The sequence below is a fragment of the Lactuca serriola genome, chromosome 9, assembly GCF_051521515.1.
Source record: "Lactuca serriola cultivar US96UC23 chromosome 9, Lser_US96UC23_V15, whole genome shotgun sequence".
Lineage (NCBI taxonomy): Eukaryota > Viridiplantae > Streptophyta > Magnoliopsida > Asterales > Asteraceae > Lactuca > Lactuca serriola.
In genome coordinates this window covers 70,683,759-70,755,847 of record NC_136416.1, presented here as the reverse complement: position 1 = coordinate 70,755,847, position 72,089 = coordinate 70,683,759, and positions in this window count along the sequence as shown.

Sequence of the window (72,089 nt, the reverse complement as noted above, 5' to 3'; positions counted from 1 at the left end):
TCATATCACGCTAGCATATAACATATAAGGTAGTAGCAACACTGATGAATATCATAAAGACAAACATCTAACATACGATCCCTACTGGTGGGCCGGCATTGTGGCCGTAGACCCACCGCTACTGGAAGGTAACTCACCTTGTAGTAGCTGCTGAACTGTGCGGGAATCCTCTGACTGCTGCCGCTGCTGCTCCGGAAATCCTCCGACTAAAATTCCCACAAAACACTTAGTCATACAATGGTAACTGTTCTTAGGGTAAAATAACCATTTTACCCCTGACCAAGTCAAAGTCAAAGTCAACTTCTAGTTGACCTGACTCGCCGAGTTGGCTTGCCAACTCGTCGGGTTCCTATCCTTCCATTAGACCTCATACTCGTCTGTACTCGTCGAGTTAGGCGATGACTCGACGAGTTTTCCTTCTAAATAAACATCGACTGAATCCTCATCTGACTCGTCGATTTGTATGAACAACTCGTTGAGTTCATCGTCAACTGATACACAGGTCCTGTCCTTGACTCGCCGAGTTGTATGAACAACTCGTCGAGTTCATCTTCTTCCTTAAAAAGATTGCCTCGGACTCGCCGAGTCTGTTCATGCACTCGCTGAGTCCCATGAATTTCCAAAACAATGGCTTAGTCCAGAATGTTGGGTCACTCCCTGTGACCCCCTTAAAACCTTTCCACACTCAACTGGGTCCTTATGACCCTCAACTGATATGGGATAGAACCTTGGACTCGACGAGTCCAAGAACGGACTCGTCGAGTTGGTCACAACCACTCACTGAATCTTCGATTTCTAATGTACAGCCTTTGATCAAAAGATAGATCTTTGCCTCTACAATCAATCTAGCATGTAAAGTTACAACCTTTACGTGCTTGCATGGGACTTTGAGCTTAAAAGGTCCTTAAAAAAGCGCTCTCAAAGCATGGGGCCTTCTTTGAGTGCAAGAGCCACTCTTTTCTGCCTTGTAACCCCTCTAAGGGCCTAGATCTGAAACATCAACTCCAAACCATGCTTGCAATCATGGTAGGTGACCAAAATGGCTTAGAAAAGCCCTAAAACTTCACAAAATGGGATCTAGCAAATGGAAGAGTAAGGAACAGGCTTTTTACCTTCAATGAGCTGAAAATGGTGCGCAAACTCGGATCCCTTTAGCCTTCTCTTGTTCCTTCAAGCTTTTCCTTCCCTCTTTGGATCACAAAAACACCAAAGTCACTCCAAATGCCTTAGACTGCTTCAATAACGGCTAGGGTTTGCTATGGGGGTCTTCTGGGAGCAAATGGGACTAAGGACGCAGAGTTAAGGGGTTTAAATAGGGTGCAAACCCTGGGATTAGCGTTTTTGCCCAAACAGGCTCTACTCGCCGAGTCCGGGACCCGACTCACCATGTCCATCGCTTAAGTCCCGTGTCCCTTCTCTCTTCTACTCGGCAAGTTGGACTTTCAACTCGCCGAGTCCAAGGCCAAAATGCAAAGTATTTAACAAAGAATACGTACCAAGAACCAGATGCTACACAATTATGTCATCAATATATACGATTACGAACTTTTCTAGGTATGATCTACAGACCCTGTTCATCAAATCCATGAAAACAGTTGGCACGTTCGTTAGTCCAAAAGGCATGACTAAGAACTATAATGTCCATAACGAGTTCTAAATGTTGTTTTATGAATGTCTCCTTCGTGAACTCTTAGTTGATGATATCCTGACCAGAGATCGATCATGGAGAAGTATGAAGTGCCCTGCAACTGATTGAACAAGTCATCAATCCGAGGAAGAGGATATCGATTCTTTTTTGTCAACCCTTTCATTTCTTTATAATCAATACACATTCGGAATGACCCGTCTTTGTTTTTGACGAACAACATTGGGGCTCCCCAAAGTGAAGAGCTTGGTAGTATAAACCCCTTGTCTAGAAGTTCTTGATGTTTTCCGAACAATTATTGCATCTTAGATGGCGCAAGGTGATACGGTGCTTTTGCTACAGGTGCCGCTCCAGGAATTAGGTTGATCCGAATCTCGACTTTTCTGTGTGGGGGTAGACCGGACAATTCTTTCTGAAACACTTTGGGATAGTATCGAACCACCGAGATCTGTTTGATTTGCTTTGCTTCACGTTCTCTCTCTACCACGTGGGCCATGAATGCAATAGAATCCTTCTTCAGGCACTTTTGAATCTTCATGCTTGAAACAATGTTTAAACTTCTTCCCGGTTTCAAACCGTGTATGATAAGGGTTTCATCGTTGGGGAGATGTATTTTGCTTCAGCTGCCTCAACGTGTAGGCGATGACTTGCCCTCTCTGCATCAATAATATGCCCAAACCTAAGATGGACGCATCGTGGTACACAAAAAAATCCTCCATGCCCTCTGGCAGGGCTAAGATTGGCGCCTCGCACAATCTCTGTCTCAGTGTATCGAATGCGGCCTGCTGCTCAGGCCCCCAATGAAAGACCACAGCCTTCCTCGTTATCTTGGTCAGCAGTACGACTGTCTTGGAGAAATCCTGAATGAATCACCGGCAGTAGCCGGCTAATCCTAGGAAACTCCGAATCTCAGATGGAGACTTTGGAACCTCCCATCTCATCATGGCCTCCACTTTGGCCGGGTCCACTGAAATCCTGTTCTGGTTGACAAGAACTCACACTTGGAGAACTTAGCATACAAGTTCTCCCTCCTCAAAGTCTCCAGCACCTCCCACAGGTGCTCCTCGTGCTCCTCCTGCATCTTGGAATAAACCAAGATATCATCAATAAACACTATCACAGACCGGTCTAACATCGGTCTACACATGCGGTTCATAGGTCCATGAACGCGGCAGGAGCATTGGTGAGCCCGAAGGGCATCACCACAAACTCGTAGTAGCCATAGCGCGTCCAAAACGCAGTCTTCTGCACATCCTCCTCTCTGACCCTCATTTGATGATATCCTGAACGCAGATCAATAATGGAGAACCAAGATGCTCCCTGTAGCTGGTCAAAGAGGTCATCAATCCTCAGGAGTGGGTAACGGTTCTTCATCATTACTTTGTTCAGCTCCCGGTAATCAATACACATCCTGTGCGACCCGTCCTTCTTCCTCACAAACAAAATTGGGGCTCCCCAGGGAGAACTACTCGGTCTAATGAATCCCTTGTCTAACAGCTCCTGCAGCTATGTAGACAACTCCTGCATCTTAGGAGGAGCCAACCGATACGGTGCCTTGGCTATCGGAGCCGCACCAGGGACTAGGTCGATCCTGAACTCCACCTGCCTCTTCGGAGGTATCCCTAGCAACTCCTCGGGGAATACATCCGTAAACTCTCGCACCACGGGCACATCACCCACTGTCGCCTTTCCTGCCTCCCGGGTATCCATAACATAAGCAACATATCCTATGCAGCCCCGCTGAAGGTAACACCTAAGTCTCGCTGCTGAACATAAGGCTGGTCCTTGCTGTGGCCTCTCGCTGTAAAGTACCAACTCTCCCCTACTTGGGGTCCTGATCCGAACCAGCTGTTGTGTGCAATCTATCACTGCCCCAATGGGGCTCAACCAATCCATGCTTATAATCACCTAGTTTCCTCTCAACGGAATAGGAACCAGGTCCACCAGATAACGCTCCTCGAATAATCTCAACACACAGTCTCGGAATACCGTCGATGCCCGCACCGATCGGTCTGCCCGAAGACTCAGGAAACTTCTTGCTAAGCGCAAGAGAGACAAATGATCGGGTAGCACCCGAATCAAATAGTACCCGAACTGGGATACCGCTCACATGGAATGATCCTAAACAGAGCACATACATAACATATCAAAATCACAGCAGCATAAATAAGAAGTCATACCTGTCACCACATCAGGTGCAGTGCGTGCCTCCTCGGTAGTCAACTGGAATGCCCGACTCTTCACCACTGGAGCCTCTGCCTTGCCCTGCCGGCCATTAGTGATCCGCAGGGTCGCTGGAGCTAGCGCCTTCACTGGTGCTGATGTTGTTGTCAACTGGGGGCAATTGGCCTTCTTGTGGCCCCTCTGGTTGAAGTGGAAACACAACAACTCAGTCGTCAGAATAACCGGTGCAGGGGCGGTACAATCCCTGCTGAAATGCCCCGTCTTGCCGCACTTTTAACAACCCGACGATCCTAGTATACACGCCACCTCATGTGGGCTACCGCATTTCCTGCAACGGCCCGGTCCTGACTGGCCCTTCGGCCTACCATCTGATCCCTTGGGCTTCTTCCCTGAAGCCCCAATCGTCTGACCCTCCTCAGTCTTCCTCTTCCGGACATGCTCCAGATCAATCTCCCTCTCCCTTTCCCTGATAATCAAGGACTCCAAGGTAGGGCAAGCTGAAAAACTAACATGCTCCCAAATGTCGCCTCGCAACATTTCATGATAGCGGGTCCTCCTCATATCCTCATCTCCTGCATACTGGGGCACCAGCAATGCCCTCTCCCGAAACTTTGCGGTGATCTCCACCACAGTCTCCGTAGTCTGTCTCATGTCCAAAAACTCTCTAGCCAGCTGCTGAAGCTCTACCGCTGGCGCAAACTCTGCTCGGAACCGGGTCACAAAATCCGACCATGTCATAGCCTCAACAGGCGAGGCTCCCAATGAGTCACCAACAGACTCCCGCTAGTCTCTAGCTCCGTCTCTCAAACACGTTGCTGCATATCTCACCTTCGACCCCTCAGGGCAGAAGTTGGTCAGTTATGCGGACTCAATGTACACAATCCATCGTCTGGCAACAATGGGGTCCTTCACCCCATAAAAATCCGGCGCACCACTGCCCCTGAAGTCCTTAAAGGAAAGAGTACGAGATCCTGACTGGCCAGATGCCATGTCACTCCTGAACGCCCTGAGGCGGTCCTCCATCAGCTCAACTATCCCTTCCTTGATCGACCCGAAAATGATGGGGGTCGACTCAAGGATGCCTCTGGTGATCTCTGACGCAATGAACTCGCGTAGCCTCTCATTTACTGGCTCGGAACCTGATCCTGAACCCGATCTCTCTCCTGGACTGCCAACTATTGGCCTCGGACGTAGTACCACCATTCTGCAATACATACTGGCAACCATTAGTGATACTGATACCTCTAAAGGGATCACATCTATTACAAGTTCCCTGGTCTTGCCTCAGTCCTCCTTAATTTGGGTATGGATCCTCTGCTTTCAGTAGTACGGGCCCATACTACCTTCCACATCTATCCGTACCTTCCTCAAAGATAGCTTTGACTCCACCAGATCCCTTTCACCACCCCTGATCCTCTGCTATTCCCATTCTAGGCTTGCTCTAGGGAAAATCTCTGATTCCACCCAAACCGGTCCTCAGACGCTGAAGGCCTCCTTGTAATGCCAGTTAGCCATTACCTGAATACCATCACATGTGATGAGGCTCAGATAATCCTTCGAGTAACATACTCGTCCCTACAACGGTTAGACTCAAACAAGAGCTGCGCAATAGGGCCAAATCTAGCACTTTGAGATTATTCAACCCTGATCACATGTAATGTGACGTATTCACCTAATGACTAACTCCCATCACTCAGAGTCCCACAAAGCACAAAGCAAGCAGCATTCGGACGTAGGAAAACTACTCAAGCAAATCTGTCCTCATAATGAGAAGCTAAACTAGCATATAATGTTAAGCTCATACTACCAGGCATAACCTAAATAGGCTATCCTACTACTGTCTACTCAATACTAGCATGCAATTCTCATAAGCAGAAGCACATAAAGCAGGCACATAAGGCATCATTCCTAGATCCTTAGTCCTATTCTAGCATGTTGTTCTACTGAATCTGATAAACATACCATAACATTGTATGGGTACTTTGGGGAATACTTACTTGAGCTCGGCCGGTCGCGCACATCACACACTTGTTTATTTCTCAAAAACTCTTCTGTTTTATTCTTTAGAAAACCACTTTCTTATAAAATCTTTTAATCCCTCGGTTTGAGTCCAGACGACCCCGAAGGTCTGTCCGAATCCCACAAACCAGGGCTTTGATACCAACTTGTAACGACCCAATTTTCATGTCCAAAAATTTTTTCATTTTTGATTAAGTGATTTCCAAAACATTTGTAACAAAATATCATCCGATCATATCATTTAATAAAAACATGTCTCGTATCTGAGAACCGAATCACAAAACATAATAATGTCAGAGTACAACTCCCAAAATAACTCCTAGTGCGGAAAACAAAGAGCGTGTGTATGATGCGCCGCTACCGCACCAGCTCCTTCCCCTTTGTTGAAGAGGTACCTGAAACCAAAACTGAAAACTGTAAGCACGAAGCTTAGTGAGTTCCCCCATCGTACCACATACCCTACAATCACATCACATACATACTGCCAGGCATTTCTAGGGTGCCCGACCTACCCGGTATGACCATTCTGAGGTGCCGACCTACCCGTACGGCCATTCTGGGGTGCCAACCTACCCGTGTCAAGCCATTCTGGGGCGCTGACCTACCCATGTCGAGCTATTCAGGGGTGCTGACTACCCTTCGGTCCTAACAACCGAACCTCGGGGGCTATTTCACCCCTATTACTACTATCACATATATCATAGCATAATCTATTGTCAGACATATCTGGGATGTCCGACCTACCCTTCGGTCCTAACAGCCGAATCTCGGTGACTTTTCCCCCTCCTACTACCTCTTATTCATATAACATATCATGCTAGCAGCTAAACATATCACAACATACTGTTAGGCATATCTGGGGTGCCAAACCTACCCTTCGGTCCTAACAAAACAAACTCTATCACTATCACATATCATATCACGCTAGCATATAACATATCAGGGAGTAGCAACACAGATGAATAACACAAAGAAAAACATCTAACATACGATCCCTACTGGTGGGCCGACATTGTGGTCGTAGACCCACCGCTACTGGAAGGTAACTCACCTCGTAGTAGCTGCTGAACTATGCGGGAATCCTCTGACTGCTGCCGTTGCTGCTACGGAAATCCTCCGGCTAAAATTCCCACAAAACACTTAGTCATACACTGCTAACTGTTCTTAGGGTAAAATGACCATTTTACCCCTAACCAAGTGAAAGTCAAAGTCAACTTCTAGTTGACCTGACTCGCCGAGTTGGCTTGCCAACTCGTCGGGTTCCTATCCTTCCATTAGACCTCATACCCGTCTGTACTCGTCGAGTTAGGCGATGACTCGACGAGTTTTCCTTCTAAATAATCATCGACTGAATCCTCATCTGAATCGTCGATTTGTATGAACAACTCGTTGAGTTCATCGTCAACTGATACACAGGTCCTGTCCTTGACTCGCTGAGTTGTATGAACAACTCGTCGAGTTCATCTTCTTCCTTAAAAAGATTGTGTAACGCCCGTAGATCAGGGCTAGTCAATTTAGAGACAATAAGAGTCAAAATGACTTTTTGATAGAAGATTATTTAGGATGAATAATCCTAACTAAGTTGTAGTATATGTTACAAGGTTTCCGTGCATATAAAGAACGCCAAAATCCGAGTTATAACGAAGAAGTTATGACCTGTCGAAGTTTCGCGACAGAACCGGCACGACACAGCGCGACGTAAAAAGTGAATTTACGTTAGAGCGATATTTAGCCTTAGCAATCTAAACGAGAATCGAAGATCTCGTTGTTGGTATCGAAGCGATAAAAAGTTAGGCGAGAACGGACGTCAAACGAAGAAGTTATGAATTTATAACGAAGTTTTCTGTCGCGGCCTATTAAAATAAATAATAAAAATAAAAGTCAAAATTAGCCGACGGATTCTAAACGAAAGTTGTAGAGCGTAGTCTCACCTTCGCGTGGATATAAAGAGCATCGAAAACGGAGTTCGTATGAAGAAGATATGAATTTCCGAAGTTTATTAATCAATTTGTATTTAAATTTAAAAGGAAATTCGGAAGCATTATCCGAAGGAGTCACCGGTCTGATCCGAGGTACGCGCCGCGTACTCGAGTACGCCCCGCGTACTCCGAAGTGTCGACATTCGCAGCAAGTGGCTTCGGATGACGCACGCAGTGACGTTTTTCGGACCAGTACGCCCCGCGTACTCCGAGGCTCCAGCCTCCTATAAATAGGATGCGAGGGCAGCCGACCCAATTGCCAATTTCTTCTCTTCTCTCTCCCGTTTTGCATCGTTTTGCGTGCCAGAAGTACCCCGAAGCCCCGGTATTATACCCTAGCCCCGAGGCAAGTCCCGAGATCCCGAAGATCCCGAAAAGTGCGGTTCCCGAGTTGAAGCTCTGCCCGCGAGAAGTTTGATTTTCGAGGAGATCTTCCAGATCTGCTGAGGAATACTACTTCTGCAAGTCGTAGTGCTGTCCGATCATCTTCTGATCAAGTGAGTGTATACTACCTTTCATAAACACGATAATAATACAAGTATGGTTTGAGTGTATTAAGTATATTGTTGTTTATATGTGTGGGTGTGTAGTTGCTTTCTTCTAAACACATCAATATGAAGTATTTGTTATGAAATACGTGCTATGTGTTTATATGTTATTTGTCTATTTGAGATGGACATGGAAATTGGAGTTTTATACAGGTGTTAAATGATTTAAACTGTGTAAGTATTTATATCTACTAATATTGTTGGGTAGAACATGGGTAGATGGGTTAGTTGGTGACTATGGAGTTAGCGCCTGCTGTTAAGTAAACCTTGGTGACTATGGAGTTAGCGCCTATTTGATAAACCTTGGCGACGATGTGACTTCGTGCCTATTTGATAAACCTTGGTGACTATGGAGTTAGCGCCTATTGCATAAACCTTGGCGACGATGTGACTTCGTGCCTATTTGATAAACCTTGGCGACTATGGAGTTAGCGCTTGTTAAGTAAACCTTGGCGACTATGGAGTTAGCGCTTGTTAAGTGAACCTTGGTGACTATGGAGTTAGCGCCTATTTGATAAACCTTGGCGACGATGTGACTTCGTGCCTATTTGATAAACCTTGGTGACTATGGAGTTAGCGCCTATTGCATAAACCTTGGCGACGATGTGACTTCGTGCCTATTTGATAAACCTTGGCGACTATGGAGTTAGCGCTTGTTAAGTAAACCTTGGCGACTATGGAGTTAGCGCTTGTTAAGTGAACCTTGGTGACTATGGAGTTAGCGCCGCTTGAGTAAACCCCGACGACTATGGAGTTAGCGTCTTATAACTATGGAATTTAGTACTCGATAGATAAACTTTGGCAGCAATGGATTTCGTGCCGATTCCTTAGGAATAAGTGAATGAAGGATAGTTGGTTCTTAGGGGGAAACCTTAGGAAGATGATGGGGATGGTTATTTGAGTTGATTGTTTGATAATTGAATATAATAAATGTATTATTGTGGGTTGAAAACCCTATATGCTCACCAGGCTCCCAAGCCTGACCCACTCAGTTTTCTTTTCATTACAGGTAATGGCACAAGAGTATAAGTCGGCGGACTTGACGAGAGATTTTGGATTATAGATCAGTAGTTGAATAACTATTGTAAGGTCTATTTTATGTTGTTTATGCTTTTGGTCTGTAACGAACATGACATCCCGAGGTTTTATTATTTAATGAAAATACATTCTTTTCGAGAAATGTTTTGATAAAAAGGTTATCATATTTTATTTTGGGAACAAATTCCGCAACCGTTTTCTTTAAACGATCACTCTGATTTTGAAAGCAAAGCATAAACAAATCGGTCTTTTCTGGCCGTTAAATTGGGGATGTCGCAGTTGGTATCAGAGCATTAGTTTAAGCGAACTAGGAATTTGTAGGATTTCTAGACTTAAACTTAGAATGGTAAGCAATGATTGCGAGTTGAGTGTGTCCATTATATTTTAGGTAGTACACCTAAATTGACACAGGCACTATTTTATTTTAGGAAAATTGCCTAAAATGCTTTTACGTGCTAAATGTTTTGTGTGATAGCTATATTGATGCTATTATTTGTTCGGATCTATGGTCTGTTGCCGACCGGATCTGGAAACTTTATGTGTTTAGGATTCTAAGCGTACGACTACGAAATTAGAACTAGCATGTAAACGTTTCGGGGTGATAAGGAGATTTATACGTTTATCGTAATTAAAAAAAAAAAAAAAACTTTCTTATCTTAAAAATTCTCAATTGGTACACCAAATGTCTGCTTGGTTGTACAAGAGGTCATGGTGAAGACTTGTAGAGATTTGAGTAAATGAAGGAAATGAAAAGGGATTATGATAGTGAATGACACCTATCGGAAGATATCGTAAGAGTGGTGTCATGCCTTTATTTTATGTCTGATAAAATAATGGAACTTTTAGAGGAGTACGGTACGTCTGAAGTACACATTTGATTGGCGGGATGATGAAACGATTGGTGAAATTCTTGAAGTTGTCTCATCGTCTGGTATTTCCATCACCAATCGAGTTGAATTAGAGTTGATGATTGAAGATTGAGCAATGAAGAAGTCCTAGTAGAGTCTAGGGAAATTGTTTATGATTATTTGGACACATTCATATGTGTTAAATTGTTTTGTGATTTTCTTGTATGGTGACTTGGTCGACTGCGGGACAATACTTGGGACGAGTATGAGTAGGTGTGAAAGGTAGTAGATGCATATATTACCGGAAGCACAGGACTCGCACTTGGATCAGTGAAAGTCGCAAGGTTACCAAGAAGCTAGTGATTGATTCCATTTTATTCTGGTATGTCATTACCATTGTTTCGGTGATGACTAGTAATATGGTTCTTGTTCCGACCCTAGTGGTCATGTTTAAATTGAGTCTGACTATGAGGAGTTTGTTACGTGGTCTAGAGGACTGAGTTAGATGTAACATCTGACTTAAGTCAGAAGGTTGAAGTTAATGCGATTGATAGTGTCGCTCTCGTTGTTAAAAGAAGTTTGTAGGTAGAAATGCTACATGCTGAAATGTGATTATATCGCATTAGAATATGAAGGAAGGTATATTCCATTTTGGAATTTAACTCTAAGAGACCTGAGTCTAAGCATTGCATCATTCGATGAGAGGTCAGTAGAGCACGACCCATCGGTTTGTTACAATAGATAAGGGAAAGTATTTATCCTGAGAAGAAGGAGTCCACAATGAGGACTTATTTGGTAACTTGAAGGTTACGATTGAAAGCCCAACATAGTACGAAGAGCAGGTGCAAGATTGAGCATCACGGTGATTACTTAGGATGGAAGGATGACATATGGAATCATTATGCAAGTCCTATTTCGTTGATGATTCCGGGACGTAATCATCCTAAGGGGGAGATAATTGTAACGCCCGTAGATCAGGGCTAGTCAATTTAGAGACAATAAGAGTCAAAATGACTTTTTGATAGAAGATTATTTAGGATGAATAATCCTAACTAAGTTGTAGTATATGTTACAAGGTTTCCGTGCATATAAAGAACGCCAAAATCCGAGTTATAACGAAGAAGTTATGACCTGTCGAAGTTTCGCGACAGAACCGGCACGACACAGCGCGACGTAAAAAGTGAATTTACGTTAGAGCGATATTTAGCCTTAGCAATCTAAACGAGAATCGAAGATCTCGTTGTTGGTATCGAAGCGATAAAAAGTTAGGCGAGAACGGACGTCAAACGAAGAAGTTATGAATTTATAACGAAGTTTTCTGTCGCGGCCTATTAAAATAAATAATAAAAATAAAAGTCAAAATTAGCCGACGGATTCTAAACGAAAGTTGTAGAGCGTAGTCTCACCTTCGCGTGGATATAAAGAGCGTCGAAAACGGAGTTCGTATGAAGAAGATATGAATTTCCGAAGTTTATTAATCAATTTGTATTTAAATTTAAAAGGAAATTCGGAAGCATTATCCGAAGGAGTCACCGGTCTGATCCGAGGTACGCGCCGCGTACTCGAGTACGCCCCGCGTACTCCGAAGTGTCGACGTTCGCAGCAAGTGGCTTCGGATGACGCACGCAGTGACGTTTTTCGGACCAGTACGCCCCGCGTACTGGCGTACGCCCCGCGTACTCCGAGGCTCCAGCCTCCTATAAATAGGATGCGAGGGCAGCCGACCCAATTGCCAATTTCTTCTCTTCTCTCTCCCGTTTTGCATCGTTTTGCGTGCCAGAAGTACCTCGAAGCCCCGGTATTATACCCTAGCCCCGAGGCAAGTCCCGAGATCCCGAAGATCCCGAAAAGTGCGGTTCCCGAGTTGAAGCTCTGCCCGCGAGAAGTTTGATTTTCGAGGAGATCTTCCAGATCTGCTGAGGAATACTACTTCTGCAAGTCGTAGTGCTGTCCGATCATCTTCTGATCAAGTGAGTGTATACTACCTTTCATAAACACGATAATAATACAAGTATGGTTTGAGTGTATTAAGTATATTGTTGTTTATATGTGTGGGTGCGTAGTTGCTTTCTTCTAAACACATCAATATGAAGTATTTGTTATGAAATACGTGCTATGTGTTTATATGTTATTTGTCTGTTTGAGATGGACATGGAAATTGGAGTTTTATACAGGTGTTAAATGATTTAAACTGTGTAAGTATTTATATCTACTAATATTGTTGGGTAGAACATGGGTAGATGGGTTAGTTGGTGACTATGGAGTTAGCGCCTGCTGTTAAGTAAACCTTGGTGACTATGGAGTTAGCGCCTATTTGATAAACCTTGGCGACGATGTGATTTCGTGCCTATTTGATAAACCTTGGTGACTATGGAGTTAGCGCCTATTGCATAAACCTTGGCGACGATGTGACTTCGTGCCTATTTGATAAACCTTGGCGACTATGGAGTTAGCGCTTGTTAAGTAAACCTTGGCGACTATGGAGTTAGCGCTTTTTAAGTGAACCTTGGTGACTATGGAGTTAGCGCCTATTTCATAAACCTTGGCGACGATGTGACTTCGTGCCTATTTGATAAACCTTGGTGACTATGGAGTTAGCGCCTATTGCATAAACCTTGGCGACGATGTGACTTCGTGCCTATTTGATAAACCTTGGCGACTATGGAGTTAGCGCTTGTTAAGTAAACCTTGGCGACTATGGAGTTAGCGCTTGTTAAGTGAACCTTGGTGACTATGGAGTTAGCGCCGCTTGAGTAAACCCCGACGACTATGGAGTTAGCGTCTTATAACTATGGAATTTAGTACTCGATAGATAAACTTTGGCAGCAATGGATTTCGTGCCGATTCCTTAGGAATAAGTGAATGAAGGATAGTTGGTTCTTAGGGGGAAACCTTAGGAAGATAATGGGGATGGTTATTTGAGTTGATTGTTTGATAATTGAATATAATAAATGTATTATTGTGGGTTGAAAACCCTATATGCTCACCAGGCTCCCAAGCCTGACCCACTCAGTTTTCTTTTCATTACAGGTAATGGCACAAGAGTATAAGTCGGCGGACTTGACGAGAGATTTTGGATTATAGATCAGTAGTTGAATAACTATTGTAAGGTCTATTTTATGTTGTTTATGCTTTTGGTCTGTAACGAACATGACATCCCGAGGTTTTATTATTTAATGAAAATACATTCTTTTCGAGAAATGTTTTGATAAAAAGGTTATCATATTTTATTTTGGGAACAAATTCCGCAACCGTTTTCTTTAAACGATCACTCTGATTTTGAAAGCAAAGCATAAACAAATCGGTCTTTTCTGGCCGTTAAATTGGGGATGTCGCAGATTGCCTCGGACTCGCCGAGTCTGTTCATGCACTCGCTGAGTCCCATGAATTTCCAAAACAATGGCTTAGTCCAGAATGTTGGGTCACTCCCTGTGACCCCCTTAAAACCTTTCCACACTCAACTGGGTCCTTATGACCCTCAACTGATATGGGATAGAACCTTGGACTCGCCGAGTCCAAGAACGGACTCGTCGAGTTGGTCACAACCACTCACTGAATCTTCGATTTCTAAATTACAACCTTTGATCAAAAGATAGATCTATTCCTCTACAATTGATCTAGCACGTAAAGTTACAACCTTTACGTGCTTGCATGGTACTTTGAGCTTAAAAGGTCCTTAAACAAGCACTCTCAAAGCATGGGGCCTTCTTTGAGTGTAAGAGCCACTCTATTCTGCCTTGTAACCCCTCTAAGGGCCTAGATCTGAAACATCAACTCCAAACCATGCTTGCAATCATGGTTGGTGACCAAAATGTCTTAGAAAAGCCCTAAAACTTCACAAAATGGGATCTAGCAAATGGAAGAGCAGGGTACAGGCTTTTTACCTTCAATGAGCTGAAAATGGTGCACAAACTCGGATCCCTTTAGCCTCCACTTGTTCCTTCAAGCTTTTCCGTCCCTCCTTGGATCACAAAATCACCAAAGTCACTCCAAATGCCTTATATTGCTTCAATAACGGCTAGGGTTTGCTGTGGGGGTCTTCTGGGTCTAAGAAGGCCGATTTAAGGTGTTTAAATAGGGTGCAAACCCTCGGATTAGGGTTTTTGCCCAAACAGGGTCTACTCGCCGAGTCTGGGACCGGACTCACCGAGTCCATCGCTTAAGTCCCATTTCCATTCTCACTTCTACTCGGCGAGTTGGACCTTCAACTCGCCGAGTCCAAGGCCAAAATGCAAAGTATTTAACAAAGAATACGTACCAAGAACCAGGTGCTACACAATTATGTCATCAATAAATACGATTACGAACTTTTCTAGGTATAGCGTACAAACCCTGTTCATCAAATCCATGAAAACAGCTGGCATGTTCGTTAGTCCAAAAGGCACGACTAAGAACTATAATGTCCATAACGGGTTCTAAATGTTGTTTTATGAATGTCTCCTTTGTGAACTCTTAGTTGATGATATCCTGCCCAGAGATCAATCATGGAGAAGTATGAAGCACCCTGCAACTGATTGAATAAGTCATCAATTCGAGGAAGAGGATATCGATTCTTTATTATCAACTTGTTCAGTTCTCTGTAATCAATACACATTCGGAATGACCCGTCTTTGTTTTTGACGAACAACATTGGGGCTCCCCAAAGTGAAGAGCTTGGTCGTATAAACCCCTTGTCTAGAAGTTCTTGATGTTTTCAGGGAAATTCTAACATCTCATATGGCGCAAGGTGATACGGTGCTTTTGCTACAGGTGCCGCTCCAGGAATTAGGTTGATCCGAATCTCGACTTTTCTGTGTGGGGGTAGACCGGACAATTCTTTCTGAAACACTTTGGGATTGTATCGAACCACCGAGATCTCTTTGATTTGCTTTGCTTCAGGTTCTCTTTCTACCACGTGGGCCATGAATGCAATAGAATCCTTCTTCAGGTACTTTTAAATCTTCATGCTTGACACCATGTTTAAACTTCTTCCCAGCTTCAAACCGTGTATGATAAGGGTTTCATCGTTGGGGAGAGGTATTTTGATGACTTTCTCATAACAACTAATTTCCTCCCTATTATTGGATAACCAATCCATTCCTACTATTACATCAAAACTACCTAGCTCTACTGGAATTAGGTCAATGCTAAAGAGTTTATCAGCTAAGTTCAAAGTACAAACTGGAATTATTTCATTAGCCCTAATTTCCTCATCTTTCTCGATTTCAAGTCAATTAATGGTCTAAATGCTAAAGAAACGAAACTCCTATCTTCTCCCGCATCAAATAATACTAATGCAAAGTGATTGTTTAAGAGGAACGTACCTGTAATCACTTCAGGGTTTTGACGAGCTTCTTCTGCACCAATCACAAAGGCTACACCTCTTACCCGCCCACCTTGATTTTCTTGGAAATTTTGCCTAGCCTGATCTTGTCCATTGTAATGAGCCCCCATGTTTAGTTTGGGATAAGCATTGCGGAGGTGATCAATACTCCCGCACTCGTAACATGTCCTTTTTCCATCCTTATTCAACTTACAATAATTTGGGTAATGGCCAGTCTGGTTACATTTTTCGCACACAAGGCAAGCTCCTTTGTGATGGAAGTTACACTTATTGCACTTCGGATGTGGTCATGTGTACAACTTTTGCTCCTGAGTTTCCACGACTCTCTAAGTTTTCACCGGTTCTTGCTCCTGGGCTCTTACCATAAAGTTTCTTGAGACTTTATGCTTCCTCCTTGACATGCCTTCAAAGTTCTTCTCTCCTTGATATGTTGGCTTCCTCTTGCAACTAGACTTTTCCTTTTTCGAGGCTCCTTTTCGAATCACATCATTGGTCAATTGACTTTCTTGACTTACTGCACTTTGAATGCTGGTTGGGTTAGCTGCAATAACCATTCCCCGAATCTCAGGCGCCAAACCCCAAAGGTAGCGGTCTATCCGTTTCTCCTCAGGAGTGACCATGTGAGGTACCAGTTTTGCTAGTTCATGAAATCGGACTGTGTACTTCTCTATTTGTGTACCAACCATGGAATAGTTCCAAAACTCAGATTCAAGCTTCTAAATTTCATCCTTGAGACAATACTCCTCTATCACCAACTTCTTCAGGTCTACTTAAGTTAGCTGGTATGCCGTTGCACGGCCTCGGGTTTGCACTTGGGTATTCCACCAGGTCAATGTCGTATCCTGGAGTAGACAATTTGCATACTCCACATTTTTGTGTTCAATGCATTTGCTAATGTGAAGGACCGACTCCATGTTGTCAATCCATTTCAGCAACCCAACCGCACCTTCCTTTCCATGGAATTCCTTAGGTTTACAGGCCATAAAATACTTGTAGTTGTATTCTCTTTCATTGCTTCCCTGATTTCCTCCTCTACTTCATTGGTTAGCATTAAGACCTATAGTTACTTGAGTAACAATGTTTGAGATTACTTCCATGAGTTGTTGTGCTACCAACTGAGCAACATCGGGCGTTTCGTTCTGTCGGTGCCCGTGAGTAGGCCTTCTTGACATGGTTCTAAGACACAAGAGAAGAAATATGTATAAATCTATAAAATAATGTCTAGTATTTGGTTCATTACCATTTTGAAAACCATATGTGTTGTCAAATTAATGGTTTGCATTATTATTATGCATATAGATTTGAGAAAAAAAATCTTTTTATTCAACCATTGACTAAATAAAATCTAGGGTTTGATCTCATAGTAAAATTTTTCAAACATAAAATAATCTTTTTCATGACCATTTGAAATAGTTCTAATACCAAAACACTACATCATTGCAAAAACAAAGTTTCAATGTTTCTCCCAAAAGACATCCCACATGGGTTTTCATTACATGATAAAATAAAATACTAAAATTAGAACGAAATACGAATCGCTATCCCAACAATAAACATCCACAACATGATCAGTATCAGCCCCCCGAACACATAACATGTGGTCACCGCACGACCTGCTACTCGTCTGGCAGCTCTAGCAGTATCCGTAGCGTCCATCGCACGCTAAAACAGGACACCCATTCTTGTCGTCACTTCATCCAAAACCTCCTGATGCTCAGCTATCACTGCGAGACTCTGACGTTGGTCCGCTACCATACACTGCATTCTCCGGGATACCTCGTAGGTCATACCTGTCGGCCTGACAGGTATCCCAATGACTTGATGTGGTGGGGGTGCTTTCAGTCCTTCCATGTTGGGTCCTACCCTACTAGGTCCTACTCTATTAGATGACATCCCCACGAGCCAAAGATGTTCTTCTTCGCAGTGTGTCGCATACGAGGCCCGGAGGGTGGCGACTGTGGCAACACCGACATAAGCGATGCCTCTCGTTGCTGACTCGGGGTGTTGTCGCTGCTAATCTCCACCGATTCTCCCGTGTCTTCCAAGCGGTCTTCTTCCACAGAGGCGGGGGGGGGGGGGGGGGGTCACGTCGAGGGACAACGGTGACATAGCCGGACTCATCAGCCGAGGGGTAGTGCGTAAGGATCACGATGTCGACATAGTCGACTAAGACATAGTTTTAATGAGTCATGAATAAATAACAATGAATGCCAATAATATACAATGCTTACACACACCAAAATCACCTTTTAATTATTGAAATAAAGTTTTCACGAAAATTTGGTTGAACATATTCCCATTATAATTAGCTTAAGTCTTGTAAATTTTTACCTTAATTAAACATTGTGAAACCCGTATATTATACGGGTTAATTAAAACATAATGTTAAATATGAGTGATTAAATGAGAAGTTTATTTGAATTTGAAATATGAAATAAGTGAAAATTATGAAAAAAAAACATGCAAAAAATAAATTATCTAAAATTATGTGTTTAATTGTTAGACGCGTGTACTAAACGAGTTGTTATAATAAAATGTTAAATACAAATGTTTAAAGTGTACATTATTTGAAATTGAAATTGAAATTTCAAATTTGAAATTTGAAATTAATAGTTATTATAGTAGGTTTAATTTATGGAAACTAAATTAATGATATAGTGAAAATGAATAATGAAGTAATTGACAAGTTTAAAATAAAGATATTTCAAAATTATGACAAAATGACATGTGGCCAATTCAATGAGAGAATAACAAGTGGCAATAACATTTTCATTTATTAGGGTAGATAGGTGATCAGGCTATGTTTAATTGAGGTCTAATAATACAACTCCCCACACAATTATATTAGTAATATGTTTGATGTAAAAAAGAAAATTTATAGGTTTTGGTTATAGGGTGGGTTTTCTTAAAAGAAAACTTATGTTCTATATAACTTTAGCTCTGATACCATTTTTGTCACACCCCGCAAAAACGGAAATGCAAGATATGACAACGATAAAGGTTTCATTGCAAAATATAAAGATACATCACCATATTAGTAGTTAAAAGTTTACAACCCATAAATTAAACAAAACAAAATACAACTTTTCCAAAATGACAATGTTCGAAAGATAACTTCATAAAATAACTTCCACACTATGCATCATGCTCTATGATGATGAATCTTTATATCCACTTACTAATTATTTCCTAAAAAAGTATGTAAAATGAGGGTGAACTATGAAAATAGTTGGTGAGTTCACAAGTTTACTAAATCAAGATTTGGTATAAAAGTTTCCATAAATACAAGTACATCGCTATAATAAGAAACAAAGTTTATTGCTATAATGAGAAACAATGTTCATTGTTATAATGAGAAACAAAGTTCCTTGCCATAATGAGAAACAAAGTTCATTGCTATAATTAATAAACAAGTTTGTATGTTTATGAGCAAACAATGATTTCACAACCAAGCCTCTGACCGATGCTCTATAAAGATCTATATTTATCATTCCACAGATGAATATGGTGTAATGCACTCAAGCAATGGGGAGAGTGAGGAGTTGTCAATTCCAAATAACGCTATCCATAATGACCATTGGCTCAAAGATTTAATGGTTGGAGTAAAATGGAAGGGACTTAAGTCGATAAGGCCTCATGTTTCAAGTTGCGTAAACATACATAGCAAAATATGGCAATTAAGTTTGGTACAATTTAATTGAAATACAACGAACAATAAGTAGCTTTTCGGACATGCTTTTCCACCCCAAAACATAAAAACCAAAAATAGGGGGATGCGTAAATAGTCATAATATTTCAAGTTGCTACAAATGGTGACTCATAATACACGAACGCCTTACTATCAGGATCCTATGACATCAAACACACACAAGTGAGTTTCTATGTGAAAATATAACGCTAATGTACTAAATTCTACATATAGAGAAATGCCAAAATTTGTTCTAATATTGGTTTTATATTAATTGGTAAGAATTTTTCAGAAATGATGAAATTTTATAACTCATGTGATTAGGATAATTTTGGATATTATTTCTAGATTTTTGTAACATTATTTGAGGGTATTTCAACGTATTTAAAGGTGTTTCAAATTCTTAAAATCCAAAATGTTATCAAACAGTTTCAAAAAATTTCAAACTTTACATTTTCATTCCAAATACAATATAGGTCTTCAAAAAATTTCCCTTGAATTTTTGATGTGATTAGCTAATTATTGAAATTTTTAAGCCTTCATATGAATATAAATTCGTGAAAAATAGCATTCAACTGATAAAATGTCCCAACATTTTGTAGTACTGCTATTAAACAAACTTAAACTAGGAAAAATATAAAAATGGATTTCTAAATAGTTTAACCCAATTTCATTATTTTTGTTCATTTATTCTAACAAAAATAGATATAAATAGAGAAAAGTTTCCAAAATTACGCAAACTTTTTATAATACAATTAGTAAATACGCTTAAGCTTGGAAAAATACAAAAATGGATTTCTAAGCAGGTTAACCTGATTTTATTATTTCTGTGCATTTATTCTAACAAAAATGGAGATAAATAGAAAACAGTTTTCAAAATTACCCAAACTTTTTTAATACCGGTATTAAACATACTTAAGTTGGGAAAAATATGAAAAGAGATTTCAAAACAGTTTAACCTGATTTTATTATTTTTATGCCTTTATTTTAACAAAAAAAAATGGAGATAAATAGAAATCAAATTCATGTCAAATATGAGTTTTAGATAGTTTGGTGGATTTAAATCACTTCATGCATGAGTTTGAACATTTTAACAACATACTTTGTGATGGGTTTTAAACAAATAATCATATGTGTGCATGCAACCCTAGAGTTGGATCTATGTTTTCACCATTAGTTATACAACTTTATGAACACAAAAAGAAACCTAGCATGCTTCAACTATTTTCGAAATTCGTATATAAAAATAGAATACATACCTTTTGTTGTTATATAGCAATAACAACTCAAATCCTCCTTGTAATGGCTTTAGAAAGCTTAGAGTCACAAGTGTCACTCCTCTAATGGCTCACAAACACCAAGAGTAAGAGGATGAAGAATGATAATAAAGGAGGCACCCAAAAACGTTTGGAAACCCTAAGGAAACTCTTATCCACGTTTTTGGTGCTCTAGGGATCCTTAAATAGTGAGGCTATTAGGGTTATCTAACAAGGAAACACTAATTTGACTGCTTAAGCCCTAAGCAACCCATTGACTCCCTCCTTAGAGGCCTAGGACGATTTCTAATGGGTTTCCCCATAGAATTCGTCCACCCCTCTAATATGGAGTCCATTAGCCCAATATTCAACTATCATACAATTGACAGTTCTAGTCCCTTAAGTTTAATTAATGTCTTTTAGCCACAAAATTAATTCTTAATTAATTATTGACTAATATTAATTAAACAATATGATTTCTCCTTTAATATATTATTCTCATAATATATTAATAAATCATAATTAATCCTCTTTCTCTATAATTCATCCTATCAAGTTGCTTTGGTGAAGGCGACCCAAAAAGACGATGCACCATCGGGTCAAGTACATACCAAAATAGTTATGGACTTAGACCCTAATCCAACAGTCTCTCACTTGGATAAGTCTAATAACTATTATGCATATGACTTCATATCCTTATCCGCAATCGTAGCTTTTAAAAGCTGTTGTCAACTCTGATCTTATCATATACGCGTCCTTTAGGTAAGAGATCATATATTCCTCCATTCTAGATATCGTATAGACTGAGACATGGATTTAAATCATTCTCTCTGTCTATGTGTTGTTTCCCGATTTCCGATTCATGATGACTGACAACAGACTACAATTGAACACATCAAATTAGTCCCGGCTTGGCCAAGCGCTTAGGTGTCATCATTAAATCATTGAGGGGCCCACAAATATCGCTTTCATCCCACTTTGGATAAAAGGAACGAATAAACTTTGATTCAATGCTTGCTTGCACTCACTCACCGAATCATACACAACAATATGTTTTATGACACCAAATTACTGGTGCGTTTACATATTATCAATGTGTAACCGACTCGCAAGATACAACTCACACATCTCGGTTTCAAGAATATAAGATATTATCGTCTCACCAATCACTCGTTATAAAATCCATGAATTGATCCAAGTGAGCGTGGGTTTAATCCAATGCTCAAATCATATTCATAAGCACTCATGAACGTTGCAGCAAACATTTGCTTATGTCTAATACACTTTAGACAATCCACACACCAATTCATGACAGTCTTCATTCATACCTACTTCCAACATATGAACGACTGTGGCCCGTTCATATAATTCGATTATTCTGAAATAATTAATTATTCAGGAAGTCAAAACATGAAAAGTGAAACACAAGAATAATACTAATCCTATATGGTCCCAAACCCTTGAGTATAAATAAAACACCTTTTATTTATCACCATATCGATTACTCATTATTTGTTTTTTCAGGGTAATCAACTTCTTACTTGAATTTTTACTACACTTGTCCCATGCTCTTAGCATGCACACAATGTTTACCTATGGTCTTTACTTTGTGAAATAGATCAAATGAACACATTTCCAATCATACTCATTTCACAACTCCCAATCCCTATCACAAGTGTGAGAATATCAAATTCTTGTTACTTATGCTAGATTCTAACATTTTATACAATGATTCTTTTGTAAAGTCATAGCTCAAAATCATCAAGACTTGGCCAATCTCTATAAGAAACAATTCTATAGATATGATGTCTCTCACTCAAAGTACATTCCTTTGAACATCCTTTCTTGCAGAAAAGTTTCTAATCTAGATACAGATTCTCAATATCCAACTCCCAATATGGAAACATTTCCATATTTGCCATATGACAACTCATTCTTAATAGAATCTTATCTATTCATAATAATGTCAATATGGTCCATCCAATACCATACTTCCAACTACTCACAAGCGACCAATCCTCAGCGAGCTTTGGATCTTCCTTTGATAGTTGTTTAATTATCTCAGTCAAAACCGATTCTTGTCCTTTTCCCTCTAAATGCGCTAGACATTTGGAAAATTTCTAGAATGGTCAAATATTATAGCACTTGCAATCGATCCTAAACCCGAAGCGTATGGGACACGATGCATAATGTCTTACATAAAGATACGATACTTAATCAATCTTCTGCCATAATATTTAATGTGTCACGTTCTCATAATTTAAACTATGAAGAGGGATGCCATAATCATAATCGAAATTTTGAGAACGCACTATGTATCCTTGACTAAATTTATTAACAATCCACAACCTAAACCTTTAGATTTGAAATGAAGCATAATATTCTCTCCCTTAATTATAGCAAAGCAACTTTTCAACCCTTACGACTTTGCTAAGTATAACTCTTGTTTTCTATAATTAATATTGCTAACTTGCAATACAAGCACAACATTTATGCTCCCACTATCATGATTATTATTATCATATAAGCATAACACTTATGCTCCCACCAGCTTTGACATGTATTCAGAAATAAGCTGAACTTTCAGATTTCTAATACCAGATGCTTCGATAAGCCTTTTTCTAAGCTTCTTAAACTTATACACCTTTTCCTAAGATAGTTCATATGTGTGTCTAAGCAATTCAGACTAATTGCCAAATCTCACAATTCAAATCATGGAAAGGGATACCGTAACCATAATCGAATTCGAGAATCCAATTTTCACAATCACTATCTTCTTAAACTCTCTCTTAGTGAATGTATTTCCTCACAGTCATCTTCATGAAGGAGGGAATCTTATGAAACTTAGATTTTAATGGTGTATGTGTTCCTATCCATGTGAATTTTTCAAAACCATGATTTGCGACAAATCCAAAATCGTATGGACCGAACTCTTAATCTTGATTTCTTGCCTTATGGTAACACGAGTGCCCACAATGTTTTCCAAGCAGTTAAGCAGATCATCCTTTCCTATCAATGTACTTTTCGTTGATCAAGGTCCTTGCCTTTTATGCATTCAAATGAGAACTCATAGAACTCACATGCATAATTAACTCAATTGGAACGACACAGAAACAAGATAGTGTCAACACGATAGGTTGTGAACCTCAAGTCATGTGCTAGTGACGATCGATAAGGTTTATTCTTGATTAGTTCTTGAACTTTTCAAGACCATTAAGACTCACACTGACTCCTTGACATATAAGATTCTCTTGTCAATAAACATTTCTCGACAAACAAATATTCAAGAGTTAGTGTAGCTTTTATCAAGACAAAACACTTCACAAAATTGGTCTTGGTTGGTCTTTGTCTTATCCAAGACATCACAACTTTCCACATTTAGTGAATGTTATAAACCTTCTTAAGACTTGTCACTCGATGTCACAATCTTAACTCTAAGACTTTTTTTGGAACGAAGTATGATTGACTTCTTGATTTAACCATTTCTTCAATTCTTGATTCCTCTTATCGGACATACAATTGTACTAAGACTCACTTAGAGGATCAACTGAGATTTGGTTCTTAATCATTAAGACCTATCATAAAACATAATAAATGGTACTCTCCCTTCTTCTTAGAATAGAGAAACTTTTATCTTTCCGCCTACTTGATTCTTCTTATTCGTTCTCCTATTGATTAAACTCTTTCAATCAATTCAAAATTACACTTAATCTTATAAGTATAATCATATTTACTAAACCTTTAGTAAATCATGATGAATATCTTTGTTACTCTTGTGGTGGACTTGATCAACACGCAACTTTGTGTACTCGATCTCCTAGTCCTTCACTTGACACTTTGTCAACGAATAATTCTAATTTCCAAATATGAAATTTCTCATTCATCATGTAACCAAGATGCATGATTCCAAGTTTTTGTCCAATTGAAACTTGGGTGATGAGAAACTCTCCCTATTTGGTAAATTCTCGACATTTCCACATAATTAAGAATGAAATCCATTATTGCTAATAATAGAAACATTCAAAACATCAATTTTTCATACACGCCATCGCAAGGATAAATAAATAATATAAAATCAAAATTTTATTTTATTACGGAAAAATTTGTCCTTACAATGCAATTCATTGAAAAACTATGCTAATACGTATTTCATAGCACTCTTATTCTAACTCTAAGTAGTAACGCAAGAATCTAATCTTCAAGTAATGCAATCGAAATCCATCTCTTCATGATTAGATTCCGCTCACTTATTCCTTTAAGCTTCCTCTCTTTTCTTCGATCCTACAAAACATCAATTGTAATCTTATCACATTATGTATTAAGAATCTAGAATAGGAACTTAAAAGAGTTAGTTAATGGAATTCACCTAAATCAGAGTCATACGTTTTGACTCTCCCATCTCTTAGATCTCTTAGGTAAATAAAGCAGCTTCGTCTCCAATGCCCTTTCTCTTGGCAATAAAAGCAAATTGACTCTTTTGGAATAGCACATGGAACTACTTCAGACTTTGCCTTTCTCTTATGATCAAACTTTTTGATCATGGTGCCTTTCATTTCCATTGCCTATATCCATGGAAGTCTAGAAGGTAGATTCACCAATCAACTTTGCTTTTCCAGTGCGCCAAATCATTGATGATTCAGCAGCAATAAGCATGTAGGTGAGATCTATAAGGGTCAAACTGTGGTTCATCATATAGTACTTTCTTACGAACTCACTATATGAGTTAGGAAGCGACTGAAGAACCCAGTCAATAGCCAGCTCCTCACAGACAATGGACCCCAACATTCTTAACCTATCAATGTGTGACTTCATCTCTAGGACGTGTGCACACACCGACTTTCCTTCTTCGTGTTTACTTGCCAAAAGGGCTTGAGTGAGCTTGAACTTTTCAAGCCTTCGAACTTGTGGGTTAGAGAGAATAATTGGAGGAGGTGGAGGAAGTGAAGCATGATCTCTTGTTCCTCGATCGAATCGTGGAATATCATCTTCATATGGAAAGCTTGTTCCACGAGATTTGGGAATACCATAGTTGTCATACTTTGACGGGAGAAAACAAATTCAAGTTAGTTGATTGATTGAGTCCTTAATAAATCACCCAAATGAGATATTAAGGCTAGGACCCAACACAATATGCTACAACCTAGAAAAGGGATGCCGTAATCTAGTTGCAGAATATTTGAAGGTAGGTAAATGACGATTTACCAATTTCCACCATGAAAAACGAAAATGAAATTTAAGTTTTAAATCTATGAAAACTCCTAGATCCTTTGAGATTCATTGAACTTTTCAATGGCATGTTTAAATCTCGATATGCTCCTCTAGTTTGTGACTGGGATACCGAGGATCACAAAGCGGGTGTGAATAACCATGCAAACTTATATGGTGCCCCCCACATGTTACAGTCACCTCTTCGATGTGCCGGTTAGCCACACACGCTCCACCGAACTATGACAAACATCGAGTCACCCTTTGCTACCTTTGCTTAGAACCATTTAGTGTGCCGGTTAACCACACTCTCTCAACTAACGTCTTCGCAAGGGCACAAATTATAATTTCATGGAATTGCATCAATTCACTTTTGCCTAAAGTAATTAAGATTGGGAATTTTGTAAAACTTTTAGTTACTTTATACTTCATTATACTTTTAATGGAAAGGGTTTTCCCTATCCTACCCGTTCGGCTAACGACCCTCCACCAATCAAGGAAGCGGTGGGTGAGAGTGGACACCCATTAAACGGTCATTTTATAGGCCATAACCTTATACCCCCCTTATAGATCGGCTTCGTGAATGAGGCCTACTAACAGTTAGACTAGCATTTAGGTTATACATATATAATATTAGACTTTTAATGTTATACATAGTATAAGGTTGTATTTTACACTTTTAAAATACTAGGTGGTTTAATTTTATAAATTACACTTTTAATTTATTTTAAATATAAACCATATCATTATGGATTTATTAACTCTCTTTTAATTGTACACTTAATTAATTTAATAAAACCATAAGGGTGTAATTTGAACTTTTCAAAATTAGGGTTTTAGAATTTAGACTTTTTCAAAATTAAACCATTTAATCAAACAATTTAAATTCCAAAACTTGAGGGCAAGTTTTGAAACTTTTCAAAACATAAGAAAGAACATTCTAGATCAAATTACAAATAATAATAATTAACCAATTAATTAGTAATTATCTAAATATGACATAATTCAATTTCTTGCAAGATAATCTATCAAATAATTCAAATAAATCAAGTTTATCACATAAGGAAATGATTATCTTAATTAATTTGACAACTATCTTTCACTTTGGTAAGGATATCTATTAAAGTAAACAATTAATTTAATTTAATACCTTAAATCCCTTAGATATCAAAATTATGAGATGGGATATTCAAAAACTTTAATTACCAAATTTAAACATTTAAAGGATAATTACAGGATATGGCAATATCCAAATCCCTAAAATTTAGGATCTAACCTTGGGGAAGGAGGCACTTTCGAAATCCAAGGGTTGCATAACCCTAGATTTCAAAATCTTGGAGGCTAAGGAAAGCTTTTGGGAAACCCTAGCAAAAATCGCCAACTAGGGTTTTGCAACCCTAATTGCGCAAATTACCAAGCCTTTAGGGTTTATTAGCCATAAACCTTAATATGTCAAGTTCATACATTTAAATAAAGCTAATTGAAAACAAAAACCAATGGATCTGATACCACTGATGGGTTTTAAACAAACAATCCTATGTGTGCATGCAACCCTAGAGTTGGATCTATGTTTTCACTATTAGTTATACAACTTTATGAACACAAAAAGAAACCTAGCATGCTTCAACTATTTTCGAAATTCATATATAAAAATAGAATACATACCTTTTGTTGTTATATAGCAATAACAACTCAAATCCTCCTTGTAATGGCTTTAGAAAGCTTAGAGTCACAAGTGTCACTCCTCTAATGGCTCACAAACACCAAGAGCAAGAGGATGAAGAATGATAAGAGAGGAGGCACCCAAAAATGTGTGGAAACCCTAAGGAAACTCTTATCCAAGTTTTTGGTGCTCTAGGGATCCTTAAATAGTGAGGCTATTAGGGTTATCTAACAAAGAAACCCTAATTTGAGTGCTTAAGCCCTAAGCAACCCATGGACTCCCTCCTTAGAGGCCTAGGACGATTTCTAATGGGTTTCCCCATAGAATTCGTCCACCCCTCTAATATGGAGTCCATTAGCCCAATATTCAACTATCATACAATTGATAGTTCTAGTCCTTTAAGTTTAATTAATGTCTTTTAGCCACAAAATTAATTCTTATTTAATTATTGACTAATATTAATTAAACAATATGATTTCTCCTTTAATATATTATTCTCATAATATATTAATAAATCATAATTAATCCTCTCTCTCCATAATTCATCCTATCAAGTTGCTTTGGTGAAGGCAACCCAAAAGGACCATGCACCATCGGGTCAAGTACATACCAAAATAGTTATGGAGTTTGACACTAATCCAACACTTTGATCATCAAACATCTTAGGCTTGAAAGATCAACACATGCATGTTGGTTTAAGGCCATGCATGAGTTTGAAAAGTTTAAAAATCATTTTGGAAAGAAAACATTGGTTAATATTATGATATCTCTACCAAAACATGAATAAAAGTGGTTTATTTTGATTTTGACATAGGTTTGGATCATGGGATTCCACCATTTGCAACATCCATGTTGCTTTATTATGAAATCCTACCACAATCATCATCAAAATTGTGGTGATGGTGTGTGGTTCAAAATCTTTTCGTAGAATGGAGTAGAAGTAGAAAGCAATGCTTATAATAGTGAAATTTTGAGTAGAAATAAAGGAATAATGCTTGGTTTTTGTTATTACCTTAAGAAGAACACTTGAAGAAGACGATTTTTGGTGTTGAAAGAGCTTCTTGGCTGTTGATTTTTATGAGTTAGATAGGGATTTGAGAGAAAATGTGTGGTGGAAGAGATAGAAAATGAGAGAGACTGAGAAAGAAGTTAGAGTACAAGTGAAGTGAAAATGATTAGGTGTGTTGGGAAGGGTAAAGGTGTATTAGGAGAGGGGAGGCCGAGTTTTTTTTAGGGTATTTGAGAGTCTCCCTCTCAACTATTTCTTCTAATTATAATTTCTCCTATTTTTATAAAACTTTCCATATTTTTATAAACTATGCATTAACCTAGTTTTCTTTTTATAAAATGTTGACATTTAACTTGTAGATTAGGGTTAAATGTTGATAATTGAATTTTTAGTCCTTGATTATATTTACTAATTTTTAAACTTAAATTGATCTTATAAGGTTCATAAAAATTTTTATGGAGTTTTACGTGTTAAATTTTATAAAATTTAGGTTTTTATAGGGTTTCAGGACCTTGTAATCTATTTAACAATATAATGAAGTGAAATTAGAAGATTTTAGTTTATTTTAGGGTTTCATATCTTCTTTTTAATAATAACAATGTTTGTATTTTGTTCTAATTTCGGCATTGGCATTATCTACAACAGTTGAACAGTTCACTTGAATTGTAACCGTCAAGTGTATTAGTCCTAGATTTTAGTTGGATCCAAGTTTCTACATGATTTGGAAGTGATTTCTACTGCTAGGTCAAATGTATGAGGTGTGTACATGATTTATGTAAAGGTGTTTAAGTTGAAGAATGACCTGAATTTGACAGTAGGCACAAAGGTTGTAGGGAAGAGGAAGGGTGAACTGGACATTTAATCCATTTGGTCAAAAAAAGTCAACATCAGTCAATGTTGGTCAACTGAAGTCAAACCACTTAAAATTCTTGTCAACACCTTACATGCAGGCGGGGCACACGTCGTGAGGAGGTTGCGTGTAATGCTTCCTCTTCTGTCGATTGCACGGAAGGTTCAGAAGAATTTTGGGTTGAACCATGCGGGCCGCACAATGGCCGCGTAAAAAAAATTTTAAGTGTTGAAACCAGCCAGACGGACCGCATGGAACCCGCACGCTGGCCGCATGTGTTGAATAGGGTTGGATGTAATTCTTCTACGCGGTTTAGGGATAGGCCACACATAAGCCGCATGGGACCTTACGCGGGCTGTGTGGGATTCTCATGCGGCTGCACAACTTCCACCACTTCAAAATTCGAATTTTCTAAAAACTTGATTTCTTGGCCAAAATGATTTCCACAAAGTCTGAGTTTCAAAAACACTACAAAAAGTTTGGAACAAAAACGCGAATGAAGGGGGAAATCTTTCAAACATGAACACTTTCAAAACAAAAAAAAAACATTTCCAAAATCATTTTATTCGGTTTATAAAAGACAAAAGCACAATGCTTCCCACAAATTCCCTTCTTTAACGCCTTCGGTGAGACGTCTTAGCAACTCTTTCTCATTATTTTGGGGTGTCTAAATGAACGATCAATTGGACATTGGCATCAAAACCTCCATAGAAAGGGTTCAACCAATGTCCATTAACCTTGAAAACTTTCCCCGTGTCAACATTTTTTAATTTCCAGACCTCCATCGTGACTCTTTTCTTTTATTTGACTTTCTTTTTACGGGAGAACCATAACATAATTAGACCTTTGATAATAGCAATCATCCAACCATATTCTTTCTTGTACTTTTTTAGTAAGGTGACCGACTCTTCCACCTTTGACATCGTCATCGAGTTGGTGACCGGTTAGGTGTCTTCCTTCTCAGGATATGTATCCTTTGAAGGGTCCAACATATTTATCGTTTTCTGGCGCTTGTGGTTGGTCTACCACTGGAGTTAGTTTCTCAATGGTAGTAGGTGGTTCAAACTCTCTTTCGTTAACCCCCAACACTTCCTTTATAGTTTCATTGACAACTTTCTCAAATTCTTCTTCCTCGTTGACAACCTATCCCACTTCTACTCCTTCATCTTCTCCATATAACACGCTTGGGCCATCAAAACTTTTTTCATCTTTCAAAGGAATGGCACATGCGCTATGCCATGCGCTCTCTTCAGAAAGTAGTTTGTCTTTAGCTTCCATTATACTTATTGATTGAGGAAGTTGTGGTATTTGTTTCTCTAAGCTTTTGAGGCTAGCTTGGGTTGTTTCTTGGAAATTTTGGGTAGATGTGGCAATGCTTTTCATAATTTCCTCTAGGGACATGCTTTGCATTTTAGGTTATTGAGGTGGTGGAGGATATGGATGTTGGAATTGTGGAGTTGGTTGGTATTGGTCATTTCTCCAAGCTTGGCATAGGCTTTGGTATTGGTTGTATCCCCAAGCTTGGTTGTTGTCCCACCATTTATCATGTTGAGGTTGATCATAACTTCATTGGTTTGACCAGTAGTAGCTTCCCCTTTCTTGCACTTCTTCCAATTACCCTTGTAAATATGGACACATGTCAGAATTTTGTTCGTTTTGGGCGCAATTATTGCAAGGGAGAGTTGTGGGTTGCACATTTTGGTCACTTCCAATCATCATAACTAACTGAGCTAGCTCAGAAAGTTGGTCTTCAATGCAAGGAGTGTTCATTTCTGAACCACCCTTTTTTTAAAAAAATTTCGGGGTTGTAAATTAGAGTAACTGCACAATGACATCTAGGCATAGAATTAATAACCATATTAATAACCATATATGGAGAAAAGTTTACCAAAAAAATTTTGGTAGTGGTCGACACTAACAATATTAATAACCATATATTTTTTACACTAAAATAGTGTATAGTGATAAAGGGGTAGAATCTGAGACAACCGTCAATAAAAGTCAACCAGGTCAACTCAACTCGTATTAAAATTTTTGGTGAAATATGATATTCTCTAATGTTTCTAATGTACTATTGACAAATTATAATACAAAGTACCTCTCTGGTTATCGGTTATCGAATATAAACCCTAATTGGGGATAGTAACGTAACAACTAGATAATTCAATTATATATTATTTGGGTATAAATAATATTCGCGACACAAGGTAATAGAGTTTGTAAACCACACACTGCATGGAAAATTCATATCAAATGTTACATATACAGATTTTTGTGAATTCGTCACCAAATGCGACAAAATTCTATACCTGGCTAAACACCCAAATTTTTTTAACGACAAGAACTTGAGAATTCAACCAAACCTTCATGTAACGCATTATTATTTTTAAAAATAATGATTTTAATAATAATTTGAATTTTTATAATTTAAATAAAATATTTATACATCATTTATACCACTTTTTTTTTATAAAAACTTTTGTGTTTGTAAAAGGTCATTACTAGACTAGTTGTCACCCCTTTTCCCAACACAATTCTTACCTAACATGTATCCAAGCCATTACACTACATACATCCATGCATGCCCACCCTACCCACCCAACCACCATCCCACCCCTCCCTAATAAATTACGTCCAAGCCTCGCCCCCCCCCCCCCCCTCCCCTTCACTTCATCTTCTCCAACTTTTTCATTCTCTCATTTTCTCACAAGAACTCTCCATCTTTCTCAAGGAATAATTCCTCCTAAGTTGGTTCTTCAATTTTTGTTAAACTTTTCTCCATAGATCTAGTGATTCTATACATAAAAATACTAGTTTTTTTTACAATTACACACATTAATATGTGTTAATATCCATAGGGTAATACGATCATCAACTGTTCTTCAAGCATCTTCAAGTGTTCTAAGCTTGAAAACCTTCATCTTCATCTCTTTTTCCACCCCTTGATTTTCGTTTTATCCAAGTTTTAGGGGGGGGGGGGGGGGGGGGATACAAGTAAACATGTGTAATAACACTAGTTGTTTTGCATGCTTAGTCTTCAAGTTGTGTAAAAGTTTTATTTACATGAAATAATGTTATTACCTATTATTATGAACATTTATGTGTGGAATGTTGTTTAAAATGCAAAAATCTATGAATAATGAGTATAAACATATTATATGTTGAGAAAAAGTCACAAAAACAAAACTATAAACACTATGGTTTTATGCATATAATATGACTTTTCTACAAAAATGGTTTTAACCAAGATTTCACATTATTTTTATGGGATACAAATCAAAATATGTTATTTTGAACATGCGTTATGAAACTAGTTAAAAATACCAAAGATTTGGTTTTACAAAAAAACAACCACAAAAACACACCATTTTTTTTAATGTAAAATAAGAGTTTTTCTAGCAAGAATGGTCATGACTAGGTTATGGTACCATTTTTGTGAGATTTAACCTAAAATATATTATTTTAAACATATAAGGTTAGTTTGACTTAATATCCACAAAAAGGTAAAAATAAATTTTACAAGGTTTACAACGTAAATTTTACCGGTTAGTGACGTTAAAAAAAGCCTAAAACTAGAAAATTAACTTTATCACACTAAATATTCTTATACTTGTGTTAGATGTAAATTATATGATATAATCTATTAAAACATCTAAACATGCTAACTTATATATATATATATATATATATATATATATATATATATATATATATATATATAGACACAACAAAACATTATAATAAACTATAATAGGTATAGTTTATGGGTCATTGACACTATTTTACCGTTTTTGGATACAATTAAAATAATTATTTAGAGGTATAATTATTTTACACTATGTATTTACTATGAAAAGGCAATATTTCCACTTACAAAAGGGTTTTCATTACACTATACGTAAACCTGTTGATATAATTTTATGAGACATTGTCTTCACCGTACCTAGCAGAGTACACACTAAAGTCTTGAATTACAACCGGAATCTTGGTAAGAGATCGTGACACTTGTGTATAGATCTATATGGGACTGACAATCTCACACCTAAGTTGTTAGCTACAGTTAGACCGGCAGGTCTGGGGTGACAATTGTCTAGCATTCCAACACCTGAAGAACGTCGCAACAGGCCAACAACGGTTTTAGCATGGTTTTAATAAGTCACATGGGGTATTAACAATACATTTGGTTTATTGGGCTAAAATACGTTCAAATGGTTTTATAAAATAATAAAACTACATAATACTATGTTAATGTACAACAATACTTATACATTTTTTGTCTTAGGGTTTTAAGACTACAACTCATTTTTAAGAAAGTATTGGATTTTATGGAAACATACACTATCATTTTACAAGGAAAATTTGAAGATTTTCCCATACAAAACTCTTATGAACTCACCAACTTAATTGTTGACACTTCTTTAAAACTTCTTGTATTCCCATGGAATTGTTAAGCAAGGTAATTTCAAGGTTGTGAGGATGGACGTTACAGCGTCACACTATTCTTTTTTGGTCGTAATGTACTTCGAATTGAAACAAACAACATTTTGATGTAATGTAATTTTCCCAATTATAATTATGATGGTTGTGTTGATTTGATCACTATTATTTATTATGTTGCGATACTGTTCATGATGTAATGCACCCTCAGACGTTTCCACAATTCTGTTTTGGGGGTGTGATAGATTGGTATTAGAACGTTGTTTATAGTGAACTAATTATATCAAACCATGTAAGATATACAACTATAAATACAGTGGGGCTAAAACACTCTGACTAAAACATATTGCATAAGTGTACTTTTAAAATATAATGATATTTTAGTAAAGTGTAAATACATGCCTACATACTAGGACAGTGTCATAACAAGAACATGACAAAAGTAATAAGATAAGTTGAACACTACGAGTAGGCCTAGGTGGTATGTAATTAGATCTTGGATAAATATAGCCTGATCAACTATGTTTATCCGAGATTTGATTAACATGTGCTTGGGAATAGTTGTGGTGAACAACAAGTCTAAAACTTACCAACACCCAATACAAAGAAACTCTAGAATTAAACATAAAGTTTAAAAATACTATAGAAGTATTTTATGATACTATAGAACCATACACCTAGATTCTTTATGTGTCCCTTATACCTTATTCTCATACAGACGACATGGCCGGATTTCACTACGAAGAGCCTTACTACCCAGCCATGGCAACCAATGGATGGATCGAGGAGGAGCTAGAAAAGGTTCATGAGGAGGATCCAGAAGAGGATCCTGAAGAGTACCAAGAGATGGATTACGAGGAGGAGGATTCTGAGGAGGGATCAGACGAGGAGACAGGCGATGAGAAGATCGTTAATGAACCTTACCCTATAAGTAGAAGTCATGAGACCCTTTCACCTCCCTCCTGCCAGGTATATAGACACCCTAATAGGGGTCCTCTTTGGATGAACATTCCTCGTAAGGGAATATTGCCCATTCATAGGCAAACTTCGTTGCTGACATCTACCTCTGTCCAGGATGTGCCCCCATAATGAGCAACCTAGCTGCATGCATGGGCTAGAGAAGACGACCGACGATCCACATTCCTCATGTACCCATTACACCATGCTCTAAGCCCCAACACCCCCATAGATTTTGCACTACCTCTGATTGTACCATGAGTGGCCCGCTTGGACACTCGGGTTCAAGCTATCCAACATGAGGTAATGGAGATCGGTGGCAAAGCCCGAAACACAACCGTACGAATTCGATGCATCAACGAGGAACAAGAATACCATACAGATGCCATGCTGAACCTATAAGCAGATCAGGAGAACAATACAAACTGCCTACACTCCATAGAGGAGGAGATGGCCGCTAGGAGACAATAAATCCTTGCAGTTGAAGCTAGGGTAGTCATAGCAAAACAGAGAGCGGAGGAGGCCACTAGCGAAATGTGTGAGATGGTTGGGCACCTTGTGCATCATTTTGGTATATGATAGACTAGTATAGCCTGGTGAGTTAGTGACTACACTACTCACACTATGTGTTAGGCTTATTGTATCTTTCATCACAACTAGTAGTAGTGAATCAAGCGAGGTACGCCCTCCAAAACCAATGTAACCCGTATCAACTTAATGTTTTGACATTTATGTGCTATTTTGGTAACTTAACATTTGTATAAGACCTACTACTACTTACTACCATAAGTACATTACGATGACGTTGGTCGAAACATTAGGAATCGTACAGCAAAACATGTAATTTATATGTATTTGTGTTTATACACACACACACTCACACACACACACACACACACACACATATATATATATATATATATATATATATATATATATATATATATATATATATATATAGATGCGATACGACTAGAAACAATCGTAGTTTCTTACGAACTTGTTTCATACCATACAACAGAACCATGCCAGCACACAGAAGTATCCAGCGTACCGGCGCAGCGCATCACTTCTACAAATGGACCCTGCTACATTAGAAGCCGTTCTAGCAGACGCCGTGGCAACCGTCAAGGCACAACATGATGGGATTAGGTCCTAAGAACATCCTATGTGCTCATACAAACCCTAATGCTTGGATCTAGGTTTCTCTATTGTATATGCAAGTTATCCAAGACTATAAACCCTAATTCTAGCATTCAAATAATCGTATTAACATGAGAATAGGTTTATAATGTTACCTTGACTGTTATGTAGCAATAACAATCCCAAATCTCCTTGTATTAACTTTAGAAAACATAGAGTCACAATTGTCACTCCTCTAATGGTTCACAAACACCATAAGCAAGAGGATGAAGAGGAGAGAGGATGGAGGCTGCCCAAAAACGTATGAAACCCTAGAACAAAGCTTAGCCACGTTTTTGGGTCATAAGGGATCTATATATATAGGAGGCTATTAGGGTTATCTAACAAGGAAACCCTAATTTGGATGCTTAAGCCCTAAGCAACCCATGGATTACTTTCCTTAAGGGATTGGACGATTTCCTCATGGGTTTCCCATAGAATTCGTCCACTCCTTAATATATGGTAATCCATAGCCTAAATTGCAATTATCTTATAATTACAATTCCAGTCCCTTAAGTTTAATTAATCTCTTTTAGTCACAAAACTAATTACCAATTAATTATTGACTAATATTAATTAAACAATATGATTTCTCCTTTAATATTTTATTTTCATAATATATTAATAAATCATATTTAATCCTTTCTCTCCATAATTCATCCTATCAAGTTGCTTTGGTGAAGGCAACCCAAAAGGACCATGCACCATCGGGTCAAGTACATACCAAAATAGTTATGGACTTAGACACTAATCCAACACAACATAGCATTAACAACACAAACTCGAATACTCACATCAATGGGCACGACTACAATCAAAGAAATGATCGCACAAAGGGTAGCGAGTGTCGTAGCAAACTTTAATACAGAAAGGCATGAAGGATCAAGACACAATGACCACAACTCTCACAGTGACAATCAAGGAGTGAGATGCAAGACTTAGAACAAGAACTCTGTAATCTCACCAGGAAGAACTCTAAGATATGTGGCTTACATCAACCGTTTCAATGATCTGGCTGCCTTGTGCCCAGGAATGGTTACTTCTGACTACAAAAGGATAGAGAGATACATCTGGGGTCTTAACCCACAAATCCAAGGGATGGTCATTTCTTCTCGACCAACCACCCTTGACAACGCAAAGCACATCGGTCATCAGTTGACTAATCGAGACATCCGCTAGGAAAACCATGGTTCAGAAAGTCGACCACTCCAAAGGAGAGGAACAACAAGAGAGCATTTTGGAATAAAAAGAAAGAAAAACCCCAACAAGTCCCATAGAAGAAATAGGGAACGGTCTCAGTCTTTGCTACTACCACCCCTACAGCCATCAACCAACCAAAACAATATGCCAAAAATCTACCAAAAGGCGAAAAGTGCCCTTATCATCACTTTGGTGCATGTAGGGAGATGTACTACTTCAACTGTAAAGAAAAGGGGGCATACTGCCAAATTTTATAAGACCCCGACCCAAGGTGACAATCAGACATCCAACTCAGGGGTGATCCGTGTCTGTTATGGATGTGGCGAAACTTGACATTACAAGAGGGATTTTCCTAAGGCAATGAGTTCAGGTTATTAGTGATCAAGGTAGAGTATTAGCCATTAGAGCAAAGGTTGCAATACAGAAGCCTACTGCAGTAAGTAGTACATTCCTCATCAATAACTCTTATGCCTGCATACTTCTGTTAATGTTGCCGAAAGAAGCTTCGTTAGTCATAGGCTCAAACAAATACTAAAGTAGAACCCACAAACACATCAAGGGCCTCCGAATTATATCGCGCATCAAGGCACATGAGCACTTGCACAAAAAGTATTATGCATTTCTAGCATACATAGTGGACCAAAAGAAAGAGGTGAAGGAAATCTTGGACATACCAAAAGTATGTGATTTTACTGATGTGTTCCAGAGAAGACCTCCCGTGAGTTATCAAGTGTATGACAAGTCGAATTCAGAATCAAATAAATTGCAAAAGTAGCCCCCATAGCAAAGTCTCTGTACAGACTGGCCTCGGCGGAAATGCAAGAATTGTCTAATCAACTACACAAATTAAGACAGGGGATTCATTAAACAAAGCTTCTCACCCTATGGAGCGCCAATCTTACTCGTGAAGAAGAAATATGGATCCTGCAGGATGTGCACTGACTATCGTGAATTGTAAAAGCTAATCGTCAAGAACCAGTACCCGCTTCCAAATATCGATGATTTGTTCGACCAATTACAAGGATCTGATTACTTCTCAAAGATCGATTTGCGATCAGGGTACCATCAACATATAGTTCAATAAGAAGATGTCCCTATAACGGCTTTCAAGACCTGATATAACCACTACAAGTTTGTAAGTTGTGTCATTAGGATTGACCAATACTCCAGCAGCATTCATAGGCCTCATGAATCGCATATGTAGACTGTACCTAGACAAATTTGTGATCGTATTCATTGATAATATATTGATGTATTCACGAAGTGAGGAGGAGCATAGGCAACACTTGTGATCAAAATTAGAATTACTACGAAAAGTGAAACTTTACGCAAAGTTCTTGAAATGTGAGTTATAGTTACGAAAGGTAGACTTCCTAGGACATGTAGTCAGCAAAGAAGGAAGTACTGTTGGGAATGGATATGAACTTCAAACTTAGAGATAACAAAATATAGTATTTCATGAATCGAATCTAGATGCCAAAGTTCAGCGATCTAATGCATTTGATCATGAACTAGGAACACATACAAAATACTCCTTTCACCCTGGGGTAGACAGGATGTAACAGGACCTGAAAGGGGTGTATTGGTGGCCAGACATGAAATAAGAGATTGCCACTTACATAGGTAAGTGCCTAACCAGTGCTATGGTCAAAGTAGAATATCGGAAGCCTCTGGGTATGGATTGGCTAAGCCTTCACTACGCCGACATCCTATGCTCCGAGAAAGCCATTCGCCTGAACTTTCCGAATCGAGAGACCCTATTGATATACGGAGATAAGCCAAGTACAAACCTTCGTATCATCTCTAGTATTCAGGCTCAGAAATACTTGCGCAAGGAATATCGCGCCTTTCTGGCTCACGTCGTCGACACTAACCAGAAATCGAAAGATCCAAAAGACATTCCTGTAGTATGCGATTTTCCGGATGTCTTTCCGGAGGATCTTCCAGGCCTACCTCCCAAACGACAGGTTGAATTCAGAATCGACCTAATCCCAGGAGCTACCCCCGTAGCTAAGTCGCCCTACCGTCTAGCGCCCGCCGAAATGCAAGAACTATCCGGTCAACTCGACGAACTACTCAGCAAGGGCTTTATAAGACCAAGCTTCTCACCTTGGGGAGCTCCGGTCTTGTTCGTGAAGAAAAAGGATGGGTCATTTCGGATGTGCATCGATTATAGGGAACTCAATAAACTCACGATCAAAAATCGTTGCCCTCTCCCTCGTATCAACGACCTATTCGACCAACTCCAAGGAGCAAGTTACTTCTCCAAGATTGATCTTAGATCGGGGTACCATCAGTTACGGGTGCTTGAGGAAGATGTTCCAAAGACAGCCTTCCGAACCCGCTACGGGCATTTCGAGTTCGTAGTGATGCCCTTTGGACTGACTAACGCCCCCGCAGTGTTCATGGACTTGATGAATAGGGTATGTCGTCCATATCTAGATCAGTTTGTCATCGTCTTTATTGACGACATACTCGTCTACTCTCGAAGCGAGGAAGAGCACAGAAATCATTTACGATTAGTCCTGGAAACCCTGCGATCCGAGAAGTTGTATGCGAAGTTCTCTAAGTGCGAGTTTTGGATCTGGAGAGTTGAATTCTTAGGGCACATGGTCAGTGAAGACGGAATCCACGTGGACCCCTCCAAAATCAAAGCTATTGAGAACTGGTCAGCACCAAAGACGCCTACGGAAATTCGTCAATTTCTAGGCCTCGCTGGCTACTACCGTCGATTCATCCAAAATTTCTCTTGGATTGCGAAACCTCTCACCATGTTAACACAGAAGGGTGTATCATTCGACTGGGAAGAGAAACAAGAGAAGGCATTTCAAACCCTGAAGCAATCCCTATGCACCGCACCAGTATTATCCCTTCCCGAAGGGACAGAGGATTTCGTCGTATACTGTGATGCATCCAATCAGGGGCTCGGTTGTGTCTTGATGCAACGAGGCAAGGTTATCGCCTATGCCTCGAGACAGCTAAAGAACCATGAAGTGAACTACACTACTCACGACCTTGAGTTAGGAGCGGTCGTCTTCGCACTAAAAATCTGGAGACACTACTTGTATGGGACGAAGAGCGTGGTGTACACTGATCATAAAAGCCTCCAACATATATTGAACCAAAAAGAACTCAACATGAGACAGCGTCGATGGGTCGAGTTACTTAACGATTACGACTGTGAAATTAGATATCATCCGGGGAAAGCCAACGTAGTAGCTGACGCCCTGAGCAGAAAGGAATATTCCGGACGAAGGACCAAGTCGTTGACAATGACTATACATTCACATCTATCCACGCAGATCAAAGAGGCTCAGCTGGAAGCTTTAAAGCCTGGAAACGTGACGGGAGAATCCCTGCGCGGAATGGATAAAAATCTGGAGGTTAAGGGTGACGGAACCTATTACTTTATGGATCGAATCTGGACTCCACGCCATGGAGGTTTCAGAGCTTTGGTTATGAGGGAAGCACACAACACTCGTTACTCCGTCCACCCGGGCTCAGATAAGATTTATCTGGATCTCAAAAAGCTATACTGGTGGCCGAACATGAAAGCGGAGATCGCTACCTTTGTAAGTAAGTGCCTTACTTACGCGAAGGTCAAAGTCGAATGTCAAAAGCCATCAGGACTCCTCCAACAACCGGAAATACCAGAATGGAAGTGGGAGCGAATCACAATGGACTTTATCACCAAGCTGCCCAAGACAACAGGTGGATTAGATACCATTTGGGTCATCGTTGACAGGCTGACCAAGTCTGCCCACTTTCTACCCATCAAGGAGACGGACAACATGGAAAAGCTCACTAGGACTTATATAAAAGAAATAGTGCGATTGCATGGCGTCCCTATATCTATTATATCAGACAGAGATAGTAGATTCACCTCTAGGTTTTGGCAATCATTGCAAAAGGCACTAGGAACGAGGCTGGACATGAGTACAGCCTACCATCCGCAAACTGACGGGCAAAGTGAGAGGACAATCCAAACATTAGAAGACATGATGCGAGCTTGTGTGATCGACTTCGGGAAATCGTGGGATACACACTTACCCCTTGTGGAGTTTTCCTACAACAATAGTTATCATACGAGCATCAAAGCAGCTCCATTCGAAGCCCTCTACGGCCGGAAGTGCAGATCCCCTTTGTGCTGGGCCGAGGTGGGAGACACTCAGTTAGCTAAAGGACGAGTTCCTGACAGCGCCCTCACTGGTCCAGAGATCATTCGAGAGATGACTGAGAAGATTTTACAGATACGTGAACGACTAAAAGCCGCTAGGGATCGACAGAAAAGCTACGCCGACAAACGAAGAAAACCCTTGGAATTCCAGGTGGGAGACCGGGTTCTTCTGAAGGTCTCGCCCTGGAAAGGCACGATACGCTTCGGGAAGCGTGGAAAGTTAAACCCAAGGTACATAGGGCCTTTTGAGATTCTTGCCAGAATCGGCCCTGTAGCCTACAAACTAAACTTACCCCGTGAGCTAAGTAACATACATCCTACCTTCCACGTCTAAAACTTGAAGAAATGTCTATCTGATGAGACTCTCGTGATTCCCCTTGATGAGATCGAGATCAATGAGAGCCTCAACTTCGTGGAAGAACCTGCGGAGGTTTTGGATCGTGAAGTAAAACGGACGAAACAAAGCCGCATCCCAATTGTGAAGGTTCGGTGGAACGCCAAGAGAGGACCGGAATTCACTTGGCAGCGCGAGGATCAAATGAAACTCAAATATCCTCATCTCTTTGCTTAGTAATATTGTAGTAGCGTATCTGTTGTACTCTAAATTTCGGGACGAAATTCCCCTAACGGGGGGATGATGTGACAACCCCAAATCTATTTCCGTTACAAATCCCATTTTCACTAACGGAACGTATCACTATACGTTATTTTATGTAATATTTGGAATCGTCAATATCCAAATATCTAAATTTATGCATGGCTTGATATTATCATAAGAAATATAACTCGTATGTGTTAACCCCGTTTAACCTAATAGAGTTGTATTACATTTTCAACCACTTCACCCGGGTAAAAAGTTTTAACCCAGTTAACTTTAAACATCGGGTAGCCGTGTATCGGGTGCGATACCCGAGACATATGAAACGAGTGTACACAACATTTGAATACTCTTTTACCACACACCCACTCTCTCTCTCTACTTTCTCTCTCTAGACCCGAAATCGACCCCAATTCCGCTAATTTCCGACTTCCAAACGTAAGTACTCATCCCCTATCTTAATCTAGACATACTTTACTGAATTTAGAAGCCAAAATCATAGAAATCAAGGACCAAAAAGGAGTTTATGGCCTAAGAAGCTCCTTAGGCCGTAAACCCCCAAAATCATGCCAAAGACCATGTTTTTCCTTCCTTTAAGCTAGTATACTAATTAAGGCATATATCTAGAAGGGTTTGGACACTAAAACACAAGAAATTGATGCTTAAAAAGGAGTTTACGGCCCAAGCTTGTGCTTAGGCCGTAAACACCTCAAACACCCCACAAATCCTTGTTTAAAGCCCGAAAAACTCATCTAGGGTGTTTGGTAATTTAGACTTGACAACAAGGAAGGCTTAAAAGCATCAAACAACATCATTTGAACACAAAAAGAGGAGTTTACGGCCAAGGCTAAGCTTGGGCCGTAAACACCCAAGTTTTTGTGTCAAACAAGTCCCAAAACTACTCAAATGCATATAAGGAATTTACTAAGGCCTTTGGAGATGTGTTGTACCATTAAACATCTCATTTTGATACCAAATGAAGAGTTTACGGCCAAGGATATTCTTGGGCCGTAAACTCCCCAATTTTCATGCCAAAATTGTTCCAAAACTCATTTTTAGGCCTTATAGGATTTATCTAAGGTGAATGAGAGCATGTTGTACCATTGAAACAACCATTTGGATGGATTAAATGGAGTTTACGGCCTAAGAACAAGTCTTGGCCGTAAACTCCCCAAAAATGTCACACATTTAGAGTTTAATCCCTCCCTCTTAGTCCAAAACACATACCATTAAATTAAGGAAGTGATATAAGGCCCTAAACATACCTTTTGGAGTGTCACAAGAGTTTACGGCCAAGCCTAGGGGGCTTACGGCCGTAAACTCCCAAAGGATGGCCTTTTAGGCCATAAACTCTAAGAGAGTGAGCTCATGGACCCTCCCGTAAATCATTCATGGCCTTGTACCACTCCCGGGAACCCTTTCTAGGCCTTAAAACCCCGAAAACGATGCTAGAATGTCCAAATACTATAATGAAAAGCATAAGATGATTAACTTCTTGCAAAATACATATTTCATATGACATTAGGGTCCTAAAAGGTGCTCAAGTGGTTATTTGGTACCAAACGCTTAATCGACACTTTTACCCGATTCACCCGATTTCCGCGATTTCAGGTGAGTTCATACCCCTTTAATGAACCTTTCAAATGTTTTAAATGTTTTAGGGGGAAGATACAAGTTGCTTATAAATGTTTATGTAAAGTTTTACAGAACGATTTCCACGTTACAAGGATTAATCACATGTGATTCACTACCTTTAGTTCAAATCACATGTGATTTGTCCCTATGCCTTATAAACGGGTTTTACCCTTTTCAAACCATTTTTAAACAGTGAGTCAGATTTTAAATGTTCTTTTGGAAAAATACTTTTATTTAATCAATTTACTTATAAAATGTAACCACCCTGATATATTTATATAAGTAAGACTTGGAGGACTTAGGACCGATATCTCGCCTTATTTCCTGTTCTTGTTTGATTGTGGGCTTAGGGTAGTAGTTATCCGTCCGACTGTCGTTGATTTGATAGTTATATAATCTGTATATCAGTGTGGGATATGAATGTTACTGCTTTCACTTAATACTAAAGTCACTAACATGCCAAGAACCGTCCTCACTAAGATAACTATAATAGGTATAGTTACGGTTGCTACATCTACTACTCGCTAAAGTCATTTCTATCTACACTATAATACTCACTATTACTAGATGATACACTAGTAAGAGAATACACTATGATCAATACTAAAAGATTACTACACTATAACAATAGAGAAAACACTAAACAAATAATAATACACTAACCCACTACGACATACTCTATTCGCTATCCACTACGCCCGAAGTTTTCCAGCAGGGAGACGACTCTACATGTATAGATCTATACGGGGCAGATGCTATTACATCCCGACTGTTAATTTCAGTCCGCGCCGTGTAGGCCCAGGGATGTCTCTACTTCACTATACTGTGCATGACTGGGAAGGTCATAGGATCCTCTATTATCCTCATTATTAGTAATATACAAGGAATACACTACAACTACTCTAAAATACTACACTAAATGCTAAACTGCATCCCGAAGTAAGTAAGTATCTATCACTAAAGGAAGCTTGCACCTCTATCACTGATTGCAGGCTCAACCTATTCTATCACATTTGTTATTTGGAGATTTGTCAATATATTTTTACAATAAACTGTTTCAAGGAAATGAAGAATGCATACTTTTCACAGATTGTCACTTACAATGTATTTTCGGGAAAATACGGGATTTTCTAAGCTTCTACTACTTATGAACATAAATGATACATTTTTAGCACTAATGCTTTGTATACAAAAACTCACACTAAACTCTTATGAACTCACCAGCTTTATGCTGATAATCGTTTTCAAAATAACTTGTATCTTCAGGTCAAAGATAGACAGGTATCGAAGCGGCATTTTTGGAGAAGGTGGAGCACACAAGACCCATCTCTTATTTTTGATTTACTTTTGAGTGATTGTTAAACATTACAGAACATGCTTGTAATTAAATTCACTATGTAATGCTATGGTTGTATGTTTCTTGTTTCTACTATTATGCAATTGTGATGATACTGTTCACTACGTCATCTACCCCGAAACGTATTCCGCCGTTATCGGTTTTGGGGTGTGACAGATTGGTATCAGAGCATTGTTTATAGTGAATCAAGTATATCAACCTATAAAAGATATACGAACTATAAACACTTCGGGACTAAAACACCCTGACCAAGAATATATACTGTTAAGTATCTAAAAGATCTAACTAAGTATATATATATATATATATATATATATATATATATATATACACACATCACTATAAAACACAGGAGTCAGTATCGTCCTAGAACAAAACAAAAGTATTAAGATTGTTGGGCAGCACAATCGGGTTTAGAGACATATAGTCACATTCAGGGTGATGTAGCCTGATCAACTACGTTTTCCTGAGGGTGACTAGCATGTGCCTAAGTTTGGTTATGATGTTGCAACAAGTCTAAAACTTACCAACAATACCACAATAACGCTAACATAAGAATACTATAGGAGTATTCTGTATCTCTAGATTATACGTATGTGTTAACAAAAAGGGTCGTTACTAGTAGGACAATAGTTGCTAAGTGGACACACCACGATTACATGTGATTAGGGCGCTATAATCTCAGAATCTGCAGCCTTTGCTTCATTCCTTGTTCTTGTTTGATTGGGGGTCTGAAGTTAGGGTGGTTTATTCGAAGGACAATCTTGCTTCGGTTACATGTAATCGGTATGCACTATGCAAGTATTGGGTCAACTAGTAATGATTCATTCTATAAGTATCTTAGAATAGTACGTCTATTAATCCCCTTTTCCCCCTTTCTCGCGTAGATAGCATGGCTGGTTTCCACCTACCCGGCGATCCGTACTTTCCGACCCAGGGCAATGGAGGATGGCTCGAAGAGGAGTCAGAGGACGATCACCCTATTCCTTTGGATGATCATCATGCTGAAGGCTTCTCGGATAGCTCGAGCTCCGAGCCAGAAGTCAACAACCAACCTCCTGAAGCCCCGAACCCTAACCCCCGACCAGCATTTCAGGGCCCCACTCCTATGTGGGCAATATCCTTGCATCGATGGAGCGAGGAGCAGGGTCAGCCCTTGCCTTACAATGGAGACCGAAGCTTCTACAACATAAGCGAAGGAGGATCGGCAGATCGGGTTCTGCCCATCATGATCCGAAGGATTGCCAGGAATGTTGAGTAAGGTCAAGCTGCTATTGATCGAGTTGTAGAAGTGGATGCCAACTCAAACCTCAACACTGTTCGCATTCGCCAACTCGAAGAAGCCATGGACAGGACAAGGAGGACCAACGAGGCTCTGCAGCATCAGCTGGCTGCATCCCGAGCTGAAGTTAGGGAACTCCAAGCACGCCAAAGGACTCATGATCGACACCTTCAAGAAGTTATGCGTCAACTAGCGGATCTGAGGATTCGCCCAATAAGTAGCCGTCGCCAGTAGAAGACATCTAGTTACTTCACTCTTTTGTTTAAAGGACTAGCCTTTTATCTCTACGTTCCGTAGGTCTCTTGTCTGTAAACATTCCTAGTCTAAAAGTACTCTAGTTGAACCTCTAAACTGCCAACATTTTCTCTATGGTATGATGTAAGACCTACTGCTAGGTCAATTTTCATGAATATGTGTTGCATCATTAATACCAGTATGCTGGCAGTTGATTTCTCTATTACCATAACTCTTACCCTGATCTTGGAATATGTTGATTTAATCCACGAAACACTCTATTCATATTCGCAATAGGCTCTTACTATTGCTATCATTTCTATGATCTTCCAGTAAAGGATGCCTCCACGAAAGCGTCCCAGCAGAGGAAGACCCGCAACTCAAACCCCTCCTCCACCACCTCCTCCTCCGCAGTTCGATCCGGTGTTGTTCCAAACGGCCGTGACTGCGGCTGTAACAGCAGCCATGGCCCAAATGAACTCGGGAGATGCTAGCGGTGGTAACTCCAGGTTCGGTGAAGTCCATCAGAGGGTACAAGGATGCACTTATAAGGACTTCATGAATTGTAAACTTGCTTTCTTCGATGGTACTGGAGGAATTCTGGCATTGTCCCAATGGTTCGAAAGAACCGAAGCTGTGTTCGAGATGTGCTCTTGTCCCGAAGAGAGCAAAATCAAGTTCGCTACTGCTACCCTCACTAACAGGGCCTTGTCATGGTGGAACGGCCATGTCAGTGCACTCTCCTTGGTCACAGCCAATGCCATGGGCTGGGACACTCTAAAGGATCTCATGAGAGGAGAGTATTGCCCTAGAGGCGAAGTTCAGAAGCTTGAGGAAGAACTTTGGAACCTTTAAATGAAGGGGACTGACATAACAGCTTACACTGCCAGGTTTTGCGACTTGGCGGCTATGTGTCCTAATATGATCCCGTCCGAAAGCAAGAAAATTGAACGGTACATCTGGGGTTTAGTGCCCCCGTATCGAGGAAATGTTCTGGCTTCACGCCCTACCACTTTCGACAGCGCCAAGGAATTGGCCCAGAGTCTGATCAATCACGAAATCTCCTCCACTCCAGCAACAATAACCACAACAACCACTGCACCATCCGAATCATCTGACAGAAAAAGGAAACGATGGGATAAGAAGAAAGGCAAGAAGACTCAAACCGCCTCCAAGGACCAGCAAATTGTGGCGGTCCATGCTGCCACCACCCCAGCCACACCAGCTGCTCCAGCCCCGCCGAAGGCTTACAGTGGAAACTTGCCTAAGTGTCCCAAGTGCCCTTTTCACCACAACGGTCCTTGCCGTGAATTGCAGTGTTCTAACTGCGGACGAAAGGGCCATACTGTCCGATTTTGCAAGGCCCCTCCCAAACCTATCACGCAAGTTCCTGGTACGGGAGTGACCCCGACTTGTTATGGCTGCGGTGAAGCAGGCCATTTTAAGAAGAACTGTCCGAAGGCTGCAAATGCTGGGGGAACTGGAAGGTTACTTGCTATCGGTCACAATGAAGCGGTAGCCGATCCCACGGTGGTCACGGGTACGTTTCTTCTCAACAACTCTTATGCCTGTGTCTTATTCGATAGTGGTGCAGAAAGAAGCTTCATAAATCAAAACTTTAAACACTTACTCAAACAAACCCCTCAACCACTAAAAGAAACATTCGTCGTAGAAATGGCTAATGGGAAGACAGAAAGCTCTAATGAAATCTATATAGGTTGTACTCTCACGTTAGATGATCACCTCTTTTTAATCGATCTTATACCAGTTTCAATCAAAAATTTCGATGTCATTGTTGGTATGGATTGGCTAAGCCTTCACTACGCCGACATCCTATGCTCCGAGAAAGCCATTCGCCTGAACTTTCCGAATCGAGAGACCCTATTGATATATGGAGATAAGCCAAGTACAAACCTTCATATCATCTCTAGTATTCAGGCTCAGAAATACTTGCGCAAGGAATATCACGCCTTTCTGGCTCACGTCGTCGACACTAACCAGAAATCGAAAGATCCAAAAGACATTCCTGTAGTATGCGATTTTCCTGATGTCTTTCCGGAGGATCTTCCAGGTCTACCTCCCAAACGACAGGTTGAATTCAGAATCGACCTAATCCCAGGAGCTACCCCCGTAGCTAAGTCTCCCTACCGTCTAGCGCCCGCCGAAATGCAAGAACTATCCGGTCAACTCAACGAACTACTCAGCAAGGGCTTTATAAGACCGAGCTTCTCACCTTGGGGAGCTCCAGTCTTGTTCGTGAAGAAAAAGGATGGGTCATTTCGGATGTGCATCGATTATAGGGAACTCAATAAACTCACGATCAAAAATCGTTACCCTCTCCCTGGTATCGACGACCTATTCGACCAACTCCAAGGAGCAAGTTACTTCTCCAAGATTGATCTTAGATCGGGGTACCATCAGTTACGGGTGCTTGAGGAAGATGTTCCAAAGACAGCCTTCCGAACCCGCTACGGGCATTTCGAGTTCGTAGTGATCCCTTTGGACTGACTAACGCCCCCGCAGTGTTCATGGACTAGATGAATAGGGTATGTCGTCCATATCTAGATCAGTTCGTCATCGTCTTTATTGACGACATACTCGTCTACTCTCGAAGCGAGGAAGAGCACAGAAATCATTTACGATTAGTCCTGGAAACCCTGCGATCCGAGAAGTTGTATGTGAAGTTCTCTAAGTGCGAGTTTTGGATCCGGAGAGTTGAATTCTTAGGGCACATGGTCAGTGAAGACGGAATCCACGTGGACCCCTCCAAAATCAAAGCTATTGAGAACTGGTCAGCACCAAAGACGCCTACGGAAATTCGTCAATTTCTAGGCCTCGCTGGCTACTACCGTCGATTCATCCAAAATTTCTCTTGGATTGCGAAACCTCTCACCATGTTAACACAGAAGGGTGTATCATTCGACTGGGAAGAGAAACAAGAGAAGGCATTTCAAACCCTGAAGCGATCCCTATGCACCGCACCAGTATTATCCCTTCCCGAAGGGACAGAGGATTTCGTCGTATACTGTGATGCATCCAATCAGGGGCTCGGTTGTGTCTTGATGCAACGAGGCAAGGTTATCGCCTATGCCTCGAGACAGCTAAAGAACCATGAAGTGAACTACACTACTCACGACCTTGAGTTAGGACCGGTCGTCTTCGCACTAAAAATCTGGAGACACTACTTGTATGGGACGAAGAGCGTGGTGTACACTGATCATAAAAGCCTCCAACATATATTGAACCAAAAAGAACTCAACATGAGACAGCGTCGATGGGTCGAGTTACTTAACGATTACGACTGTGAAATTAGATATCATCCGGGGAAAGCCAACGTAGTAGCTGACGCCCTGAGCAGAAAGGAATATTCCGGACGAAGGACCAAGTCGTTGACAATGACTATACATTCACATCTATCCACGCAGATCAAAGAGGCTCAGCTGGAAGCTTTAAAGCCTGGAAACGTGACAGGAAAATCCCTGCGCGGAATGGATAAAAATCTGGAGGTTAAGGGTGACGGAACCTATTACTTTATGGATCGAATCTGGACTCCACGCCATGGAGGTTTCAGAGCTTTGGTTATGAGGGAAGCACACAACACTCGTTACTCCGTCCACCCGGGCTCAGATAAGATTTATCTGGATCTCAAAAAGCTATACTGGTGGCCGAACATGAAAGCGGAGATCGCTACCTTTGTAAGTAAGTGCCTTACTTACGCGAAGGTCAAAGTCGAATGTCAAAAGCCATCAGGACTCCTCCAACAACCGGAAATACCAGAATGGAAGTGGGAGCGAATCACAATGGACTTTATCACCAAGCTGCCCAAGACAACAGGTGGATTAGATACCATTTGGGTCATCGTTGACAGGCTGACCAAGTCTGCCCACTTTCTACCCATCAAGGAGACGGACAACATGGAAAAGCTCACTAGGACTTATATAAAAGAAATAGTGCGATTGCATGGCGTCCCTATATCTATTATATCAGACAGAGATAGTAGATTCACCTCTAGGTTTTGGCAATCATTGCAAAAGGCACTAGGAACGAGGCTGGACATGAGTACAGCCTACCATCCGCAAACTGACGGGCAAAGTGAGAGGACAATCCAAACATTAGAAGACATGATGCGAGCTTGTGTGATCGACTTCGGGAAATCGTGGGATACACACTTACCCCTTGTGGAGTTTTCCTACAACAATAGTTATCATACGAGCATCAAAGCAGCTCCATTCGAAGCCCTCTACGGCCGGAAGTGCAGATCCCCTTTGTGCTGGGCCGAGGTGGGAGACACTCAGTTAGCTAAAGGACGAGTTCCTGACAGCGCCCTCACTGGTCCAGAGATCATTCGAGAGATGACCGAGAAGATTGTACAGATACGTGAACGACTAAAAGCCGCTAGGGATCGACAGAAAAGCTACGCCGACAAACGAAGAAAACCCTTGGAATTCCAGGTGGGAGACCGGGTTCTTCTGAAGGTCTCGCCCTGGAAAGGCACGATACGCTTCGGGAAGCGTGGAAAGTTAAACCCAAGGTACATAGGGCCTTTTGAGATTCTTTCCAGAATCGGCCCTGTAGCCTACAAACTAAACTTACCCCGTGAGCTAAGTAACATACATCCTACCTTCCACGTCTAAAACTTGAAGAAATGTCTATCTGATGAGACTCTCGTGATTCCCCTTGATGAGATCGAGATCAATGAGAGCCTCAACTTCGTGGAAGAACCTGCGGAGGTTTTGGATCGTGAAGTAAAACGGACGAAACAAAGCCGCATCCCAATTGTGAAGGTTCGGTGGAACGCCAAGAGAGGACCGGAATTCACTTGGCAGCGCGAGGATCAAATGAAACTCAAATATCCTCATCTCTTTGCTTAGTAATATTGTAGTAGCGTATCTGTTGTACTCTAAATTTCGGGACGAAATTCCCCTAACGGGGGGATGATGTGACAACCCCAAATCTATTTCCGTTACAAATCCCATTTTCACTAACGGAACGTATCACTATACGTTATTTTATGTAATATTTGGAATCGTCAATATCCAAATATCTAAATTTATGCATGGCTTGATATTATCATAAGAAATATAACTCGTATGTGTTAACCCCGTTTAACCTAATAGAGTTGTATTACATTTTCAACCACTTCACCCGGGTAAAAAGTTTTAACCCAGTTAACTTTAAACATCGGGTAGCCGTGTATCGGGTGCGATACCCGAGACATATGAAACGAGTGTACACAACATTTGAATACTCTTTTACCACACACCCACTCTCTCTCTCTACTTTCTCTCTCTAGACCCGAAATCGACCCCAATTCCGCTAATTTCCGACTTCCAAACGTAAGTACTCATCCCCTATCTTAATCTAGACATACTTTACTGAATTTAGAAGCCAAAATCATAGAAATCAAGGACCAAAAAGGAGTTTACGGCCTAAGAAGCTCCTTAGGCCGTAAACCCCCAAAATCATGCCAAAGACCATGTTTTTCCTTCCTTTAAGCTAGTATACTAATTAAGGCATATATCTAGAAGGGTTTGGACACTAAAACACAAGAAATTGATGCATAAAAAGGAGTTTATGACCCAAGCTTGTGCTTAGGCCGTAAACACCTCAAACACCCCACAAATCCTTGTTTAAATCCCCAAAAACTCATCTAGGGTGTTTGGTAATTTAGACATGACAACAAGGAAGGCTTAAAAGCATCAAACAACATCATTTGAACACAAAAAGAGGAGTTTACGGCCAAGGCTAAGCTTGGGCCGTAAACACCCATGTTTTTGTGTCAAACAAGTCCCAAAACTACTCAAATGCATATAAGGAATTTAGCTAAGGCCTTTGGAGGTGTGTTGTACCATTAAACATCTCATTTTGATACCAAATGAATAGTTTACGGCCAAGGATATTCTTGGGCCGTAAACTCCCCAATTTTCATGCCAAAATTGTTCCAAAACTCATTTTTAGGCGTTACAGGATTTATCTAAGGTGAATGAGAGCATGTTGTACCATTGAAACAACCATTTGGATGGATTAAATGGATTTTACGGCCTAAGAACAAGTCTTGGCCGTAAACTCCCCAAAAATGTCACACATTTAGAGTTTAATCCCTCCCTCTTAGTCCAAAACACATACCATTAAATTAAGGAAGTGATATAAGGCCCTAAACATACCTTTTGGAGTGTCACAAGAGTTTACGGCCAAGCCTAGGGCGCTTACGGCTGTAAACTCCCAAAGGATGGCCTTTTAGGCCATAAACTCTAAGAGAGTGAGCTCATGGACCCTCCCGTAAATCATTCATGGCCTTGTACCACTCCCGGGAACCCTTTCTAGGCCTTAAAACCCCGAAAACGATGCTAGAATGTCCAAATACTATAATGAAAAGCATAAGATGATTAACTTCTTGTAAAATACATATTTCATATGACATTAGGGTCCTAAAAGGTGCTCAAGTGGTTATTTGGTACCAAACGCTCAATCGACACTTTTACCCGATTCACCCGATTTCTGCGATTTCAGGTGAGTTCATACCCCTTTAATGAACCTTTCAAATGTTTTAAATGTTTTAGGGGGAAGATACAAGTTGCTTATAAATGTTTATGTAAATTTTTACAGAACGATTTCCGCGTTACAAGGATTAATCACATGTGATTCACTACCTTTAGTTCAAATCACATGTGATTTGTCCCTATGCCTTATAAACGGGTTTTACCCTTTTCAAACCATTTTTAAACAGTGAGTCAGATTTTAAATGTTCTTTTGGAAAAATACTTTTATTTAATCAATTTACTTATAAAATGTAACCGCCCTGATATATTTATATAAGTAAGACTTGGAGGACTTAGGACCGATATCTCGCCTTATTTCCTGTTCTTGTTTGATTGTGGGCTTAGGGTAGTAGTTATCCGTCCGACTGTCGTTGATTTCTTAGTTATATAATCTGTATATCAGTGTGGGATACGAATGTTACTGCTTTCACTTAATACTAAAGTCACTAACATGCCAAGAACCGTCCTCACTAAGATAACTATAATAGGTATAGTTACGGTTGCTACATCTACTACTCGCTAAAGTCATTTCTATCTACACTATAATACTCACTATTACTAGACGATACACTAGTAAGAGAATACACTATGATCAATACTAAAAGATTACTACACTATAACAATAGAGAAAACACTAAACAAATAATAATACACTAACCCACTACGAGATACTCTATTTGCTATCCACTACGCCCGGAGTTTTCCAGCAGGGAGACGACTCTACATGTATAGATCTATATGGGGCAGACGCTATTATATCCCGACTGTTAATTTCAGTCCGCGCCGTGCAGGCCCAGGGATGCCACTAGTTCACTATACTGTGCATGACTGGGAAGGTCATGGGATCATCTATTATCCTCACCATTAGTAATATACAAGGAATACACTACAACTACTCTAAAATACTACACTAAATGCTAAACTGCATCCCGAAGTAAGTAAGTATCTATCACTAAAGGAAGCTTGCACCTCTATCACTGATTGCAGGCTCAACCTATTCTATCACATTTGTTATTTGGAGATTTGTCAATATATTTTTACAATAAACTGTTTCAAGGAAATGAAGAATGCATACTTTTCACAGATTGTCACTTACAATGTATTTTCGGGAAAATATGGGATTTTCTAAGCTTCTACTACTTATGAACATAAATGATACATTTTTAGCACTAATGCTTTGTATACAAAAACTCACACTAAACTCTTATGAACTCACCAGCTTTATGCTGATAATCGTTTTCAAAATAACTTGTATCTTCAGGTCAAAGATAGACAGGTACAGAAGCGTCATTTTTGGAGAAGGTGGAGCACACAAGACCTATCTCTTATTTTTGATTTACTTTTGAGTGATTGTTAAACATTACAGAACACGCTTGTAATTAAATTCACTATGTAATGTTATGGTTGTATGTTTCTTGTTTCTACTATTATGCAATTGTGATGATACTGTTCACTACGTCATCTACCCCGAAACGTATTCCGCCGTTATCGGTTTTGGGGTGTGACAGACGAGATCGATGTAAACGAGAATCTCTACATCGTCGAGGAACTTGTGGAAATCATGGACATGGAAGTCAAAAGAACAAAACAAAGTCGCATACCAATAGTAAATGTCCTTTCGAATGGCATGCAAGGACTTGAATTTACTTGGGAACATGAAGACCAGATGAAAAATAAATACACACATCTTTTCCGCAACCCTTGAGGACCCACTCGGAATGCTAATTTCGGGATGAAATTCCTTCTAACGGGGGGATGACGTGACAACCATCACTTTTGGTCAAGCAAAGTCGATAAAAGTCAACCAGGTCAACTCGTATCATATTAGATTTTTAGGAGGAATGTGATACTCTCTAATGTTTCTAATGTACTATTGACAAATTATAATACAAAATGCCTCTTTGGTTACCAGTTATCGAATATAAACCCTAATTGGGGATAGTAACGTAACAACTCGATAATTTAATTATATATTATTTGGGTATAAATAATATTCGCGACACAAGGTAGTGGAGTTCGTAAACCTTACATTGCATGGAAAATTCATATCAGAGGTTACATATACAAATTTTGGTGAATTTGCCACCAAATGCGTCAAGTTATATACCCGACTAAACACCCAAATGTTTTTAACGGCAAGAACTTCATAATTCAACCTAACCTTCATGTAACGTATTATTATTTTTAATAATAATGATTTTTATAATAATTTGAATTTTTGTAATTCAAATTAAATATTTTATGCATCATTTATACCACAATTTTTATAAAATATGACTCTTTTTTTTTTATAAAAATACCAACATCTTTATAAAATATAAAGAATTGACTTTTGTGTTGGTGAAAGCCCATGACTAGACTAGTTGTCACCCTTTTCCCAACAAAATCCTTACCTAACATGTATCCAATCCATTACACAACATACATCCATGCATGCTCACCTACCCACCCCACCACCCTCCCTCCCTATCCCCCATAAATTACATCCAACCCTCCCGCCCCCACCCCATTCACTTCATCTTCTCCAACTTCTTATTTCTCTCATTTTCTCTCAAGAACTCTCCATCTTTCTCAAGGATGATTCCTCCTAATTTGGTTCTTCAATTTTTGGTAAGCTTTTCTCCATAGATCTAGTGATTCTACATATAAACATACTAGTTTTGTGACAATTACACACATTAATATGTGTTAATATCCGTAGGGTAATACCATCTTTAAGTGTTCTTCAAGCATCTTCAAGAGTTATAAGCTTGAAAACCATCATGTTCATCTCTTTATCCAATAAGAATTCCACTCAAGGTGAGTTCATACCCCTTCATTTTCGTTTTATCCATGTTTTAGGGGGGGGGGGGATACAAGTAAACTTGTGTAATAACAGTAGTTATTATGCATACTTAGTCTTCAAGTTGTGTAAAAGTATTATTTACATGAAATAATGTTATTACCTAGTATTATGAACATCAATGTGTGGAATGTTGTTTAAAATGCAAAAACCTATGAATAATAAGTATAAACATACTATATGTTCTTGAGAAAAAGTCACAAAAACAAAACTATAAACACTATGGTTTTATGAACATAATATGAATTTTCTAGTAAAAATGGTTTTAACCAAGCTATTACATTACTTTTTTGGGATACAAATCAAAATATGTTATTTTGAACACGTGTTATGGAACTAGTTAAAAATAACAAGGATTTGGTTTTACAAAAAGGCAACGTTAAAAACCCACCATTTTATTTAATATAAAATAAGGGTTTTTCTAGCAAAAATGTTCATGACTAGGTTATGGTACCATTTTTGTGATATTTGACCCAAAATATGTTATTTTAAACATATAAGGTTACTTTGACTTAATCCCCACAAAGATATAAAAATAAATTTTTACCGGTTAGTGACGTTAAAAAAAAAGATGTCAAAAACTAGAAAATTGGCTTTATCATACTAAATGTTTTTATACTTGTGTTCGATGTAAATTATTTGATATAATCTATTAAAACATCTAAACAAGTTATATATATATATATATATATATATATATATATATATATATATATATATATATGTATATATATATATATATATATATATATATATATATATATATATATATATATATATATATATATATGGAAAAGTTCAATAGATAACCATAATAATTGGTTCTTCAAGGAACCAAATCTTTTTTTTAAATTACTAAAGCTTATTCTTTATCGAAAAAAAATCTAAAAATATCTAAATTCATATATTAATATTGTGAATGTGAAAAATATTTTTCGGATTAACAGTGTGAATCCGGATTCACGTTGTAAATTTGACGTAAAAAAAATCGAATTATATATCATTGGAAAAATGATAAAAAGTTAAGAATTTCAGTATTTTTAGTTTTGATAAAAAAAATAAGTTCTAAAAGTTGAAAAAAAGATTGGTTCCTTCATTTCTTGGTTAATTATGGTTCTCCATTGAACCTCACCCTATATATATATATATATATATATATATATATATATATATATATATATATATATATATATATATATATATATATATATATGGACACAATCAAACGTTTATAATAAACAGTAATATATATAGTTTATTGGTCATTGACACTATTTTACCGTTTTGGGATACAATACTAATAATTATTTATAGGTATGATTATTTTACACTATGTATTTACTATAGAAAGGCAATATATCCACTTACAAAATGGTTTTCATTACGCTATACGTCAAGCTCTCTTACCGAGATTCTGGTTGTATATATATATATATATATATATATATATATATATATATATATATATATATATATATATATATATATATATATATATATGGACACAATAAACATTTATAATAAACTATAATTGGTATAGTTAATGGGTCATTGACACTATTTTACCGTTTTGGGATACAATACTAATAATAATTTAAAGGTATAATTATTTTACACTATGTATTTACTATAGAAATGCAATATTTCCACTTACAAAAGGGTTTTCATTACGCTATACATAAACTTGTTGATAAAAATTTATGAGACATTGTCTTCATCGTACCTACCAGAGTAAATGCTAAAGTCTTGAATTACAACGAGAATCTCGGTAAGAGAGCTTCGCACTTGTGTGTAGATCTATACGAGACTGACAATTTCGCACCTAAGCTATTAGCTACAACTAGACCGGCAGGTCTGGGGTGACTATTGTCTAACATTTTGACGCTTAAAGAACGTCGCAACAAGCCAACTATGGTTTTAGCATGGTTGTAATAACTCACATGTATTAACAATACATTTAGTTTACGGGGCTAACATACATTCAAACAGTTTTATAAAATAATAAAACTACATAATATTATTTTCATGTACAACAATATTTATACATATTATGTCTTAGGGTTTTAAGACTACAACTCAGTTTTAAGAAAATATTGGATTCTCTGGAAACATACACTATCATTTTACAAGGAAAATTTGAAGATTTTTTCACATAGAAAACTCTTATGAACTCACCAACTTAATTGTTGACACTTCTTCAAAACTACTTGTATTCTAAGGAAATTGTTAAGCAAGGTAATTTCAAGGTTGTGAGGATGGACGTTACAGCGTCACACTATTCACTTTTGGTCGTAATGTAATTGGAATTGAAACAAACAACATTTTGATGTAATGTAGTTTTCCCAATTATAATTATGATGGTTTTGTTGCTTTGAACACTATTATTCATTATGTTGTGATACTGTTCATGAAGTCATCCACCGTCAGATGTTTCCACCATTCTGGTTTGGGGTGTGACAGAATCTGCGGGTATTGGTTAAATTTTATAACTCTATGAAAAATCTCTATGCAAAAGTACTTGTAAAATGACAATAAAAAAATGGGGGTTTGGGTATTTTTAAATACTTGAAATAAAACTAGGATTAAACTAAGATTTAAATGGACAATTCAGCAAAAATAAGAGTTTGATATAAAATCAATAAGAGAAAGATAGTTGACTTAAGGTTTACTCAATTTGACTTTTGATGAACATATCATTAGAATCCAATGGTGCAATACATTTTTTAAATCCTTAATTTGGCTATAGTAATCCAAGAAGCTTGAGATTACCTAGACATTGCTTAGTTGTTAAAATGGTCAGAGAAGCTCATAACAATTTCCTTAGTTAAAGTCACAATTTCCATTAAGCATATAATTAGTGAAGGTCAACTAGCATTAAGAACCAAAAAGTCACTAAATCCAAGAGGAGTCAAATGCTTTCACTACCATGTTGGAGATAATGTTTTTATGATTGTGTGAAGTAAAACTAACACAAAAATCACTTGTTGCTAGCTAATTTGAAGATCCGTTACATAATCAAGAAATTTGCCAACTAATAACGACAAGCACATTTAAACTCGTGAAGAAAAACATACAAGTAGTAATAAGATGTTAAAACATAAAACATTCTCATAAAGATTTAAGAACAAGTCCATAGAGTCTTCAACATTCAGCAAACATTCAAAGGATTTCACCAAAGTCAACCAATTTTGTTTAGCCAAGCATGGCTAAACTCAAGAAAACAAAGTAAGAAATGATTAAGAACGGGACTTCTTTAAGTAATGGGCCTCCATAACTTAGTCTACTGGCCCAGTTTGAGTCCGATCATCTTCTAGCCTATTTTTCTTCAGGATCTCTTTATTTTAAGCCCAAGATGGCTTCTCCAAATGATCCATAGCTCGCGTAATCGCCCGATCATTAATCTCCGCATGCTCGACAATTCTTCCATCTTCGTTTAATTAAGAGACCATCTTCTTTAGTTCTCCATCCATCTATATGAATCACCTCCTATAGTTATTAAGCCCAAAAATCTTTATTGTCCTCCATATCCAATTGGCTCCAAAAGATCCTGCTTCGCTAGTCTCCTTAAAAGGTGCAATTATGCTCATGAAACTAGAAAGTATGCAGAATAGTCATAAAATAACAAAAAGGAAAATATGCATGGAAACTAACTAAAATATGAATGAAATATACTAAAATAAACTATAAAAAAGAGTAAATAAAATAAAACTATCAATTTACATCGGAATGTCATGTTCCGGAACACGGTGAACTCGTCTGGAAGATGAAGAACATGTCCGGAACTTCTCCAAAATATTGGTCATTTCCATTTTACAATGAAGTGATAACACCTTTTTTATTTGTGCGTCACGACATGGTTTTTGATGCATCCATTACAATCCCATGTAAAACCAAAATCAGCAGGGAAATTCTTATAGCATTCTGAAACAGACCCGAATGCGAGACTATGTCTCGGGAGGTTGTTAGACATTCCTAATGTAGATGGGGATCCTTTTCTTCTAGATTATGTCTTTTTCCATGAATTTGTCACCACCCCCCAAAGCCAAGTATAGGAAATGGTGTTTGAGATTAGGAGTTACGAGCTGTCTTTCGGGAAGAAAGAATTTTGTCTCATCACCGACTTCCAGTTTGGTGACTATTTTCCTACTTCTGTATCCGAGACCACCTTCCGTTCCCATGCTGTTCCTATGGTCCCGACGAATGTCTCGGACAAATTAGACCATGTTAGGAAAGTGACTATTATCCAACCATGACGAATTCAACAGGTATAATGTCGTCTATTTTATAATTATTGATTATAATTACTTATCGTTACTAATATTTTTTAGAAGTTTAATTGTTAACTAATTTTTTATGTGACATATATCCATGGGGTGGGGGGGATAATTTGGGATCAAGTGTACAAACAACTTTGTACTATTTTCATTAAGGTTGACAACCTTATTCATCCAAAAGAATTGAAAGAGAACGAACCTCAAAAATTGACCTACACCCTACAGGGGTTTTTATATGCTTTTAAGCTAAGTATATGATGAAAAAATTATGATTTATCTTTGTTAGCTAACATTCTAACAATTTTTTATTTATTTCTTTGCTAACATTCAGATACGGATTCTTGAGACATTTCCAGTGAGTAGTTTGTTTGGTACCCAGCACTAGAATGTGATCCATCGGGCTATTGCATCGTAAAAAATGAGGTCGTTACAAAACACTCATTGCAACCCATTTTTACAAATCGATGACATATGGCTACTTTATTATTTAAATAAGTATTTATTTTATAATTTATGTTTATTTATAATTATATAATTTTGTTAGCAGGGTAATAGACTTGTATAGAAGTTGGAGCTGATAGAAGATGAGATGCGTGCTGAATGGTAGATTGTTAGCTTGGGGTGGATTCATTGCCCTGATTTTCCCGACACTGAAGTTCATAGGGCACCTTCCCTAGTACCATCACCCAAAACCTCCCCAACCTCTTGAGCCTCAAGAAAAGAAGGAACATATAGATGATACATCTCACCCGCCAGCACCACCCCCACCGGCCACTGAACCATCAACTGACAATGACCAAATTATTAGTGACTTACAGAACGAGGTCAGTCAATTGAAAAATGAGGTTTGTGAATGAATGTCACGAGCAGTTGCGGTCTCAGGAGGAACGTTTAGCAGAGTATGAGACTACATTATCCATGGTTGTAAAAGTTATCAATAAGACTCCCAGAGACAATGTTGGTACCTCAAAGAGGATGTTGGTACATTTTTAATTATTTCATCATTTATGGTTGTTATGTTTTTCCATTGTTTACATGTATACATTATTTAACCGTACATGGATACTACAATGACAATAAGTTATGGGAGTATGATTATGTCTTAAGTACCCCGAAAATCCATTGAATGACGTCCCTGAACAGCCACTGCATATTGGCCCTGAGTAGCCATCTTCGGTTATTCACTAGTTGGATGTAAAAGAGATTCCACGACACGAATAGAAAACAGTCACCAAAATCTCTTAGGCTTTCTAAGAGTGAAAAAGTTATGTCCATATGGTAAACGACATCATGGATACAAATGACGAGCAGATGTGTTACACATAAACAACCAACACCGTTGGACATTCTTTTAGATCCTACCATACACACTGTTTATAAAGAATAGGATGCTTCACTGTTGTTTGGTCACAATTATTTGACAAGTTTTGCTACACTTGAGTTTTGGACATGGTTATATATGGATAGTCATGGAAGATGGTTGTCATGTGATGTAAGTATTATAATTATTTGCTTATTACATAATATGCTTCTAATAATAATACTTACTTTACAACAATAATTAATTTGCAGCACATCATGATGTGGATCACATTGCTGGTAGAGCGTAGAGCGGATGATGCTTAGTGGATAGTTGTGCCGTCAAATTTCAACACTGATACATTTGACTGGAGTGACATGGCTGACGAAATCGTTTACCAAGCTTGGGCATAGTGTGATACAATATAATTTTGTTTGGATTACATTACCAAAGTATTTATATACTAATTAATTATTTCTAACCTTTTTTTTGTAGGTTTACATTCCAATAAATATACCACATGCTGATTGATTTTTGGGTGCTTTATATTTGAAAACATTCTAAATGACTATATACGATAGTTATTCGAAGGGCAACTAATGTTCGGAAAATGAGGATTGGTTTATATGTATAAGAGCCCGCATCGACAAACTGCTAATGGGAGTTAACTACTGGGGTAGCGAACCAACTGATTCAATCACATTTGAAAGCCTCAAGATGACCCTCGAAAAGGCACCAGGTGTACAACAACAGATTGGCAACAGAGGGGATTGTAGGATATTTTTGTGTAGGTTCCTAAAGGTGTTGATCACCAGGAAATCGATTTCTATAGATGGTAAGCATACCACTCCATGGTCTATGGGTTATAGAAAATGACTAGCGGAAATATTTTGGTGTACAAGGAAGAAGATAATTTGAACGTCGTACTTGTAATATGACATACACGCATCCTTTATTTAGTTTATGTATTTGTTAGTTGTTTGTTCATTTTAGTGGCATTTATATTTTATAAAACCAAAAGTTATACATTTTATGAAAGCAAAACTTATACATTATACCCCGGAACCATTCTGGAAGCATGCACTACATTTTACTAAAAAAAAAGTCAATTTTATTCCGGAACCATGATCCGGATTCGTACTCCGGAATTCCAGAGGCTTTTCCGGAAAAATGTGTTCTGGAGAATGTGGTTAGTTAACCAAAAAAAAAAAAAAACTTACATTATTTTTGTCAAAAAAAAAATGCTTACAAATATTAGAGTAGTCAATTTCCCTTTATTATTTCGTTAAAAGTTATATATCGACTTTATAAGATAATAATACCTTTCTAAAATAGTAAAATTATATGAAACCCATAAACGTTTAGTTATCCAAATATATAAATTAAAGTGTTTTATCATAATCACAAACATCAAGAACGATAATTGATCAATCAAAATATATCAATGACAACTATAATATCTAAAAATGACTCTAATACCAATACTAATGTCATTCAAAAACAATTTTAAGAATCAATAAACATCAAAATCAACATATTAAAAATGGTCTTATTCCCAAAATCGGATCTAACTCAATGATAAATATATAAAGAAAACCCCAATAAGATGCTTAGACAATACCTTGATTTATAAAGGTCATTCTACTAGACTTTGAACAAGGAAAGAAAATGAATTCGTACTCCGGAATTCCGGAGGCTTTTCCGGAAAAATATGTTCCGGAAAATGTGGTTAGTTAACCAAAAAAAAAACTTACATTATTTTTGTCAAAAAAAAAAATGTTTACAAACATTAGAGTAGTCAATTTCCCTTTATTATTTCATTAAAAGTTATATATCGACTTTATAAGATAATAATACCTTTCTAAAATAGTAAAATTATATGAAACCCATAAACGTTTAGTTATCCAAATATATAAATTAAAGTGTTTTATCATAATCACAAACATCAAGAACGATAATTGATCAATCAAAATATATCAATGACAACTATAATATCTAAAAATGACTCTAACACCAATACTAATGTCATTCAAAAACAATTTTAAGAATCAATAAACATCAAAATCAACATATTAAAAATGGTCTTATTCCCAAAATCGGATCTAACTCAATGATAAATATATAAAGAAAACCCCAATAAGATGCTTAGACAATACCTTGATTTATAAAGGTCATTGTACTAGACTTTGAACAAGGAAAGAAAATGAATTTTTGCTAGACACGAAACAAGAAATCATATATTCCTTGTGGTCTTCCTTTCTTCATTGGTGAGAGAGAGAAAGAGTGAGTAGATAGGTCATGCTCAATTTGGTACTTGTGGAGGAAGCACTATATAAGTATTTCAAAGTGTTTACATAGTTGCCATAATCTCTAATATATATTTTCTTCAAATTTGTACTGTTGGGTGTCTTTCTTTTATACCTACGTTGTTGGGTGGCTTTAGGAAAGCTTTTACTTTGTTGGATGGTTTTACGAAAGCAGCTTTTAGTGTATACTGGTTAAGTAACTCAAACTCAATAATTAAATAATTCTATTTAAATAGTATATTTTTTTTATTTAATAAAAAAATATTTATTTATTTACTAAATAAAAAATAACCGGTTATATGTTTTTTATTCTTATTACTCATAAACAGATCTTTATATACAATTTAAAAGATTTATATATAATTATAAATACCCTAGAGTTTTCTAACGCCCCATATTTCAACCTAAATTTTTCGATTAAAATTTTAAATATTTATTTAATTCACAGATGTAAGAATCTTAAAACATTTATCAGAATATCTTTAAATTTTATCAAGTACACAAGTCCCCCGTGGAAGCGATGCAATCGAACCATGCTCCTCATTTAATATAAGAAAACCAGAAACTTGAAACCGTGAATCGTAAACACAAAGTTTAGTGAGTTCCCCAAAATACCATACACATCACAACATAAATAAACAATTATAAGTTATCAGCAACCCTGGGGACTATCAGCAGTCCCAATGGGCTAATAGCGCGCTCGGTGGGTTATAAACAATCCTGGAGACTATCAGCAGTCTCAGTGGGCTAACAGTACGCCCGATGAGTTATCAGCAACCCTAGAGATTATCAGCAGTCTCAATCACATATAAACATCATAACACAATAGTAACAATTAGACACAACTGGTCATCACAAATACAACTGTTCTACCACATACGTTCATACAAACATCCAATAGTCACAAAGAGAGCTAGCATCCTACATACATAATTTAGTGAGCCGACATTGGTGCCTTCGACTCACGAGCACCGAGAGAAGACTCACCTGAAACTGTTGAAACAACCAGATAAATGGTCGAACTGCTGTTCCGGGAAACCTCCGCACAAAATATTATCAGGCAATATCCTTTTTAACAATCTGGTCATAAACCACAACCAGGCCTTGCCAAAGACACCCAAAAGCCTACAGTGGCCCAAAATTCTAAATGGTTCCCAATCTCCACAATGAGCCTAAATCCAAGAAGGCCCACTGGCCTAACAATGACCCAAAGTAAAAAAGGACTAGCGACCCAATAAGACTAAAAACCTTAATAGTCAAAATATGGCCCAAACCCAAAAGTCAACAAAAGTCAACTACGGTTAACAATCTAAGTATGCCCTACGTACCAAATCTACGCCCAACGTATGACACCTTTAGGTAGTACACGCTGCGTGCGAGCTGGGTATGCCCAAAATACTCCACACCAGCCCAAACTAATCATTAAGGACATAAATGATTAAGCCACTAAGACCACTTCTCATATATGATCCCAAATAACGTATTAACCTATAAAGTCAAAGACTTTAATTCTTTTCATGGTTGGAAAGAGTTTAAACCTTGGAACTCTTACTTGATCCACACTTAACACCACCAAAATCTTGCATGGCTAGAAAGGGACCACCAATTAACCATTTTTATGTATCCACAAGACTAAAAATGCTTGAAAGGACGACTAATAAGTCCTGGAGTACCGCATACTCACAATTGTCCAAGCACTAGGACAAAAGTTCATGAAAACCCATCTATGGAGATCTAAAAGGAAACTGATCAAGGTATGAACTTTATACCTTTATAAGATCCACCAAACAAAGTAGTTTATGGATCCAAAAGGTTACAAGCAACCCTTCCTTCTGCACTAGTCTTCTTCTTAAAAAAAGCAGCCACCAAAATCACCACCAAGCTTCCATGTCTTCACTCCCAACGGATACACCCGATATTAGGGTTTAGAAGGAGTGGATGCTAATTATGCGAGGCCTAAGGATGAGTTAATGTGTTTAAATAGAGGTGATACCCTAAAAATTAGTGTTTAGCATCAGCCTACGTACCCCCCCCCCCCCCCGCCGCGTACCCCTAGTACGCCCAAAGTACCAAGTGCAACTTTGTGGTCATCTTTTGCCTAGTACGCCGATCATACACCATGTACTCCCATCATAATGGGCACAACCTAAAAACCCTCCAACTTTGAATGAACATAAGTTTTTCGTTCTAACTCCGATTTCAATGTTCTCTATATCCACAGAAAGGTATCGAAAAGCCCCTGAATAATATCTAGATATCTTGGACTGATATTTCCTCGAACAAAAATCCAATTCTCCTGCAAAAAACTAACCTATGACTTTTACCATGCTACCCAACGACCCAAAGCACAATCCAGAGGATTTAGGTCTCATAATCTTCATTTCCTTCATCCGAAAGATCTAACATCGCCTCCTTAAGGCCTAAAACCTTTATGGAATCGATTTACGGCCCACGACCTTGAATCATAGAATAGCCCAGAACAGGGCGTTACAGTTTTTATATCTTGCTAACCGAATTTTAACACAAAATATTTTTAAGCTCAATTAATTTCTCGTCCTTAACCTCTCGTTCAAATCTCCGCTCCTCCATTTATTGTACAAATCCCTCGAATCTCTAATGTAAATTTGAAGGATTTTGTGTAATGTCACAAATTTCAAACAAAACTTTTCATTTTTAAAACATGAGTAAAACCCTAAAAACCATTTTGCATAAAACCAATGTATCAAATTGTTTCATAACCACAAAACCATATCATTAAAAGTATATTTGAATAACTAGAAAATAACGGAATTTTAAAGCATAAATCAACAGAGATGCATGTGCTATACAGTCAAGTGGGGCCATTCCCATCATTAGTGGATCTATCTGAAAATATTTAATCAACAACTATAATTACAAAGATAAATGAGTTCCTGAAAATACGACATACTACAATACACATACAACACATACAATAAAGGCTTATAACTCTAGTATCATTCCACCTTATCAGAATTGACTTTTGAATCTATTGTTTTTACGTTAATAACAACTACTCACGGCTCTGTTTTCATTTCATCATCAACAATACGTATCTAGGCTCATAAACTAGTGTTGTTCCATTGTCACCCCTAGCCATATAATCAAGCAATCAACATATAATAGACAATGATATCTTACTTGTATCATCAACATACTATAGTACATCTACATCCTATCATGCAAATGATATATACTGTGATGCATAGTATAGTGAGATAACTCAGTTAAATTTGAAAATATAAAGAATCATAAAAACACTTGTGTTAGGATCACTACAAGCCCAACCATGCCAACATAGAAAAGAAATGAGGTTCCATTTTTTAAAACCAACTTGTGATAGAAGGGATTATCCATTGCTTTATATGCTAGCTTATAGTTTCTCTTTTTACCGATGTGGGATTGGGTTTGCATCCCAAGATCTTCCATTGGCCTCCCCTCAAACTCAAGTTCCTCCCTTGACCTCCCCTTCAACGATTGTTCATCAGATCCAATCCTTTTTCATACCGCTGATGCTTCTCAGGACACGCTCAACTGACCGGGCCCATCAGCAAGACTTTCGATACAAGGATTTAGGATCAACTTCGTTGGACCAAGAATTACTGGGGATTGTGCCACCTGCGTCGACCGCATCATTTGGGCTATGACCATAGCTCTGATACCACTTATAGGATGGATACAATTCCAACCATGCCAACATAGAAGAATAATGAGATTCTAGTTTCTAAAACAAATTGGTGATAAAATGGATTACCCATTACCTTATTTGTTAGCATATTATTAAGTATGTATATTTGTTGTGTTAAACGGTTGTCTTCGAAAGTTTTGTGTACATATTCCAATTCTGAAATGGGCCTATCCATCTTTGGTTTCTTAGCTTAGTCGGTCTATAAATAGCACAATGTTATCTCTCATTTGTATCGATCTTTTTGTAACCGTATAGCACTTATTGAATAGTTCCAAATTGCGAACTGTTTTTTGTGCTTTGTTAGTAAAGGTTTAGCTTATTACATTCCATATCATTTTTGTTAACTAAATTATTTTAGCATTTCTTATTGAATATAGAATCTATCGGTCTTAACGATTGGTATCAGAGTAGGAGATAGTGTAATGTATTGCTATTCTTTTGTTGAGCAAAAAGAGTTTCCGTTTAGGGTTTTTCAAAGTTTTCTCAAATTTGTTTTTTTTATCTCAACCATTTCCGCACTTTGCATTCATATCTTTGCAAATTGATTGTATACCACATATCTGATTTTCCTATTTTCCCTTGAACTCGATTTTTGTTTATACATCTGGTCTTGTATTCAATTTTTGGTTGAAGTCTCTCAAAATTTCAAAGGATGACCTTCATTTATTTTCATTCAATCTTCCCAGTAGTATCGCATCAACTACATGGATTCCAATCCTTTTCCAGAAGATTATGAAGTCTGGGCTCTTCACTTTGAGGATTATGTGCTTGGGATTGAAACTCATGGATCTAGCATCTGGCATGCTATGACTGTGGAAACATACAAGTATTCTGGAAATAGAGAAGAAGCTAAAACTCCACCTCAGTATGATGCAATTGTTGTTGATGACACATAAATCACAACGATGAGAAGGACAAGTTAGTGTGCAATCTAAAGGCTATGCAAATCATCTAATTTTCTTTTCCTCCAGACACTTTTCGCCTTTTAAATTCATATGATATTGTCAAAGGGATTTGGGATAGATTGAAGGAGTTGTACTCAGGTGATGACAACTTGGAACATTCCGCACATACTACTCTCTCCTGTCAAAATTTGGGTCATCCATAAAAAAGCAAGAAGAGAATCTTGAATAGACAATCAATCGTTTCAATCATCTGTTGAGCACAATGTTGAAGTAGAACCTTCAAAGAAAAGTCATTGAAAAAAAAGATTACTTTCATGATGGTCTCATATCTGAATGGAAGTCAATTGTCTATAATGTGAAAGCTCATGAACAATTCAAAAATTAATCCCTAGCGAAACTGGTTGGGATTCTGAAATCCCATGAAGAAGAAGTTACGAAAGAAACAAAGTTGGTTTCAAGTGTTGGATCATTGGAGTTAGTTACGAAAGGCAATAAGTAGATGAAGTTGATTATTGAGGATTCCGAGTCTGATATCTCGGATGATGATCTCTTAAAGGAAGACAAGGCGTTAATGGTGTCAAATCCGAAGTAGTTCTTCAAAAAGAATTTTTCTCGATTCAGAAACAAATACAAGCCAGGAAATTCTAGCTATGATACACCGAGAGAAGAAAAAGACAAGAGAAGAAATTTTTGGGTGAATCTGGATACGAATGCAATTAATGTCATGGTAAGAATCACTTTGCAAAGGAGTACATGTTGAGGAAGTAGAACGAGAAGAAGGAGAAGGTAAAGGATGACACGTACTATGTTCAGAAGATTAAGGAAAACTGAAAGCAGACAACAACAAATACAAAAAAAGTGTTGATGGTTCAGGAAGATAGCGATGATGGAAAGGTAAAGGTGTGGTCAAAGGATTCTGAAGATGATGAAGTGAGAAGGCCAACTCATGAAGAATGTTTAGTGGTGAAATCGGAAGAGAGTGGATATGCTAGAAGGTGTCTGATGGTGAAGAATGTGAATTCAAAAGCAAAGGGTTAAGCAATTGATGGAGGAATAGCTACGGCCAAATGCCTTACCACAAAGTCAATCAAGGAGCATATCAGTGATTGCAAACGAACACTTGTGTGATGCCTGCAAACTTGTTCGGGGTAATCCACTTTTGAAATTCAAGAAAGAACACTTGTGTGCTGCCTGCGAACTTGGAAAACATACCCGAAAGAGTCATTCATCCATCATGAATACCAAGATCATCGAACCACTTGAGTTAATGCATGTTGATCTTTGTGGTCCAACGGCAATAGAAATCATTGGTGGTAAAAAATATATTTTGGTAATTTTTGATGATTTTTGATGATTTTATTGAGTATTCTTTCTTAAACAGAAGTCAGAAGCTTATCAATTTTATCAAGCAAGTGGAGCTGTAGTTGCAAAACCCTCTTCGGAATATAAGAAGCGATAACAATTCAGAATTTAAAAATCATGCATTAGAAGAGCTTTTGATGAACAAAGGAATTTTCCACAATTTCTCTTCTCCTTCCAATCCACGGTAGAATGGTGTAGTTGAAAGATGAAATCGTTCTCTCTATGACGCTGCAAGAACAATGCTTTCATTTGCAAATCTACCTTTGTATTTCTGGGCAAATGTCATTGATACTACTTGTTTCACTCAAAACCGTTCTTACATAAATAAGCCTTTTCCGATTACTCCACATGAAATCTTGAACAATAGGAAATCTAATGTTAATTTTTTCGTGTGTTTGGATCTAGATTCCTTATATTCAATTCCAAGGAACATCGAAACAATTTGATGAAACAACATATGAAGGTATTTTGCTAGGATACTCTTTGACATCAAAGCTATATCGTGTTCTGAATAAAAGATCCAAATAAACTAAAGAAAGCTACTATGTCACTTTCAATGATAACTACGTTAAGAAATATCAGAAACCAGTTGTCAATCAGATGAGATCTTTCTATCAACACATTTAGAATCCATTCCACTCATAAATCTATATGAAGGTTTTCTGAATTTATTTGATGAACTCGAAAATGAAATGTCTTCCTAATCCAATGCTACAGACAATCAGGAAAATGAATTACTGAAAATAATTGATGACATTGCTGAAGACATTAGAACTCAGAAAGAACAACTGATTTCAGATTCAACTGATCCTCCATCTTCTTCTGAATCTCATAATGGTGCTACATTTAAAGGGGAAAGTTCCACACCAACTTGTGAAACAAGTGCAAATCTCTAGGGGGAGGATCATGAGCCTAACGATTCTGACGCTCAATCGGAATTTGAGGAAGTTGTTGCTGAAATGGAGCCCATTTATGATCAAAATTTCCCTCCAATAAAAAAATCAACCAAAGATCATCCGAAATCCCAAGTGATCGGAGACACCTTCTCGGTGGTTCTCACAAGCGCACAACAAAAAGAGAAACAACATGCTTTATTTTCCTAATTAGAATATTGCATGTTTAATTCTTTTGTTTCTAAAATTGAACCTAAAACTGTTAAAATTATGCTCGATCATGCAGATTAGGTTCAGGCAATGCAAGAGGAGCTAATTGAGTTTGAAAGGAATAAAGTTTGGAGATTGGTTCTTGCTCTAGAAAATTCTTCAGTTGTTGGTATGAAGTGGTTGTTCGGAATTAAAACGGATAAATAAGGAAATGTCATTCGAAACAAAGCACGTCTGGTAGTTAAAGGCTATTGCTAAAAAGAAGGCATTGACTACGAAGAGACGTTCGCTCTAGTGGCAAGGCTTGAATCTGTTCGGATCTTTCTAGCATATTCTGCTCACAAAAACTTTGAAGTCTTTCAAATGGATGTGAAGTGTGCATTTCTAAATGGAAAACTTAAGGAAACTATCTATGTAGAACAACCAACAGGTTTTCTTAATGATAAATACCCAACCATTGTTATATTCTGGACAAGGTAGTGTATGGTCTGAAACAAGCGCCTTGTGCATTGTATGAAACTCTGACTCGTTTTCTAAAACAATTAAAATTTAAAAAAAGGTTCAGTTGACCCATCCTTATTTCGGAAGAAAGATGGTGACCATTTAATGATCGTTCAGATTTATGTTGATAATATTATTTTCAGATCCACTAATCGAAGATTAACAACTGAACTCCAAAACTTGATGGAAACTAAATTTGAAATGAGTTTGATGGGTCCAATTAACTTTTCCCTTGGTTTAAACATTAGACAAAGTTCAGAGGCCATATTTATCAACGAAGAAGCCTACACGAAAACCTTGCTTGCAAAATTCAGAATGGTGGGTGATTTAACGGTCATGGATCCTATGGCTTTCGGAATGAAACTCACTCCTTCCTTGGACAAGCTAACAACAGATATCACATTATTTTGGTAGATGATCGGATCATTAATGTATCTATCATCAAGTCGTCATGATATAATGTTTGCTTTCTATTATTGTGCTAGGTTTCAGGAAAATGCCCGTGAACCTCATATGTTAGCCATGAAGAGCATATTCTGATACCTCAATAGAACAACATCATACGGAATATGGTATCCCTCAAATTCGAGATTCTTTGTACAAGCATATTCAGATGCTATCCTTGGTGGTTGTTATCGAGATCGGAAGAGCACATTAGGTGGATGTCAGTTTTTGGATGGCAAGCTTGGTAGCTGGAAATCCAAGAAACAAACTTGTGTGTCTTTATCCACAAAAGAAGTCGAATATATTGCTGCAGCTTCATGTACATCTCAAGTGGTGTGGATTCAAAATTAGTTGCGAGACTATGGAATCAACATGAAGAGAATTCCTTTATATTGTGATTCTGGAAGTGCCATCAGAATATTCCACAATCCAGTGCACCATTTAAAAATGAAGCATATAACGGTGAGATACCACTTCATAAAGTATCATGTAG